Raw genomic sequence first — 66,614 nt, forward strand, 5'->3', positions numbered from 1 at the left:
TGAAAATAAGGACTTATTTCTAAGGCGACTACCTCTGAAATGACAGTATACGTGATGTCAGTTAGACGTGTGTGTGTATTTAAAAAAAGTTATAACATTGAGCCAAATAGCGTTAATTAATGCGCACACTAGTGCAATAATGTTCATCACCTGGAGTTTTTTTTTTCTTGCCTTGCAGGTAAGTCGGCCTCTTTATTTGTTTGCATTTTGGGCTTATCGAAACGCGGCGACAGTGACAGGGAACCGAACCTGAGACCTCGTGCTTAATAGTCATATATGCATGCACCCAGCTGCCAAAGCACCACGCAGACAACGTTTTTAATGCAAACGATGCTCATCCCGCCCTAAACAAATATTTTCGATACTTTTTTCCTCAAGAACTAACTCCCTCTACTCCGAGGCATGATATCATCTACGATTGATATCACTCTGTCGCACGAGAATATTCTAAATGTAGTGCTTAACATCCTATCGAGTATTCTATTGAGTAGTCTAGTATTTTTATCCCAGAGCCATTTACGTTCACCACAAAAAGCCCATATAAGGTATGTCCTGCCGGGCAAGCAATCACGTTAACATACGTAATAAAGCTCGGTAGAAAAGTAAAAATGACAACCATGCTGGGGTGACACAACGTAGATTGCGCAACGAGTGGGCCGTTTAGTGCTTCCAGCCTATTCCAAAAGGCTGAACTATAATTGATCTCCATGAGCCAAAGTCTCAACAATGGACACGTAATGACTCGCAATCATGTATCGGGTACCACGCTACTCCGCAAAATGATGAAAGACGACATAGTTGACTCTTTCCCACTTCACAATAACTGGTATTATTCTTCTGGCGTACTAGGCACCTTGCATGTAATTCATCTCCATGATCCAAAGCATCAACAATGAACACGTAATGACTCGCAATCATGTAGCGGGTACCACGCTACTCCGCAGAATGATGAAAGACGACATAGTTGACTCTTTCCCACTTCACAATAACTGGTATTATTCTGGCGTACTAGGCACCTTGCATGTAATTCATCTCCATGATCCAAAGCATCAACAATGAACACGTAATGACTCGCAATTATGTAGCGGGTACCACGATACTCCACAGAATAATGAAAGACGACATAGGGGGCTCTTTCCCACTTCACAATAACTGGGATCACTCTTCTGGAATAGTAGCCACCTTGCATGTGGGCTTGTATTAGTTGGGTCAAGAGAGTTTAGAACGGAATCCTGAAGGGTCGCTCTTCCAGCTCTGGCTGTGACTGGGCTGCGTTTTTCTTTCTTCGGCTTTTGCTTGTTTTTGTTTGTTTGTTTATGAAATGTCCTTCGTGTCTTAATCCTAGTGAGTGAGCGGAAGAAACAAGAACGTTTTTTCGCGTTGCCTCGGTGGAGCTAGATTTGTATTTAGCACGTGACTACAGTACGACAAAATATGTTAGCCATCCTTTCTTGTGAGTGAATAATAGTATACCCACCGCCTTGAAAATGCAATGCTTTTGCTCAAACACAAGCCAACCAGTACGTATTCAGAAGGTAATATCAGCCATTTTCAGCAACTTTAAACAGTGCAGCCTTGCTTTCTGAAAGTCAATGCTCTAAGGAACATCGAATCATAACAAGTCTAGTGTTTCTCCTCCAGACTTTCAGCGAAATCTAGCTATCTGCCGAACAAGTCACTCGTTCTACGCACCTCCTTTCCTTGATCCGTTTGTCGAATTTCACTTTTCGTTCGCCCATATTTTTCTGAACGTATACACGCTCGATCAGAGCGAGATGGCAACTGATACTAAATGTGAGAAATTACGCTGAAAAAAAAAGGACATCGTCCAGCGATTTATTCTCCTAGCGGTCCGTTATTTGTAAAATACGCTTTAATTTGTTTTTGCGCGCGAATACGATGGTGTAATAGGGCGAGAGAAGCCCGCTTGTCACACCACACCTGTCATTTTGCCACTCACGGTGGCTTCATCCGTAAATCATCGGCAAAAGTCTGTTTTATTCTGATGTCTCTATTTCCTTGTGCGTCCTCATTCAGGGCGGCATTTTTGTGCGAATATTTTTGATCGTAAATTACAGTATCGCATATAGTAGCGAAGTATCAGCTAACACTCGTTCACTATCAGCCTTGATTGAAATAACAGTTTTCGGTTAGTAGTTCTCTTCGAGTAGTTTCACTTACATTTGTAGCACTAATCGCTGTCATAACAATTACTGAACAGCACAGCAATTGTCCATTGAGCCTCTATATGAAGCTATAGGTTGAGGCTACACATCCTGTGATGGAGTACATGTAGGCTCTGGCCCTTGAAACATAAAACTAAGCCCGTTATCATAAGTTATAGCAGCATGTAAACGCAGTGAAAAAGTCATGCTCTATTTTCGTGCAACTTCGGCCTTAGCAAAATAATTAAATCGAACAATGTGTGCAGCGGATAGCAAACGCTAAGTCGAGTATCGTGGCTCCCTTTCAAAGGTTTCAAAGTTGCTTAGGAGGTACTGGTGACTTAGTCAGTTGCAAACAATCTTTCGAACAGCACTTAAGAGAAGAAGACGAGTGCATGACGACGCACGCAACTGAATATTTCACTATACCGTTTAAGGAAGTGGTGCTGGCCAAACGGGGTTGCTATAAAACCACCACTCCGGTGCAGTGATGTGCTGCACAACGCGTAAGGTAGGTATCAGGAATTGCTCATTTCAGGAAAATACTGATTGCGCGCAAATTGAATCCCAAAGCCACGTTTACTTGAGTGCTTGAGTGTCCTGTCGTTGGGCCGTTACATGAAAGACGCCATGCCGATTCCGCCCGAAAACAGCGTTCCGGGGACGGCCACTACCTCAAAGAGAAGGAAAGGAACAAAAGAAAGGAAGACCGAGAAAGAAGGAAACCAAAATAGAATGAAAGAAAGAGCGATAAAAGCACGACAAATAGAAAGAACGAAAAAAATTCTACACCACGCACTTTCCCGAAAAGGAAAGGGCTCCTGAATAATTTGTTTTAGTTACTATCTCTTTGGTGCGCGCCAGTTGTAGGTGCGGAGAAGAAGGGGGGGGGGGTATTTTGAAACTACACAGTTGCACAGTTTTGAAACTACACAGGTCACAAGTTTCGGAACTACACAGGTCTGTCAACACAAGCTTCGCTTGAAGCTGTTGTGCCAACAAGCCCAAGTTGCCAGCCTCATCAATTTCTTGCCGCATTCAACAAGCTCTTTGGTACACATACTGTGGGATCCTTGCCGCATAGTAGCTCTCATCATCAACGCCGTATGCAAGGAAAGAACGTCTAGCTTTCCAGAGCTATGTGCGCGTGATGAATGCCATAGTGACATCATGTAATTTATCGGAATAAATGAGTGACAAAAATGTTATTGATGGTCAGCCCTGTGTTGTGTCGAGTGTCTCTTTGTCTTAGTCCTTAGCCTGCGCTACTGTCAATCATCGTTTGAATAGAAGTCGAGGAAAAGCTGATGTAGCCATGCCTTCCGTTCATTTTCACACGTCGCTTGACCCACGGCAGTGGTCAATGGGGTATTGAAAGTAAATTATGGCGTATAGCTAGGAAAACAAGTATGCCTATAGAGAGGAAGCCTTATATTTATTGAAACAAATCAGAAAGCTTCGTTAGTTTTCCACTTTTCCTTAGCGGAAGGGCTGTTCCTTTTTTTTCTCTTTTTTTTTTGGCACTATGGTGCACAACGCCGTCAAATTGTGACAGCCGCAATCCGTTACGGCGTTATCATCTCGTTCCAACTCTCCTTTTCACACAAACACACACACACACACACACACACACACACACACACACACACACACACACACACACACACACACACACGCACGCACGCACACACACACACACACACACATACACACATACACACACATACACACACACACCCGCTCTCTCTCTCTCTCTCTCTCTGTGTGTGTAACTTTGCCTTCTTTCTATTTATCTACGCCCCGCGCTTGTCGTTCCACACAAGGCGGGTCTTTCAACAATAACGCAGCCGTTGCTGTTTAGCACTTCTGTGTCTTCGTTATGCGTACGTGAACGCCTATTTCGTGTGCCACATCGTTAGTGTATCGAGATATCTTCCTCAAGCTTGGAAGCGGAAACCCAGATACAGCGCTTCGCTTTGAAATGTGCTTGCATAGCTGGATCAGTGGAGTTCCTGTGTCCGCCGACAGATCGCCCTCAATCAAACGGCTCACTACAACCGGAACTCTTGGAGGTGACCGGACGTCCCGATTCGGACGAGACATGTGCAGGTTTTTCAGCCGGGTTACACTGCTGAACCGCAAGTCCGCCTTTGGGACGCTGTTTTGCCCCGCTTTTGGCCAAGAGCCGTTTCTCAGCTGCGGGATAAGTCAGCCCGGCCTTCACACCTCTTTGCTGTACTATATTACACATGACATCGATGTGCATTCTTTCTTTCTATCTCTATCTCTCTTTGATTTTGTCATCTTTCTTTATATTTCCCTCGTTCTCACGCCCATGGAAACGCAATCCTATGGTTTTCATAAATGCTTGTTCACCTAACGCGCCTGAACACTGAAATGGTTACTACGCTCGCCTTCGGTCCGTGAGACACGCTGATTCGAATGCCGCCTTTGCGCTTCACAGATACTCGTTCTTCCTTTTCCGAGTCATTGCCTCAGCGCTCCTTGTTTTACTTGGCTACACTCTCTCCCACCACAGGCTTCAACCCCCTTCCCCACCGCCGCTGTCCATCGCTCCAACTTTTCCCGGCTATAATTCACTCTATCCCCCCCGCTCCTTGGTCTTGGTAGGGGGCGCTTGTCCAGTTCATACATGCATACGTAAGCTCGAGTTTTTGCGTACGCTACGGGGAATCGCTCCAACATTTAAACAGATCCACTGTAAAAAAGTGAAATTTTCCAATATATAACATGATCTTCTTCTTTATGTCATTCCGCCCTCCCCCCTTCGTCCTGCTTGGGTATTTGCGGAATATGACCACTTTACTATTGGGCAACCATGCTTATACGCACCGTCCTCAAAGCACCAAGGAGAGTGCGTCGTCAATTCGTTTCTGTTTAGCGTCCTCACGTTTCCTCCTTCCTCTGCTCCTCGCCGCGTGCACGTTCGTCGTGACGCTTGCAGCATCGATAATACCTGCGCTTCAGTAGTCAAGGCGACGTCCCACATATTCGGCACACTATAGCAGCACGACCGTTTTCTCGATCACCACTTCCGCAGCTAGCGTCTTCCAGACGTGTCTCTGATATAAGACGTATACTGTTAGGGCCTTATAAACATGCTGACAGAGACGGCTTAGCCGTGGTGCCGTCGCCTGTCGTTGCTACCAACCAGTCGTAGCGAGCAGGAAAAGAGCAAGAAGAAATAATAACGTGACACAGGCGCGCACGTTGTCAGACGCGAAAGAAAACGGCGCGGCGTGGTATTGCGCAACCATATAGCTCGACACGTCGGTCCCGGTCGTCCTTCGAGTTAGCGGTTTGCACGCGGCGGGCTCGACGCTTCATTTCCTTGCGTCCTCTTCCGGTTTATTCAAAGCTCACTGTACAATCTGATTGATTGATTGATTTGTGGGGTTTAACGTCCCAAAACCAGCATATGATTATGAGAGACGCCGTAGTGGACGTCTCCGGAAATTTCGACCACCTGGGGTTCTTTAACGTGCACCCAAATCTGAGCACACGGGCCTACAACTTTCCGCCTCCATCGGAAATGCAGCCGCCGCAGCCGGGATTTGAACCCGCGACCTGCGGGTCAGCAGCCGAGTACCTCAGCCACTAGACCACCACGGCGGGGCTCACTGTACAATCTCGTTGCACTGAGCCGCTGCATCAGTACCGATTTTTACTATTCATCAAAATGTCCTGAGCTTTACGCTGCGCATCTATCTATCTATCTATCTATCTATCTATCTATCTATCTATCTATCTATCTATCTATCTATCTATCTATCTATCTATCTATCTATCTATCTATCTATCTATCTATCTATCTATCTATCTATCTATCTATCTATCTATCTATCTATCTATCTATCTACTCGATATACCCACCGTAAGGGGGCCATGACACGGTCACCCAACAATTTGTGGTTTTCAGCCAGAACTAGAAATAGAGGGTCATTTATGCGGATGCAGATACGAAAAGTGCGCTGCAAAAGAATATTTAAGTGCATGACAGGTCACCGGCTGTGAATTACGCCCCCCACCGGCGATCACGATTTTGCCATGGCGCCTGTGACGTCACGTGCAGCAAGAAGCAGTTCCGCTGTCTGCTAGCTATGTTTCAGCCGCTGAGAGTCACTCAATTTAAGTGTCAAGCAGAAGGAGGCTCATATATTTTGATTTTATGCGCTGCTATTCACAGGAAAATGTTTTTTTTTTTTTTTTTGCCGGAGGGCAGATGCTCGTACAGTCAGGTGCTTGTCACGTCACGGCCCACAAGTGCGCGTGTCTTGCCCGACTCTCAGGTCACTCGCGTCTTTGCAAAGGTGTTCAAATAAATATGATGCGATCGACCAAAGGCGCGAAAATTTCGCCGGCTTATTTGTAAGTGCTGCCGAGTTAAACTACATTACATATAATGATGAAAAATTGGGTTTCAGGGCCCATTTAAGGTATTAGAACTGAAAGGAGGGCGAGTTGGAACTTATTCGTCGTTGGGTAGCGCACAAGGCGGAAACACAAAAGAATGTAACAGGACAAGCGCTGGTCTAAGGAACTGAAAATTTACTTGAAAAGATGTATGCATATACTACACAAAAAGCCATGCGCACGCAAGATACATGCATCTTCCTCGATAGTTCCGAGCCCTAATAACGACACCGTGGTTTTACCTTGGTGAAGGACTATTTCGTATCATTATAATCGTGATTATTGACAGGAAATCTGTCATCGCTCATAACAGATTTTGTTCTGGCTCTTTCTTATACCTCAGTACATTAACCGCCACGCTGCCCACGTGATGTATCTTAGACACTTGTACTATATCCACTGATCACACAGGCTCTCCGGCATGGCTGGGCATGACATTATTAGGCAACCTTGCCTGGAATTTGTGCCGCAGTAATATTACCACGTTATGATTGGTCGGGACGCGTTTCCATAGAATATGTGATTGTTATAGCGGATGGACCAAGAATGGCCCAGTGAGAAACAACTGTCAGATCTCACGCAATGTTATAATTGGTGTAATGCGAAGCATGTAGTCGGGTGGAGTTCGGAAGTTTGGGGAGGCTTGGAGGCAGACCGAGGCGTTCATGCCAAAACATGGTCGCTATCACATGTTTCTCATGCTCCTCGACGTTTGAATCCCGTGATTTGTTGCTCACATTATGATACGGATGGTGTGCATGTCATGAACTATCATGTCGCCACTTGCAGTTCGGGCTCGTCATGTGCTGACGACACTTGATGTAGTTCATTTTAAGTTACATAGCAGAATGATGAAATGGCATCATGGTGGCGCCTTTTCATCTACGTCATGACTTCAAAACATGCTGTTATTCATGCCATGGCCTACAATTAACGTTGGCCTGGCCCTAGTGTCATGTCATGCGAATTCTAGATATCTCAGATTCATTAAACGACGACAAGATCACAAAGGGCATGTGACGTAAATTCAGTCATATATGACCCGCGTGATGGATAGATGGATGGATGGATGGATGGATGGATGGATGGATGGATGGATGGATGGATGGATGGATGGATGGATGGATGGATGGATGGATGGATGGATGGATGGATGGATGGATGGATGGATGGATGGATGGATGGATGGATGGATGGATGGATGGATGGATATGGCTGTACCCTTTAGATCGGGTGGTGGCTAGCGCCACCAAGCCGCAATACTTAATGAACCAAAAACTAGATTTATTTTTTTTAAGTGAGTTTGAGGATTCGTACTTTGCAGTAAAGGGTTTCATTTTCACTCGTGCCTTCACTTTAGCCACCAATCAGATAACCTCCTTCTAGTTAAGTCTACCCGCTTAAAGTCTATTTTGCCCTCATGGTCCCTAAACGTCAGTGCTTTGAAAAACTCTGCACCATCATCCTGAACTATAGGGTGAAGCCCTTTACAGAACATTATCAAGTGTTCGGCAGTTTTTTCTTCCTCTCCACACGCACTGCATACTGTGTCTACCCCTTCGTATTTGGCCCGATATGTCTTGGTTCGCAGTACTTCCGTCCTGGCCTCAAACAGTAGAGAACTACCCCGAGTATTATCATAGATCCTTTCCTTGGCAATTTCCTGCTTAAAAGTTCGATAGATCTCTAGTACGGACTTCTTAATCATGCCCATTCTCCAAATGTCAGTTTCCGTTTCCTTCACTTTCTTCTTAACCAATAGTTATTTTTGGTTTGGCCACCTGCTGTTTTCTAAGTATTTACCAGTAAATTTCCTGGTTCGCTTCCTCCATTTTGTATCGACATTCTTCATGTACAAGTAGCTGAAAACCTTCCTAGCCCAACGCTCCTCCCCCATTTCTCTCAATCGCTTCTCAAATTTTATCTTGCTGTTAGCTTCCCTGCCCTCAAATGATGTCCATCCCATATCACCTTGTACTCCGTGATTTGGTGCATTCCCGTGAGCTCCTAAAGCAAGCCTACCTATTCCACGTTGCTTAATTTCTAATCTTGCTTGAACTTCTGATCTCATGCACAAGACCGCATTGCCGAAGGTCAGCCCAGGAACCATGACCCCTTTCCATATTCCTCTCACAACATCGTACCTATTGTAATTCCACAGTGCCCAATTTTTCATCACTGCTGCATTCCTGTTATCTTTAGTCGTCACGTATATTTCGTGTTCTCTTAGGTACTCGGTTCCATTGCTTATCCATACGCCCAGATATTTGTATTTATCTGTTATCTCTAGCGTGACCTCCTGTATTCTAAGCTCACTACCTTCGTTGTCATTGAAAATCATGACTGCTGATTTTTCCTTACTGAATCTAAAATCTAACCTATCTCCCTCATTACCGCAGATGTCCATCAATCTCTGAAAATCGTCCATGTTGTTGGCCATTAGCACTATATCATCTGCGTACATTAATGCTGGTTGTGCCTGATCAATGAGTTTTCCATGTTTGACTAAAGAGAGGTTGAAGCCCAGTCCACTTCCCTCTAATCCTTGTAGGTACATCATGAATAATAAGGGTGACAGGGAACACCCCTGCCTAAGCCCCCGTTTTACCTCGGCAGGCTTGAATACCAGTTTTTCCCACTTTATAACTACCTTGCTACCTTTATAGATATCCTTTAAAAGATTAGTGACTACATGTTCCACGCCTAGTGTGTCCAGTATTCCCCACAATTCCTCTTGAACCACGCTATCGTACGCTCCCTTGGTATCCAAAAATGCTAGCCACAGGGGCCTGTGTTCCTTTTCTGCTATTTCGATGCACTGCGTCAGTGAGAACAGATTGTCTTCCAACCTCCCGTGTTTCCGAAACCCAATCTGCAGTTCCCCCAGCACCCCCTCATCCTCTATCCACGCCTGCAGTCTTTCCTTTATAATCTGCATCGCCAGCCTGTAGACCACTGATGTCACTGTTATAGGACGGTAGTTGTTTATGTCAGCTTTGCCCCCTTTCCTTTATAGATCATGCTCATCCTGCTAAGTTTCCATCCATCGGGAACTTCACCATCGATTATTATTGTGCTCACTGCCTCTCTCAAAGCCTGCTTAGACTTCGGACCTAATGTCTTTATCAGCATAATTGGAATGCCATCTGGGCCTGTTGATGTACTACTAGGAACCCTTTTCTCAGCCCTTTCCCACTCTTGTTGTGAAAATGGAGCCATTGCACCACTTGACTCGTCCTTGTCTACTGTGGTGCATAGAGTACTTCTTTGTTGAAATTTTTCTGTCACCCTTGTTCCTATATATTCAATAGCTTCGTCCCCTTCTAGCCTGGCACCTTGGGCTGTAGTTATAAAACTCTGCTCTAGGCTCGTCTAATTTCTTAGGGAGTTTAGATGGTTCCAAAATTTCGCAGCTGCCTTTCTATCTTTTTTATGTACTTCTGCGGGCCACTGAGCTCCCTTTCTTCTAATCTTTTCATTGATCAGAAGGGATGCATCCCTTCTACAGCTTAGAAAGGTTTCCCATTTTTTTTTTTAACATCATCTGTCGGTTCACCTCGCTGCTTAGCATGTCTGTGTTCCCTAGAGGCTTCCTGACGTTTTGCTATGGCTTTCTTAACTTCCTCATTCCACCAGCTTTTGGGTTTCTGTCTTCTTTTCCGGGGTGACTTGTCACGCGTCTTAGCAAGCTCTAGCTCAAAGATTCTAATGAGATTCGTGTATGTCCACACTGTATTATTATCCTCCGTGATTACGTTCTCCATTTATTTAGTGGCTATTTCAATTTGCCTTTCTGGATAAAAATGTTCCTGTATTTGCTCCTCTTGTCTCCTTCCTACTTTCACTGTTCTTCCAAAACTTAGCTTGATACGTTTGTGATCACTACCCAGACTTCTGGAGCCACCTTCATCTATGTGCTTATCATACATCCTATGTGATATCAGTGCATAATCTATCGTCGACTGCAGCCTTCCTACCTCCCTTGTTATTTGCCCTTCACACTTCTCGGTACTGTTGAAAATGATCAAATCAAGCCTTTCACACATATCCATGATCCTTTTGTCTGTCGGGTCGGTATACCCATCTATATCTTCTATGTGCGCATTCATGTCTCCTAGTATAATTATCTCACACTCTCTTCCTAACTCCTGAACGTCCTTGGATATACACTCTACCATTGCCTGGTTTTCCTCTCTGGCCTTTGCTCCCGTCCACAAGTACACGAAACCAAGGAGTGTCATTTGACCTGCCACTTTCCCTTTTAGCCATAAATGTTCCTTGCACTCCTGCTTGACCCTTTGCCAGTCTGTACTTTTATGAATGAATGCCCCAATACCACCCCCTTTCTGCTGCCTTCTGTTCTATTACAATATTCCCACGCGTATAGTCCGGATTGTTCGGAGGTTGTTCCATGTCCCGGAGATGTGTTTCTACAAAACCGTATACCATCGGCCTCTCTTCGCTTAGCTGTTCTTCTATCTCTTCCCACTTCAGCCTGTTCCTACCACCCTGCATGTTAATATACCCTATGTCTGAATTGGCTCGGCGCTCGTGGCTACGTCTATTTATGCCCCGGACTCTACCTATCTTAGATATTGGTGCCACTTTGGAATCGTATCTGTTCATACCACCTTTCGAAGAGTCTCCCTGGTTGTTTTCCTCGTTACTAACTATCCTGCACCCCGAAGGGCTCGCTTGCCCCCCAAAAAAGCTACTGCGCGTCCTGCAAGTCGCCAAACCACCTCATGACCTAGCCGCCCATCGTAGTGAATTCTGTCTCGTTGAAAACCCCCCCACCTATGCACCTCTCTGTTTATTTCCACCACCTCAAAGCCTTTCTCTCGACTCATCCGCCATATCTCTTGGTTTGCGTTGACCACCGCTCTTTGCAGGTTGCTATCACGCACCGGTACCTCCGGTATCGTGCATATCACTACCTGTACCTTAGGAGAAGTGGCGCGCATGTCATCGACGCCTTTCGCCAGTGTGGTTGCTAGTCCTGCTGTATCTTCATTTAAGACATCGTTTAAACCGCCTGAAATTATCACGAGGTTTCGTCTATCAGCTGTAGTTTTGAGTTTTGCGCTCGCTTGCCTCATGACTGCTTCAAGTTTGCGTCCTGGGAACGCAAGCTTGATGACGATGATGATAGCACTGATGATGATAGCGCATGCCATCTGGTGCCATCTCTTAAGCATCAAGCGTACTATTGCACAGAGATTCTATTCAATCCAAGCCAAGCCAAAGTGGCCAGTGTGCGTTGCGGCGTGTTTTGTATGTTGTGTCGGTAATCTTGTCACGTTATGAGGCGATACTGAAGCTGTACGACTGCTTTTAAGTTGCAAGTGATAGATCACGCACTAAACAACGGCAACAGGGCCACCGGTAGGCCCTTCGGAGTCTACGAGTTTTGTGTTCGCCACTGGTGACGGCCGCTTAAAGCCACCAAGGCGCGTTGGGCCTGCCGTGTGCCTAAAACTGGGATTGATGGTAAACTTTATTTCTTCAGAAGGAAACTGCGGCGATTCTGTTAAATAGCCATCAGCCCAATACTGACATCCCACGCTTACCTTTTGAGGGCTCCTGTTGAGCGACGCTACCGCTACGCCCGCAACGTCCGCAAGCTTTGCGTACGGTATTCTAATTCTCGACTATTTGCTTCCACTTTTTGTCTTTAATAAATCTTGTCTTGTGTTGTATCTCTACTTTTATTGTTGAGGTAAGTTCTAATTAGTACTTCTTAAAGCTTGCTGCAAGTTGCTGGTGTGAGAATCCCGATTTGCGGCCACTTCGTTTTCTTTTTCGCTCTATACGTTTTCGTGGAAATTTTTTGCCCGCGTAATTCTCGCACCTTCCAACTTTGCATCAGTTTTCCGGAAAAAAGAAAAAGTGCGAAGATTATGAGAGTAAATACAGTATGTCATGTAACAGGCGGAACGATTACCAGCCATTTAGGCCAGGCTAGCCTCGCCTGTTGCAACATCACAACCACCACCAATTCCATCTAAATCATGCCATACATGTCATGTATGTCATTCTCATATTAAGACTTCTATAACTTATTTTTGTCATTCACTCGTGTATTACCAATTTTAGTCGAACCCCTATACTATAAAATCCAGGTGAATCACGTTTTCTTCATGAACATTTTGTCGTCGCGAAACAAAAAAAAAAATGACGCCCACTGATTGCTTCACATGACTGAATTTGTTTAAAGAACTCGTTCATCTTGCTCCGTCTTTCGCTCGACGGCTGTAGCCTCGCAGCTTGATAAACTCTGCATAGCAGCGTCGTCGTCGTCGTGGGTGCCGACGAAAGAGCGAATGACTGCAAAAGCCTCAAGGACATCGCGCGAATTTACGTGCTTTTCTAGCGTTTTGTTTTATTACTCTCGTCGTCACTCTGATATTCTTCGCCCACACTTTCGATGATAGCGTCGCCGCTTAACCTCTCCTGCATCAGCTGTTCGGCGTTATCTCACAAAAAGTCATGCTCTTCAACAGCGTATTGTTGAACTTGTAACGCCTTCATCAGTCTCATTGTTATCATGACAATCCTGCCTAATGTAGACAGTAATGGTCGCAGCGATGCTTATTACTGGGAATGTACTTGTTGAATGCGCGGTAGTATTTTCCAACTTCAGGGCTCCCAACCAGCTTATACGCTGAATAAAAATAATATTGCTGATTACTACCAAAAACTTTTATTATGCGGATATGCTTGTTAAATCAAACATCTCTTCGATTTAAATAGGGGGCTAACGCATTCCACTCTATGGATGTTTTCCGGGTACGCCAGATTTCTTTGTTGTCGAGGAAATTTTTTTCTTGTGGCCTTTCGTTACTGAGAGGTTCAACAGCGCTCCAATCAGAGAGACTGACGTGAGGCGACCAGGGCTACATCATGTAAATTATGACGTACACGTCGTGTACATCGTGATTATCTTGTTACAACCTGTCACTTAAGTTGGTGATGCACTCATCTCACGTCATGCCGATTTTTGCATATGCCAGATTGACTAAATCGCCACAAGAGCCATAGCGCGTCGTGTAAATCATGACGTACATGACATGGACGTCAGAAGTTTCATTTGACGACAGTGATGTCATACCAATTTCTGTATAACGCGATGGCCATGAGAACACTAAGTCGTAGACAGACAGACAGACAGACTCGGAGTGTCAGGAGCTCGATAAGGAATGCTTGCCATTTAATCAATCACCGCTGCTCGTGCTGCTGCTGACGACGTGCTCGGCTCTGGTGGTGGCTCCCTCTGTCGCTGCGTAGAATGAACTGCAAACGCGCTTGGTTGCTCTCATTTTTTCATAGATGACAGCATCGGAGCCTCCGTGCAATTAAAGCAAGAGGTGTATACGATGTTGAATGCTGCGCACACTGGAGCCGCTGGTTCAACCTTACGTGCTTATTTGTGTTTTGTACGAACATTTTATGGCTTGGTCAACAAGACATCCACAGAAATAATTTCAGTCGCAAGGCATCGTTGGAAGGCAGAAAACGGTTTTTTTTTGATACATTAAGGGACACTAAAATACTTTTTTTCTTCATTTTAGTACATTATACGTACAATGATATAAGGACCGAGCGAGCTGGAAAAACATCATTCTCGTATTATTGCGTAAAAAGCGAGATTGTACAAGAACTTAAAAACTATAGATGAATGAGTTGAACTTTCAGAACTATATGAAGAGAATCATGATAAGGCCGAAACACACTTCGCATTAATCAACATCAGTGCTTCGAGTCCGCGGATTATCAGACCCTAAGCAGTTTTGGGAAGAGATCTTAAACCCCTTCGCTACATTGTGGACTGCACGAATCCGAGGAGGGCATTTTTCTTTGTCCTCTCTTCAATGATGCGGAGAACATTTTCTTTATGTATCATTTCAACCAAATTTCACCGATTCATTTTCAAAACGTATTTCAGTTCTATGTACTTTATTTTCTAAAACCCGAGGTGGAGTATACTAAGAAGTCGACAGAATACACAAGGTCTCGAAGGAAACGGGATACTGGTGCCTTCAAGCCACGATTCACTCCCGCCCTGGCCGCTGAACTCTATTTCTACACGACAGAGGGAAGCACAGAGCATAGTTTCTTTTCGCCAACATTAACGGGTATACAAAGCTTCCAGTCACTGCCAGGCTGTTTAAGAAGTTCAGGAAAAATAAAGAACAACATTTAAAAATAACTTGGCTCGCTTCTAAAAAACCATGTGTAAAATATCTTCCAGACGCTTTTAAATGGGGTGAATTTCTCAGGGATCCATCCATCCGTCCCATCCCACCCGCCCGCCCGCCCGCCTACACGTCCGTCCGTCCATCCGTCCATCCATCCATCCATCCATCCATCCATCCATCCATCCATCCATCCATCCATCCATCCATCCATCCATCCATCCATCCATCCATCTATCCATCAAAAAGGCGTCTTGGTCCCCTTCGATGAAGCCAGATCAACCAAGAGCTAGCTGGCTTCAGGAAACGGTGCTCTACCGAAACACAGCCATGTGTTCAATTAAGGGGTTCAAAATTTGCGGAATACAAAAAGCCCCTTCACTATGTTTCGCTTCAAAAATTTCTGGCTTCGCTACTGTGGATGACCTCAAGGGAGAAGGTGTTCAAGTGGGTTTGAAGATAAATATGAAAAAGGAAAATAACTTTATGATTTCAGAGGCTCGGCGAATGTTACCAATAGGCAACCGGGGCTTGAGAGTCCGCACTAGAGTATAAACGTCTAGGTCAATTATTAGCAAAAAATCTTACTTATGTAAACAAAACTCACGGAAGGATAAGCTGGAACGCGTTTGCCATGCATTCCCACATAATGACCGGCCACTACCATTCTAAACCTACAGTTGCTCCCTGCGGGGCGTGTAGGGAGAAATTGAAGGAAAGGTTGAGAATCACATAGGGACATAGAACCGAAAGTCATCGGCGATATTCTGAGAAGTATTCGCCGTGAAAATTAATTTTCACGAAAAAGAGGAAGACATATATGAAGCATGCTTTTCTGCTCCTCGCCTATTTCCCTTTACTTCTTTCACGGTGCTGTTTTTTAGCACAACACTCCAGTGAACGTGGACTTTCGCCTGCGCTTCCCGCTCAATAAGTATTTGCCTGTATTCTAAAAAATATATATACTTTCTTAGTGCACAGAGCGTTTCAGAAAAGAAGTAATATAAGACAGAGCACACAGAGCGCATTGTATCCGACTTTTTTTTTTTTTTTTGAAACGTTCTGTGCACTAAGAAAGCACATTTCCTTTAGAATACAATACGAACCAGCGCAAGCAACCACTCTGTTGGTGTACCTATAGTTTGAGGCCGTTATCATCGTCATAATCGTCAGTGGTGCGTGTTATTCAAGTGAATACGCACATTACGATGGCAAGGTTTCGCTTTCTAACATCTAGGAAAAGTTAATCGGGCCCAGTATTGACTGCTTCTGCGGAGCACACCTTTTACATCCCTGGGGTATCCAAGTCAAGAACGATAGAAGTGGCCATACCAATGTTTTGTTGCTGCGTTACCTGCCTATAGGTTTATTTTCATAGAGTAGGTTAGCATCTTCTTCGATGTGCATCTTCCGCATTGAGGATGCTAGTATTGGCCACTTCTTTTTATCCTGTCGCCTGTACACACCATTGGGAAAAAAAATAATACTACCATCTCTTCGCAAGCTGGGCCTGGAAGTATCAGGACATGACATGATATTTTATGGAGTCGCTACTCTCGGATACAGTCACGGGGACGTTTCCTTCGCCATTGAGGAATTCGTCAGCGAGACTCGAAGAGTATATATCGAAATTTTTGCCTTGAACTTTTGAATATGAATGACTCCTACTTAAGATCAATGCATTAGCAATAGCATCTGCGTATAATAAGCTACAGATGTCATTAGATAATTTCATCCACGAATCAGCTAATTCCTTCCATTGGCGTATGAGTCATGTCCGGAGGAAAACCCCCAACAGTATTTCCACTTGTGGGTATGAGCCAGTTTCCATTAGGCGACAAAACAAGCAAAACGAAATGGGTTCTCGTTCTACTTCGAGTGCTTCCAGCCGACGCCCGCCACCTCCTGTGTACGAGAACCAAGACGAAGATCAAGATTCGAGTTTAGTGCGTACGACGGAAAAGGAAGACTTCGAAGAGGAGCGAGAGCAAGCATTTCTCTTTCAAGCACTCGAGTATGGATGTAAGTACGCTTGCTCAATCCACATCTTGATCCTCCCGCTACGATGCTTGTTTTCCACAGAAAGTATAGTGATGGCGCGAATAGTGCGAATGTACAAACAAAATATGAAATAAGACGACCGGACGTAGCAGGCGGGGAATTGTCAATACAGATGAAGCTTCGTTATGGACGTAAGTAGGTAAATTGAGTATTGACCTATTCCCATAACACTTTCAGCTTTTCGTTCTCGCCGTATTGTTTCTAGCTTTATGCGCTGTTACTATCGTTACGTTCTTTCCTTCCCCTAGTAAAGTGGACTGACAGGCCTCCGTTTGTCAATGTTACTCAGCTTGGTTCGGTGCACGCTTTTGGTCAGCCTTGTGAGCTTACCGGGCCCCACTGCGTTCCGTGCAAAATTTTGAGGATCTTGTTTTGTCAGTGCAAAAAAAGGTCAATGCTGCCTAAGGCATCAAGTCTGTCGCCACGAAGATTTCGCTATGAAAGTAGGCGATACTTTCCGAGGGGCTCATTTTCGATGTGTCATTGAAAGCGTAATTAACGCATAATCCGGTTCGAATATCTCCGACGGAAAGAGGGATCGAATGGCGGCTACATTGGTTACCTTCAATTTAAGTGAGAATCATTACAATATTGTTAGGGAACCACAAATAATGCCCCCTACGTATACTTTCCTTCGCTTCGTTGTTTATCAGTTGAACAGAATGAACAATTTCACACATTGTTCTAACGAAGGGTAAATAGTTCGAAAATGCAAGTAATCATCGTTAGCGTTCTTCAGTAGCGCGTGCCGTTGTCTGGATACGCAGTGACTCAAGGTAAAGCCGCAGGCTCAGATTTCTTGCACCTGAAATGATGCAGGAGCAATTGCAGCCTATCTGGTGGCCTGTAGAATCAAATGTTGTGTAAGGTTGCTTGACGTCACGTGGTGCTTGTTGAAAGCATTCCGAGACTTCTGGCTTCTGGAGCATTCTTGATTGATTGATTTGTGGGGTTTAACGTCCCAAAACCACCATATGATTATGAGAGACGCCGTAGTGGAGGGCTCCGGAAATTTCGACCACCTGGGGTTCTTTAACGTGCGCCCAAATCTGAGCACACGGGCCTACAATATTTCCGCCTCCATCGGAAATGCAGTCGCCGCAGCCGGGATTCGAACCCGCGACCTGCGGGTCAGCAGCCGAGTACCTTAGCCACTAGACCACCGCGGCGGGGCTCTGGAGCATTCTTCGAAAATTCCCGTTGTCCCTAGAGTACTGTCGCACTGCGCACAAGGGATAAAGTGTACCACAACAGTGAACTTCTCATCTACTGGACGATACTCCACGTTCACGAATGCGTTCCTGTGTTTACGTGCATGAGGGCACATGGGCTACCCCTACACCATATGGACACATGACATATTGGGGAAGGGTGGGGGGAGGGGGGCTTGCTGAGGTTCTGAACGTGAGAGAGGCACCCGCTTCAAAGATTCAGCCGCAGGAAAATAACCGAGGTGGACGAGGTGACGCTGAACGAATTCCAGGAGTATTTTGTCAGACCCTCGACTTCAATTGTAAAGGCTCGCTTACACCTGTGACTAGAACGGATAGACCAAGTTAATCGAAAAGCGAGTGGTTGAAAACGGCCACCTAGATCGCAAAGAGGCTGTTGGCTCACTCGTTCGCTGCTGCAGTTATTAGAGCGAAAGCTATCCTAAGCTAAGCCTACCAAGGTCGCGTGTTGACGAACAGGAGCCGCCAGAGCTTGAAAGTGGCAGGCCTGACATCACGCCACGTGATCCGTTGCAGTGAGGCTAAGAGGGCTTAGCCACCATAATGAGGCGTCGCAGCTGCGATCGATTGGAGCTTCGCTAAGGTGGCTACCATAGCCTTGAGTCTGCCGTATCACATCACCAGGCGAAGCTTTAACTGCTGGTTCATTGGTACTTGGTCACTCAATATCACACTCGTCGTAGATAGCACACCAGCTAGGCCGTCTGTGTGTGCCAGCGACAGGTTGAGTGCAACAGTTCAGTAATTATTGCTAGACGACAGGCTACGTAATCTCAAGCAAAGGCAATGTTGCCCTCTGAAACACCGCGGGGCAAAGGTATACAAAATTAGCACGTTAAAGAGAAGCCTACCAAGAGTGAAAGCGTGCCAGTATAGAAGTTACTGAAGCCGCCGCCGTCAGCGACACGGTCAACAAGTGGATAAATAAACTAACTTCACTGAAACTCTGTGCCTATATCATTTGAGCCAAACATACATTTTGTTTGTAGTAACTATAGGTGTATAAGAGTTAAGTCTAAACCAACTTCCTGAGCCGTGCGGCTGCAGTCATAAACATCCGAGCTAATTAAAGGCCCACGAACATTTTTATTGTGAGACAGGAAAAGAATAAAGCCTCATCTCACACCATAAGAATACATCAAGCAGTGCCCACGAAGAGAACGATCTTAAGGGAAGTGGCAGCGCGTGAAGACGCGACTTTGCTGTCTATATAGGTCTCACGAAGATGCGAACATCTGCCGCCTCGTGTCGATCGTTGGTCACAAATGGTCGTGGACCGGCGCTTGTTGCAATTGCGTGTGGTACTAGCGAGATTTTTCGCGCCTGACACGCTGCGTGACGGGTGTCGCCAGGCATGACGTTGTGTTGTGCGACGGCTGCCACGCTGGCACTCTGGATCCTCTATCTGGGCCGCAAGGGAGGCACGGAGCATGCACTCCAGCGGCGATCGCTGGAACTGAGCCACTCGGTGGTCACGAGCAGCGGCAGCTTGCGCGGAGTGTGGGTGGACGACGGCAACAACGGCACCGTGCTGGCCTTCTTCGGCGTGCCGTACGCCGAGCCCCCTCTGGGCGCCGCCCGGTTCCAGAGACCCACGCCCGTGCGACCATGGAACGGCGAGCTGAGAGCCACGTTCAAGGTGCGCCAATAGAGAGTGGGGCTGTACTGGCTGAGAGGGAGTTGTGAAAGCAGGAGTGTAATTTACCGCTCTGAGAGCTTTTGAACAAACTTTGATAGATGCGTATTGTCTTCACTACGCAGTCTTTTGTAGGTGTTATCCTGCACCCTTCCCATGTAATGGTGTTAATAACAGGTATACGTAAATCAAATCTCGGAGATGTGTGGCAGCTTGGGCTAGTTGGTATGACATGACGATAGTTATAGCGCGAGAACAAAACGACGACACAGAGACAAGAAGGACACGAAAGACACGAGATGTGTTTCGATGAAATTAATTAGTGAACTCTAATCGCTTCGTCATTCGTCTGCGTCGGAATTTCTAGCCATGCAATCAGCCTTGTACCGGTGTGTTCCTATACAAAAAGAACAGAGCGATCTCTGTAAATATTGTTCGTACAGCATTTCTTAAGTTTTTCCTGTTTTGCGTTTGAAGCTTTTTTCACTGGCTGCTATAGGTTCCGTTTTGAGTGAGGTCCCTCGGTGCTCCTCATCCCCCACCATTCCGGCTGAGTTGTAGGGTAGCGGTAGCATCGAAGCACCCTATTTTTGGATGAAGCTCTTTTACTTGAAGGTAGAGGAGCCTTAGTTTTGGGTAAAGTTACTGTATATGCAAACTTTACGTAGAAGAGTTGTGCATCTGTCTTTAAAACGCTGCTAGCTACCATGTATCGCGGAGAAGCTGACTCTCGAGTGTATTTCTTTTATTTCTTGGCGCAGTCGCTGCAACGAACTAAATTAACACTATTTATCGACATTGAGTGTTTATTACCGCTCTTCATTACGCCAGGCTTGTTAATCGGCGACGCGGTGGACATGTCGCCCGTAAAAATAGAGTGCAAGTTCACCGCACAGCTGTGTTCGCTTGCCAGACCTATGTCATACTGAGTTATACCTAAACGTATCATATACATTAGCTATATCCAGCTTTGAATTCTCGACCACAGTCATTTATTGGCCGTGAAAACTGTGACTAATTAATTTCTAGCCTTGAACAGTAATGGGAACTTTTCGGTGGACAGGCGCCACCTTGCCCGCCGCAATGGCTGCGCTCCGCAGAACGGACGCAAGGCAAGCCGAGTCCTGAGTGGACCGAGGACTGCCTGCACGTCAACCTGTGGACTCCGGGATTGAGCCCGGCTAAACTGCGGCCAGTGGTGGTGCTCCTGCACGGCGGCCACTTTACGCACGGCTCCAACAGGCAGCGCCAATACGACGGAGCTCAGATGGCCACACGCTGTGACTGTGTCGTCGCTGTGCCAAACTACAGGTCCGTCCAATGGCACACTGCTCTTGACTTGGTTATCAGACCATGAACTAAACTTAAATGTCTTCTTCTATATATATATATATATATATATATATATATATATATATATATATATATATATATATATATATATATATATATATATATATATTGTTAAGGCGTTTATTAGCCGGCAACGAGCGAGAATATACAATGGCGACAGTCACAGCCAAGCACGGGCTCTCAGCGCGAGCGGCGTCCTTGTTGGGTAGCCCCACTAGAAGGTACTCAAGAGTTCGACCCATTTCATAGTTCGGAGGCTTCGCTACAATTACCCCGGGGTCGAAGAGGGAGCCGCCTGGCGACCTAACAGCTTGTTATTATGAGCGGGTCATAATAAGGCTTCAGGCGCTCCACGTTGACGATGTCTCGCCCACGGCGGCGCATGTCCGAAGATTGTTCAACGGGTTCGATCAGATAGTTGACGGGTGAGGTGCGCTCGATGACACGGTAGGGGCCTTCGTATTTGGGACGTAGTTTGGAAGAGAGGCCAGCGACAGAGGTCGGGATCGAGAGCCATACAAGCGCACCAGGAAGGAACGTGGGCTCAGAAGTGGTGGAGCCATCACGGATACTCTTCTGCCGCTCTTGCTCTTGCGTCGTAAAAGTCTTGGCAAGCTCGCGACACTCTTCAGCAAGCCTGGCTGTCTCGGAAATAGGTGTACACTCAGATGGATCCGGCGTGTACGGGAGTATCGTGTCCATGGTGTGCGACGGGTGCCTTCCGTACAGCAAGTAGAAAGGTGAAAAACCAGTCGTGCTCTGAGGGGCGGTGTTGTAGGCGTAGGTGACGAAGGGCAGTATATTATCCCAATTAGTGTGGTTGGCAGCGACGTACATAGAAAGCATGTCGCCGAGGGTGCGGTTAAAGCGTTCGGTGAGGCCATTCGTCTGTGGGTGGTAAGCAGTAGTTTTGCGGTGGACAGAATGGCACTCCGTCAGAATGGCTTCGACGACTTCCGACAAGAAGACACGGCCTTGATCGCTGAGAAGCTCTTGGGGTGGTCCGTGGCGCAGTATAAATCGATGCAGCAGGAAGGACGCAACATCGCGCGCAGCAGCCGCAGGGAGAGCGGCGGTTTCGGCGTATCGCGTTAAATGGTCAACGGCAACGATGGCCCAGCGGTTACCAGCCGACGTCAGAGGAAGTGGTCCATACAAATCGATACCTACGCGCCCAAAGGGACGGTCAGGGCAAGGTAACGGTTGTAGACTGGCGTGCGACATGTGGGCTGACGGTTTACGGCGTTGGCAAGTGAGGCAAAAGCGAACGAACTGCTGCACATAGCGGTACATCCCGCGCCAGAAGTAGCGTTGTCGAATGCGATGATAGGTTTTGAATACCCCAGAGTGCGCGCATTGCGGATCAGAATGGAAAGATTCACATATCTCTGACCGCAGACTGCGGGGTATCACGAGTAACCACTGCCGGCCGTCGGCGTCGTAATTGCGTCGGTGTAGGAGGCCGTCACGAATGGCGAAATGGCGAGCTTGACGACGCAATGCACGCGTGGATGGCGTTGCGGATGGATCAGAGAGCATGTCGATGAGCGGGCCGATCCAATTATCCTTTCGCTGTTCGGTAGCGATGATGTCAACATCAATGGCAGAAACAGCAGCCGAGGATACTGAGCAGAGCACATCACCTTCAGGCAGAGGGGAGCGCGAGAGGGCGTCGGCGTCAGCATGCTGGCGTCCGTTGCGGTACAGCACGCGGATATCGTAGTCTTGTAAGCGAAGAGCCCAACGGGCGAGACGGCCTGAGGGATCCTTCAATGATGAAAGCCAGCATAGTGCATGATGGTCGGTGACGACATCGAATGGGCGACCATACAAATAAGGTCGAAACTTTGTAAGAGCCCAGACGATCGCCAGGCACTCTTTCTCCGTGACGGTGTAGTTTTTCTCGGCTCTCGTGAGCGTACGGCTTGCATATGCTACGACATATTCAGGGAATCCGGGTTTTCGCTGCGCCAGGACAGCGCCGAGGCCTACTCCGCTGGCGTCCGTGTGCACCTCCGTTGGGGCTGTAGGGTCGTAGTGGCGTAGAATAGGAGGCGACGTCAACAAATGGCGGAGCTTCGCGAACGCGTCGTCGCACTCGGATGACCACGAATTGAAGGGCCCGTTGCTTCCAAGGAGCTTCGTCAGCGGTCATATGATCGTGGCGAAATTTCGTATGAAGCGTCGGAAGTATGAGCACAGGCCCACGAAACTACGCAGTTCTTTGACAGATGCAGGTTTGGGGAATTCGGCCACGGCCTGAAGCTTGGCAGGATCAGGAAGAATGCCGTCTTTGGACACGACGTACCCCAGTATGGTGAGTTGCCGTGCTGCAAAGCGGCACTTTTTCAGATTTAGTTGTAAGCCGGCATTGCTCACACGTGCGAAAACTTCTTTCAGACGTTGGAGATGCGTGGAGAAATCCGGAGCAAAGACAATGACATCGTCGAGGTAACACAAGCACGTGTACCATTTCAAGTTGCGCAGAACGGTGTCCATCATGCGCTCAAAGGTCGCAGGTGCATTACATAGACCAAACGGCATGACGTTAAACTCGTACAAGCCGTCTGGCGTGACAAAGGCGGTCTTTGGTCGAGCGTCGTCAGCCATGGGTACTTGCCAGTACCCCGAGCGCAGATCGAGAGAAGAAAAAAAATCGGCTCCATGAAGGCTGTCAATCGCGTCATCGATGCGTGGCAGTGGATAAACATCCTTGCGAGTGATCTTATTGAGCCGTCTGTAGTCCACACAGAACCGCACAGAACCATCTTTCTTCGCAACAAGAACAACAGGAGACGCCCATGGACTGTCGGAGGGCCGAATAACGTCGCGTCGGAGCATATCGTCAACCTGATCATTAATTACTCGACGTTCAGCAGGCGACACGCGATATGGACGTTGCCGTAAAGGTGGATGGGCACCAGTGTCGATGCGATGCGTAACAACGGACGTGCGACCGAGAGAACTTCGCCCGACATCGAAAGAAGAACGATATTCTTGTAACAGGTCCAGAAGTTGGGAACGCTGTACGGCCGTAAGGTTGTCAGTGATGGAGGGGCCAAATACATCAGCAGACGACGAATCAGAAGTGGAAACAGCATTGATGGTACACGACCTGGGAGCGCGCGTGTCATCGGGTACGTCCAGGACTTGTGCGTCGTCGACTGGTTCCACTCTGCCGAGACATTCCCCTCGAAGCAAGGTAACAGCGTACGGGAACGGGTTGGTTACAAAAATAGCAGTGTTGCCCTGGTTGACCTGCACGGTCGCGAAAGGTACTAGCAACCCTTTCCTGCTGCAAGTGCGGTCAGATGGTGAAACAAGTCCAATGGTGTCGGAGAGACCAGCGCAGTAGACAGACACAGCCGTCGTCGAGTTTGGAGGCACTGTTGTATCGTCTTTCGTTAGAATCTTGCTCAGTGTCGGGGGACTGTCTTCTGGCGTCAAATGCGAGAAGGGTGAGAGCTCAATTTCGGCGGCGGCACAATGGATGACGGCGTCATGGCGGGAGAGAAAGTCCCATCCCAGGATGACGTCATGAGAGCATGCCTGAATGACGATGAACTGGGCGACATACAGAACGTCCTGGATGACAACGCGAGCTGTGCACCCTGCTGTAGGATGAATCCGGTGCAAACTTGCAGTACGGAGGGATAACCCAGAAAGTGGCGTCGTCACTTTTCGAAGTAAGCGGCAGAGTTTTTCGTCCATAACTGATACGGCAGCTCCAGTGTCAATAAGAGCCGATGCACAAACACCGTCCACAAGCACGTCAATGACATTCGAGGGGCTGCTCTGAGGGCTTTCACATTGCGATAGCGTCTATATATATATATATGATTCAAAAAAGAAATTCTGTGGGTCCGGTGCAAATATAATTAGGAATAAAGGAGCACACTTACGAAAATTTGATAGTTGTTTACTCTATGTTTCGGCCGTGGCACGGCTCTATATATATATATATATATATATATATATATATATATATATATATATATATATATATATATATATATATATATATATATATATATATATATATATATATGCATACATATATATAGGGTGTTCCACGTAACTTGAGCCAGATTTTAAAAAGAAGAAAGTTGTAGAACGTTTTCAAAACGTCCGACTAGACAGTTTTGAACTTTATATCTGTTAGGTATTAGTGTTTTCCTGCTTATTACAAATGCCCGCAAAATACAAAAAATACCACGTGATAAACCCGCTCGTGCGCCAGTGCACGCAATGATTCTAGTGCTCCCTAACATTCCGCGTAACAACGACCATAGAATTTGCCCCATTGTGCTGTCTCGGCAGGGCCGCAACGATGGTGGTGGCTTTACGATTAACAAGTTTTGCTATCGGCCACAAAAACGATAACCGCTGCGACTGCTTACGCTGTCATGAACCGGTGCGAGGGAAGCGTGTCGTTCGTACGGGGAACGTTAGGGAGCACTAGAATCATCTTGCTCTCTGACGGGCGAGCGGGTTTGTCACGTGGTGTTTTTTTTTGTATTTCATGGGCATTTGCAATTAGCAGAAAAACACTAATACCTAACATATATAAATTTCAAAACATTCTAATCTTACGTTTTCCAAACTGATCTACAACTTTCTCATTGAATTTTTTATCTATCTTAGTTTCTTGATAAGTTAGTAAATAAATATATCTAATTAAACAATATTTGAGAACACATAAAAATTGTCTAACTCCAGACAACGGTGGTGAGTAAAATGCATTTGGTCGCGTCGTAATTACGTGTTCCGGCATATTTTTAAACTCTGGCTCAAGTTAAGCGGGACACCCTGTGTATGGGTAATCTCTGAACGTCCTTTCGAGTGAGGTTTTGAGAAACATGTCGGTATTGATCGATCTCCACGATTACTGAAATGCGGACGTCGATTCTGAACTATATAGCATTTTTGTTACAAGGTTAAGTTTTAAAGGAACCAACAGCTGCCCAGATAAAAAGGCGCCTTGATATACAGTGCTAAATTTAAGCATCCTTTTCGTGATCCGAGTGGAATTGGTATTTTGAAATTGCGTTTAAAAGTCGTCAGAAACAGCTTTGCGGCACGGCTTAGCGGATGAGCATTGAAGCTGGATTATGGAGTCGTCCACCCTGCTGTACGTAGTCTTATTGCTTTCATGCGCACCACATTTGGCGTTCAAAATGAGAGAATTTGTATAATTATTCATCCCCGCTCCATAATGTGTTGCTTACGAGGAAAAAAAGCGCGATGCATTCTGAGAAGCGCTACGGACGTTGCAGCAACTATACAGAAGCATATAGAATAGAGACGCGTGCACGCGAGTGCACTCATGTGCAGTGAACCGCAGCGCAGGAATGGTAATCGCTGCCACACTCGCCTCTCATTGCTTGCAGTATGTGTCGTGTGTATACGACTTCATAATCGCCGCAGGTCGAAAACTTGATTATAAAAGTTTCACGGCGTTTCCCGCGTTACCATTCTGCGATTAGGCACTCTGTCCGGCAGAATTTAGGCACTCTGTCCGGCAGTGGTTTAGAGGCTTTCTTTCCAAAACAGTGAGTGATGCAACTGATAGAAATGTTTCGTGTTGCGCTGCATGCGAAGCAAGTTGCTCGGACATTGGCTTGGCGCAGCGAAAGCGACATTCTTGACGCTCATATTTCACATTACGCGGTTACTTTCGTAAGCGTCAGTGACATGTTTTTCTTTGTATTTATTCTTCTATACTATTTCAGAACCGCCGTAATGTTGCAAGTTACGTGCACTGCCAATGATATAACGTTATAAAATGTCACAGATTGTTTTAAGGGGTATTCTTTCGTGTTGAAAGTGTGATGTGATGGACACGATTTCGCTCGTATTCCTGCTGGGTTAGGGCCGTTCCACGCGCTTCCCGCACAGCCGCAACGCACGTGCCGGGACCCCTGCCGCACGCAAGCGGGGGACAAATAAGCCAATAGGCGACGCTCTTTCACCCTCTGCTTGGGTGCGGCAGGTGTGCCGGTAAGTGCGTTGCGGCTGTGCGGGAAGCGCGTGGAACGGCACTTACTGGCCAAAGAACGCCAATAAAAAAGAACTTGAGTCTCTCAACTAGCCTTGATTTTTTTTTCTGCAAAGGAGTGGAATATCATCAGAGATGCTTTTCTGGTGTCCTTGTTTATCTTCTTTCTTACGTGTTCCAATGCCTGTTATAATGACAGACTGGGCGTGTTCGGGTTCCTGTTCGGCAACGTGTCCGGCTTCCCTGGCAACCAGGGCCTCTGGGACCAGCACCTTGCCATTCAGTGGCTCAAGCGAAATGCCGCTGCCTTCGGCGGAGACCCACGAAGCCTGGTACTTTGGGGCGTCGACGCTGGCGCCATCAGCGCCGGACTGCACATCCTGTCACCGTTGAGTGGCAGTGCGCTCATCTCGAGGGCAGTGCTTCAGGTGAGTGATGCTTCTGGAGCTCGTGAGATAGTGATACGGAAGCTTGTTTCATCGGGATGTGGAAGGAAGAGTTCCGGGTACCCACCGAAAACTTACATGATCCCTGAGCCTCGCCTTCATGAGCAGAAGGCGATAGCGCTTCTCGATGGACACCTCAATAGCACCACTAGCAAAGTAACTTCCTTGTGCGCAACTCTGGCCGTTTTAATTTTGCCTGGAATTCGTACGGCAAGGACAGTGCTCAAGTGTCCACTACGGCATATAGACAAAATTCGTCATTTTGGGAACTACCGAAGTGGTGCCTATTATGTGTCCGCAAGGAAATATGCGTACCTGTGCAATTGTGGACCTTGGTGACGTTGCTTATGACAACAATTTATTATGCCTGAGCACTTTGTAATGGATGAATATTTAAGCCAACCTCTAGATTTGGTGCGATTCAACATTTCTTCCGCGTATTATTGAATACGTTGTGACTCCTCGCACTTCATGACACCTGTATAGTTTGTTTGTCTTTTTGTGAGCAGTTGCAAATACTGCTGTGGCTCCGTGGCACAACATTCAACCAGTACACAGATGGCCTGGGTTCAATTACAGCTCGAATCCACGATTTTTATTTCTTGTCGGTGTCGCCAGGTTCGACTACATTGAACTACTTCGGCTACTTTTTTTAGGCCAGTGGTGGTAGAAGATGCCTCTCTGCTACTTTTTGGTTACTTCCCCTTTCTACTTGAACAAAATTATGAACATATGGTGAACTTGAAGCTGCTGGCGGCGAGTATGCGATGTAAAAACATGGCGATCAAGGCGTGTTTCCAGCTCTCAAAAAATGAATTTGGCACTTTACAAAAAAAAACAAAAGACTTTTGGATATGTGACAGGGACCCGGGGCGTAGCCAAGGGGTGACACACCAGGTCCGCGCCTTCTCTCCCCTCCCTCCACTCTATTTTTTTTCGCCATGGCATACACCATGCAAAACGATCATTTGCCTGCTCGGCCTCCTCTTAAAATAAAGAAGGTGCACCTCCTCCTCCCCCGAAAGAAAGTTTCTGCCTACGCCCCTGGCAGGGAGGCGCTGCAGGGACTCGCCAAAAATTGTTGCATGGTATACTTCATTTTACAGACGACCTATCTGTTGCTGAATGTGACGGTTAAAGTTAATTCGAAGTGAACGGGAAAGTTGAAAGTGATCCGTTTCCAGTGCTGTCTGCTATCATAGACATCAGAAGTTGTACATCCTATTGCAACTGCAAGTCACTGCATAGGATTATAGGCGTACTTTGGCTCAGGTATATATCAGCTGCTCATACTTCGTCATCACGCATGAGATTGTGAAGCTACAATTTACGGTTCAGTTCCAGCGCGTGATATTTTGAGCACATTCATATCGTACACATTTTCACTTCTAGTCATTTACCGAAAGTCACGCAACATGTGTAGAGAGGTTGTATTTTTGCCACAGCGAAAGAAAACATCATCCCCCGTGAAATAGTTGCTGACGTCAGTAATTTATGCTTGGATTTCAGCAATTTGGATTTTGAAGCGTTCATGCTGTACTTATCTAAATTTACAACAATTTTTTTTCTTTGCATGTAGTCATTTCAATCAAAATTTTTTAATTCTTTTCAGTCGCCCATGGGTATACTTGTGTCTGCATTGATGACCTTTGTTTGAATTTGATTATGTTCTGGGTAGTCTGTCCAAATGTTTTGGCAATTTTTGTCCTCTTGACCAGGAAACCTTGTTTGGAACCCATTTGAATTGGATAGATCAGCCATGTCGGGTGCGATAGGATCACATCCGAACAAGGCGCGGCTTCTGAGACAATGAGATGTGCATTCTCCCCCAAAAGATTATTAAAGTCTTCAACGTGATTTGCTTTTTGTGTTGGTAACTCGTTAAAAACCGGCCGTGCCAGCCACCCTGCCAGCCCAACGGGCACACGTACCCTGTCGCTATGTTAGGCGATGACGTATTTTGCACAAGAGAAAAGTGTATACACAATGCTTGCATAATAAAAAAATTGCCCGCAGCTTCCCTCGGGGGAACACTGAGGAGGATGCGGAGCATATAATTGGTTAACGGGGTGTTAAAGTGCGACTTACTTGGGTCGATGGCTAAATTGGTTAACGTGGTTGTGAAATGGGGTGTTAAATTGCGACTTACTTGGGTCGATGGCTAAATTGGTTAACGTGGTTGTAGGAGGGGGTGTTAAATGAGTGAACACGTACACACGTATGCGAAAGGGCGGCGCTGGTCGAAGGGACGTCGATCATTGTGTTTGTGGATTCGTTGGAATTCATTTCACCGCGACCTTGGACGTCGACGTGCCGTACAAACCAACCGACGAGCGGCAACTGAGCGAGCGAGCGCCGACCTTGAGTATATATACAGCGCGACGGCGCATGCACTGTCAGCTGTCGAATGTTCGAGAAGGGGGAGAAGCGCAACGGCGCATGCGCGCGCGTCAGCTGCCGATGTTCTCGAAGCGCGACGGCGCATGCGCGCGCGTCAGCTGCCGATGTTCTCGAAGCGTGACGGCGCATGCGCGCTACATTATACAGCTAGCGAATGTTCGTGAAGAGGAGAAGCGCACGCGGTGTGTAGAGGAGGAAGGGTGCACAGATGGTGGAGGAGTGAAGCGCGCGCGGTGTGTAGAGGAGGAAGGTATGCACAGATGGTGGAAGAAGGAGGAGGAAGCTTGCGGACGGCGCCGCACTACAAGCCTCGAGTATTAGATGCTTCGCATCTAAAAAAAAAAAGTTTCTGCACTGAAATTTTCTGCTATGGCGACCGTTGGACAACGTATTTGTGGCGTCATGTCGTGTTTCCTCGATAATACGGCGTAGTGTACGTGCGCGATGTTCCATCATCGACCTTGCGCAGGGCGGCTCGCCTCTGTCCTGCCTGGGGGAGAGCGCAGACGCCGAGAATGTGCGGTTGACTGTGCACAAGCTCTGTGCGTCTCCCGACGAGACGGCGGAAGACGAGCGTCGCGCCCTGGCCTGCCTACAGGCGGCGCTCGCGTCGGCACTGGTGGCGTTGCCCGTGGACGACTATTTCGCGCAGACGCTGAGCCCGTTCCTGCCCACGTACGGCGATCCCCTGGTGCCCGTGGACCCCAAGGTATACATATAGGTAGAGGCAATATTCCCCAGTTCAGGGATCAGCTACCTCATAAACAGTCATACATGTAGATGGTGTTGTCTGTACACGCAGAGTCTTTAATCTGGTCGTACACGCGTAATAGAGTGTGGCCACTTTCGTTCTCATTCAGGCCTGTTTTCTGACAGCCGATTTAGAGCACATTGTGTGCGTAGCTGTTAACTAGCATCTGCGGCAGATCACAACTGAAAAGCGACTCCAGATGCTTTTCAGTTGTATTTTGCCAAACAATTAACACCAGAGCAAAATAATGCGCTCGGTTTTTGTATTTTCAGACGCTGGTGAGGGACCCTCGAGGGCACACACCATTTTTCATTGTTGAAAATATTGTCACAGATAGTCTTTGTGCATACAACAAGACGTTTAGTACACATGAAGTCAACAAACTTTATGTATGCGCATGCAGTGTTACGTAGACATTGCGTCACAAGTAGTCGTGCGCCTGCTCATCAAGATGGAAAAGGTTGAAAAATGATCTGTTACAAAGAGACGATATAAAAGACCATTTAAATTACGGGTACTTGCCGGTACTTTGCTATGGAGCAGAAATCTTGAGACTTACAAGTATGGTTCAGCTTAAATTGAGGACGACGCAGCGAGCAATGGAAAGAAAAATGGTAGGTGTAACCTTAAAAGACAAGAAGAGAGCAGAGTGTACTAAAGAACAAACGGGGGTTAAGGATATCATAGTTGAAATCAAGAAGAGGAAATAGACATGGGCCGGGCATGTAGCGCGTAGACAGGATAACCGCTGGTCATTAAGGGTAACTAACTGGATTCCCAGAGAAGGCAAGCGGGTTAGGGGGAGACAGAAAGTTAGGTGGGCAGGTGAGATTAAGAAGTTCGCGGGCATAAATTGGCAGCAGCAAGCACAGGACCGAGTTGACTGGTGGAACATGGGAGAGGCCTTTGACCTGCAGTGGACGTAGTCAGGCTGCTGCTGATGAAGATGATGATGATGATGATGATGATGATGATGATGATGATGATGATGATGATTACGGGCTACGTTTACTATACCACGTCTAAACCATGGCGCGCACGTTTTTCACTGCGGCGTCATTCGCTATATGCGCCACAGAGTACACTTTAATGGACGAGTAAAGGGAAATTTTGTGAGGGACTCGTTTGTTTATTACACAGAACCAAATGAATTTTACACCTGGTTAGATCAGGGAAAGTATACGAGGTATTGATTGTTCTCTCAACTGAGTAGTAGCAATTGTACAGTACATAAAGTGAACTAAATCAAAGTGGGCGATAAATCACCCTTTGTGTCGTGGTATCTCAAACGGAAGCCTTTGAGTCACAGCCTCAAAGGGAGTAACTCGACAGTCTCTGCCTCAGGCGTTCCTCAAAGACAAGACTCCCACTGGCGAAGTGAATGAACCGTGGCGTAACGCTGAACTTTGGTATACGTCACTCTTGTATGATCGTATACTATCGTGCACCCGCGCACGCAATGCAAACGGCCTATCATGCAGATACTGGCATCCAGCAGGCGGCCCCTTCCGGTTTCGGGCGCCCCGCTGTCGGTGCTGGTGGGCTTCACGTGGGGCGAAGGGCAGCACTTCCTCGCGCGTTTCCTGGATGCCTCGACGAACGGCTCGTGGGCGCACTTCACGCCGGACCAGCACCGCAGCACCGTCTCTGCCCTGTTCACGTTCACCTTCGGCGAGGAGATCCTGGAAGCCGAGAACCTGCGCACAGACCTGGACTCGTTGAACGATGCGCGCCGCGTGTTCCGCCACTACGGCGCCCTGCTGGACGATGCGCTGTACGTGTGTCCGGCGCTCGCGTTCGCCGATTACCTGTCCGACGCGGCCCTGGTGCACGTGTACGAGTTCGCGGTCGTCGACCACGAGAACGGCACGCCAGCCGAGGCGCCGACGACGCACAGTGACGACTTCCACGCTGCCTTTCATGACGGCGCCGGTTCTCAAGGCGTGCAAGCATTCAACGACGCCGTCCTCTCCTTCATCGGCGCAGGGTAGGCTGGCATCATGCTAGGTAACTTTTTTATCTATCGAGACACATTCCCGCGCTGCCACATCATCGACGGCACGTCGGTCACGAAGTGTACACTATATCGTTCAGCTGCCGGCAGTCATGCCTTTCTGTTCATGCGGTGGCGCGTATACCATGGTCTAGGCAGAATGGACGGTGCTCGTCGGACCGCAGCTAGAATCCTTCAATGATTACATTACTGAATAACCTTGCGAACATTGTCTTCAATGGCCGCTGACCAAGGCCCACGTCTCCGTAAAGGTTTTATCCACTGCACCATGTGTGTCTCATCACCTCAGTGTTGTTATAGTGGCTAGGAAGGTTTCTAGTCACTATAATGTTGTGGTTGCTATCTGATTTCCTTTTTCTGATAAGAATACCTCTATCTGCGCAGGTGTTAACGTGTTTCACCCAGCGTACAGTATGTGATACCATTATCATGATCATAAAGATCAGCAGCTTGTGTTATGTCCACAGCGGTGTATACGAAGGCATCTCCCGATGGTCTCCAGCTTAACTGCCCCGCACAGGCTGATTCCATTTTCTGCGTCCAGGTTTCTTAGTTTTACCCGGCACCAGACTCTTTGCCGTACGCGTTTCTGATCCCTTGGTATCTACTTCAATGTTCTTAATATCAGTCAGGTGTCCTTCTCATAGCGTGACCTGCCCAGGTCCACTTGTTTTTACTGTATGTCGTCTACCACTGTTTGTTCAGATAAGCAGTGTTGTTTTTTTATACAATGCACATTCGTTAAATGAATATGCTATGACACTCGGGCATATCTACGCACACAATACTACGTTGGCGTGGACTGCTTTGTTGTTGCTAAAGTTATACGTTGAAATGACTCATTAACAAAAACTTCTCAATTACATTTTCACTTGTCAAGTTGGGTACGCACTCGTTCATGTGAAATTTCACAGCCTTAAGAACAGCACGGACTCCTGCTCCCTGATTGGAAGTGCCGTCACTTCCTCGTCTATGGATGTTCGCGTCTGGCATTGCATGCAGACTGGCGTCGTCTTTCCTGTATCCCACAAGCTAGATTTCGATATTTCTATTGAAAATCAATTGGAAGCATCTCAAATTACGTGTGGCCCCGTCACGGTGGTCTAGTGGCTAAGGTGCTCGGCTGCTGACCAGCAGGTCACGGGGATCGAATCCCGGCTGCGATGGTTGCATTTTCTATGGAGGCGAAAATGCTGTAGTCTCGTGTGCTCTGATTTAGGTGCATGTTAAAGAACCGTAAGTGGTCGAAATTTCCGGAGCCCTCCACTACGGCGTCTCTCATAATCATATGGTGATTTTGGGACGTTAAACCCCACATATCACTCATCAATATATCTAGAGCAGGTATACAATAACCGTAAATCCCAATTGATCTTTAATATAAGACGGCAACGAAAGAAGCGTGTCGTCCTGTATTTATGCCCCCTCTTTCGTGACCATCTTTCCATGCGATTTGAAAGCAACGAATCCGAACCAACTAGCCCGAATTTCAACCGCAGATTCCAACCATGAGAGAGAAATAACTCGGTGGGAAAGTTTGGGGTGTAGTGCATTGGGCAAGCATTCTCAAATTACGATTGGTATAGTTTACCAATGTCCCTCAAGAGAAAGGTGTATAACAGCTGCACCTTAGTGGTACTTACCTACGGAACAATAACCTGTGGACTTACGAAAAGGGTTCAACTTAAGTTCAGGACGACGCAGCGAGACATGGAAAGGTGTAACCACGTACAAGAGAACAGAGTGGGTCAGAGAACAGATGGATGTTAAGGACATCTTAGTTAAAAGAAAAAAAAAAGTTATTAATGATGAAAACGCACTGGTAGCGATCGCAGAACAAAGGAACACACATGCACGTGCGCGTGTGTGTTCCTTAGTTGTGGGTTCATGCCCTGCCTCCAGGGTATTTTTACCGTTCATAAAAATGAACTACGAACGCGCCCGGATAACCAACCTGGCGAAATTGAGAAGGAATAGGCAGCTGATACGGCGAGGAGTCGAGATAACGCACGGTCATTAAGAGTGGCAGGGAAGATTTAATAAAAGGCAAGCGCCCAGTGGGAGGCATAAAGATGAGATTAACACGCTTGAGGAGAGGCCTTCGCCCTGCAGTGGGTGTAGTCATTATTATTATTATTATTATTATTATTGTTGTTGTTGTTGTTGTTGTTGTTGTTGTTGTTGTTGTTGTTGTTGTTGTTGTATACGATATTTTTGTGCATCTGTCTAGCTTACGGCGCAACACTGCGCATTTGCGGCTTGAACACGTATAGCGTGTGTGTTTCGCTTGTATCGGCCGAGTTGCATCAACATTGCCGTCTCCACGGACGCAGCTCCGCAGATTGGCCGGCGTACACGAGGTCGGAGCCGATGACGCGCTACTTCGCCGTCAACCAGACCATCACCCGGCGTTGGAGCGGAAAGTGCAAGGCGCGCTTCAAATGTTACCCCGGAAAGGCTCACGCCGACTAATCACGTGCTGCGCGTCTCGGACGAAAGACGGCGCTTGGAGCGCATATGTCGCACCTGTGACCGCCATGTCCGAGCTCATGACGTCACGCATTCATGACGCTCATTTTAGTTATACACATTAGGACGTGTACTGCGTACGTGAACTCTCGAACTCGCTCACGCTGATAGGCGTGTCTTTATTCGTATTCCATGTATATGCCGGCGGACGTTCCTCCCTAATTGTGAACTTTACGAGCGCCCGTTCAATTACTGACACATGCTATAGACACTGTTGTACGGAGCCCAAGCGTGGTTTCTACACACATTCTTGAACGTTATATAAACGTTCAAGAACTTCACGTATACTTGTTTTTTGCGGATTTCTTTAGAGTTGTATACGTCTCGCGAAGTTCTTATCTTGAGCTAATGTGTCGCACCAGACTGGGGCGCCCTGTATAGTGGAGACTATCTCAGAAATAAACACCAGAAACAGAAAATGGCATGAGACAGCCTTGGGGCAGACCATGCAAAAAATAACAAAATTACTTAACGCCGTATGAAGGAAGAAAACAAAAGGGTATGAAACTGTCATGAGGAGGTAAAAAAAAGAAATCGTTTCATCAAGTACTCATGCACTTTTTGTACACTGTGTTCAGTGAAATGAACGTGCGTTGTTAAGGGACTGTAAAGTGTGAACGCGCGAAATTCAATGCTGGAACCACCTTAATTGGTTTGCGCACGCAGCCCAGTTATTAGTTTGCTGCATTGATAGTCGTACAAAGAATATTTTGAATCTTCTGAAAATTTATGCTTCCACATCTAAGAACCAGCTGACAATCCATAATCATGTTATGCCTAATGAGTGAGTATATGATATACACTACAGTCACCTTTCTTTTGCAGCCTCTCCGGTTTGCTGTATACCACATATCTCAAACTCATTTCAGAAAGCCACGTTCGGTAAGGGCAGCTAGCGATAGTGCATGGACCGCGTGTTTGAGTTCTCGTCGTAGTACCTCAGACTCAAATACCACATGAAAATGCATGAGTAGAAATTAGAGTAGTATACCGCGCTAATTATATATATAGAACTTACCCTACAGCAGTTTGCAAAGGCTAGTAAATGCATTGAATAAATTACTCAGTGATGTTAGTCGTGAAATATAGACGTGCCGAGGTGTATATGCCCTGTTACTAGAATGGTATGAAGCCTTTATGTTCTGTACATGCTGTAAATAATTTTTTTTCTAAACACGATCTCATTTACGTGCACGTTTCAATAGACACGTGCACACACTAAAAAATAAAGGAGAAGATTGGGTATCGAGATTACTCCTTTAGAGGATTAACTAACCTGCCACACCCTATTGCACCATTTTGGGAGTAACTGCGAAGGAGCAACAGTTATTTTGCGCGAAAAAAAATCAGCATTTGGTTCACTTAACCAGCCTTTCTAAGTGCGTGCAGGCATTTGATTAGATGTACAATCGATGTGCAAGCATCGAATTCAGAAATAAATTTCGGAAAATTTACAGTGGATACACGGGATTCAAACTTACGACCACACAGTCAGTATGCGCGTACACTAACCGCTATACCACACCACGCTATACAGCACCGTCTGAAAGGGAAACAGGCTTGTGTAGGCACCGATAGGTCGTTTGCACACGACGCCAACATTCCTGCAGTTACTCAAAAAAAAAAAAAAACGGGCGCTTTACTCCACAAGGAGGAAAGTGCCTCTCCTTGCGGTGCCGTGTGCAATCTTTTGCGTGACATTTCGTCTCTTTGAGGAGCAAAGAGCCTTTTTCGGGGTAATAAGCGCAGTTTCTCCGGAAATTTTTTTTTAGAGCGCAGTTTCTCCGAACCAAACATCTCAAAATTTTTGCGGTGTAACGCATTGCAAGGACGTTCCTTGAATGCTTAGAGCTAGCACAATGTCGCGTGTCTTGGGAAGGGACTTGGCTTAAATATATATATATATATATATATATATATATATATATATATATATATATATATATATATATATATATATATATATATTGGAGGAGCGTTTGTCGCCGGATCCGGGAATAATAGGAGAATAAAAGGAGTTTGACTCACAAGTGAAAAGATTTTTTACTTGACGTTTCGACCGTGGGCCCGGCCTTCGTCAGAATGAAACAAAACACAGCAATGGTAACCACTTATATGCCAGTTGGTCACATGGATTGTAGATAGGTACAATCAATACACGTGGAAAAAATGCGTTCAAAATGTATCAACATACTGTTCGTCAGTAACATACTCGCGTAACAAGAAGATTCAACAGCAATTGACAGCTCATGTGGTGACGAAAAAAACACCGATAACAGAAGATTAACACGTGAAAAACAGCACCTACACTGTTACGGACAATTTTCAAGGATATAATAATAAAAGGTGATCAATGCGCATGACATATTACTGGCGCAAGAACGTTAAGGTGCCGGGATTTTCGTTGAGACCGAAAGCAATGGTACTGAATTTGTGGATGAGATATGATTCCCGGACTTCTCTGTCACGATGGGAGCTAAAGCCTGACTCTAGAATTGTAGCTTTTATCTTGCTGAAGGAATGACCTGGAAGCGCAACGTGTTTCGATAACGGTAAGTTAGGAAGGGAAATCGCGTGTGCTTTATGATTATTAAAACGTAGACGAAAGCTGGTCTCGGTTTGTCCAATGTATTGCATACCACATACTCCCATCGTGACAGAGAAGTCCGGGAATCATATCTCATCCACAAATTCAGTACCATTGCTTTCGGTCTCAACGAAAATCCCGGCACCTTAACGTTCTTGCGCCAGTAATATGTCATGCGCATTGATCACCTTTTATTATTATATCCTTGAAAATTGTCCGTAACAGTGTAGGTGCTGTTTTTCACGTGTTAATCTTCTGTTATCGGTGTTTTTTTCGTCACCACATGAGCTGTCAATTGCTGTTGAATCTTCTTGTTACGCGAGTATGTTACTGACGAACAGTATGTTGATACATTTTGAACGCATTTTTTCCACGTGTATTGATTGTACCTATCTACAATCCATGTGACCAACTGGCATATAAGTGGTTACCATTGCTGTGTTTTGTTTCATTCTGACGAAGGCCGGGCCCACGGTCGAAACGTCAAGTAAAAAATCTTTTCACTTGTGAGTCAAACTCCTTTTATTCTCCTATATATATATATATATATATATATAATTTTTCACATTTACAGTTATATTTCCTGGAGTTAAGCTACCACTCAAAGTTAATTATAAGCAATCATTGGTTTAGACAGATTACGTTGCTGCGAAGAAAAATATTGGTATCATGAACACTCAGGCCCACTTTCGGGGAATTAAGTACACCGCATAAGTCATTGATATGAAGTATAAATAATAACAACCTTATCCTTCAAGCATTCTGTTTTACCTTATATAGGAGTAAGATGTTTGACTGCAAGTATTCCAACTGCGTGCACACGCACGCATGCACGTGTGTGTGTTTACGTTTCACGTTGAAATTTCATAAAAGCTTATAAAAGATGAAAGTACAGGGTGCAAAACAGTCATGGTAATGTTAAAAAAAGGATCGTTTTTTTATCATTAGGATAGCAGAAGCGTGCTTATAAGGATATTAATTTATGTTTAACAATGTAACGTTTGCAGTTCGGTAGAACCAGCTAGCTAATACATTCTGAGGTTGTTTGCTCGTAAGAAATTACCGAGACAAGTACTCTGAAAGCATTCTGCGCCGCATTTTCCGGGTCGTTATAGGGGCACCATGTTGCGTGTGCGTTTGCGTTTGTCCTCGTTTCTTTGTTCGGTTTTCATGTAGTCCGTCGTGTTCTTCGCGGTATACATTTGTGAAGCGAAGCAAAGGGTCGTAACCGGAATGCCATTTGTGCGACCGTGAGATTAAACCCGCTTTTCTTGCGCCTCTTTTTTTCACGGGACTCTTCTTACAGCCGCCACGAAGCCCGTGTTTTGCTTCTTCTATAACGCCGGAAAAATGACTCCCATATAACTGTCACGCGCTCTATGCACGCCGCCTCGGCACTTCGACTGTTTTGTTCCGCTTTCATTACTTTTTCGCTAGCCAAGGACACATGTGCGAAAACCCGTTCCGTCGATACAGCCTGCAGCCGCCACTTGAAACGTGACTCGGGAGGTTTGATATTTGTCTGAAAACCTCGTGTCACTGCATTTTCACGGCACGATTGACGGACCAACCTCCAACCACACCAGCCAGGCGGCGGGGAAAGCTCGCAATCTGGGAGCAGAGGCGAAATATCCTCTGGTTATACACGGCTGCGGCATTGCGCCGCTTCGGCGTCTGCTCAAGAGATGCCATTTCCAAACGCTGCCCCCTTAACTACGTAGCTATACGCTAACGAAAACCACTGAATTGAAGCAGTGCGACGTGTCTTTTTTCTTATTTTTTTTGTCCCTGCAGGTATTCGACACTTTTCTCTTTTTAAAAGATAGAATAGGTGCTACACTCGATGGTTCTGATAACAGCTGATCTACAATTCATATGTGATCTCTAAAGATACAAAAGATGCATAAAATGTATGCCCACTGTGTACTCGGTTAACCATGTTTGCAAAACCAGGTCATCGAGCGCTCGCTCAATAATAATAATAATAATAATAATAATAATAATAATAAAATTCCAGGCAAAACCTCTTCTCGGAGTTGTTTAACTGATACGTAAGCGTTCAGTTCTGCCACAATTAACTATCGTGGTGGCCTTCTCTGCAGCGTTGTTTTCCTGCGGCACGACGTTACTTTCATCTTCTTTCTGGCGTTCGCCAGCTTCTTGAACTGACCCTTGGCAGGAGCATCTCGCGAGCACCGTAGCGAGTGTTTGCCATCGGACTTTCCTGATGCGTACGAGTCTTTGTCTCCGCTTACATCTTGTCCAAAGGAAAACTTTTATTGTGTTGTGTTTTGCGTGACCAGCGCAATGCTTTCACGTTTTTCGAATATATTCACCTTTTTCTGCAAGTTTGGGTGTTCAGCCCAGTATCCCAGCGAGAAACAGGATTTCTATACGATGGAGACAATGCCCGCTGACCACCCAGAATGCTCGTGACTTAGTGTTAATGAAACTGCCGTTAAAATAATAGTTATAACGACAATTGACGTAATTTTTTGTCCCAAAATTATGGTCTATAATTATGAGTAATGCTGTAGTGGAGGGCTTCAGAAAATTTTTACCTCCTATATGGTTCTTTAACAGACATTGGAATCTAATTAAATGGGCGTCTAGCATTCTGCCTTGACATGCGCATGCTACTGCGGCCCGCATTCGATCCTGCGACCTCAGCGTCAGTAGGGAGCTTTAGAATAGCACACCGCGAGCCATTGTGGTGCGGTCGCTGCCACTGCGCATGCGTCTTAACGCGAGTCGGCGTTCGCGGACCGCACGCATAAAATCCGAAATTGCGTGCGGTGATGGCGGCCCGAATGTGGCCCGCAAGCACTGGTTTCGAGGCTACGGTGTCGCTGCGATCGAGCGTTGCGGTTCGCAGCAGGGCAAACGCTACTCTTATGGCGCCCGCAACGCCCACAGCGCTTGCAAACGGTATTCTAAAAATCTCTAGTAGTTGAGCACGGTAATGACTATACCGATGTTACCAGAACGAACTTCATTCTAGTAACGTTGCACTATATTAAGCCAACACTAAGGAGAGAAGAAGCAAGATCGTATGCTACCATGAGGCACTCATTAAGTTACATTGAAGTTTTTACTCAACTTCTTTCTCCCGCCACACTTTACACAAAAATTTTCTACTCCCGACCCGTTGTTGCACCAACTTCTCCGTGTTAACGGGATAGCGTTGAATTGCTCGTTTCGCGGAAATTCCGGCTTCGTTGGTTGTGAGCGAAAAATCATCCTTGCGTGACCGAAAAATAAAAATAACAAAACTCTGAGTGGGGACCGAGCCCAGGTCGTTTGCGCGACAAGCGGCTGTTCTATATCACACAGCCATTGCACGTGTCTGCTTACGGTACAGTGAAAATAACTTCCTCTGCTTGGAAATGCAGTGAAAGCAACTTTCATGCTTTACAAACACACGCGTCGTGTATACATGCTCCACACTACAACATGAAATATTACAGTGATAACGCGTGGTATCAAGCATACACTGCCATCGGGCGTCAGAACATGAGATTATTTTCATTTCATAGCTTAAAGCCAGCCACCCACTACAAAAGTCACACATGCACGGTACAGCACCCTTAAAGCCACGTAGTGGGTGCATAGCAAGTTCGAAAAGATTTCATACAATAGATGTTTGAAGTACGCACTATGAACCGCATGTCGCTATCGCGTTCAACGATTGAAGGCGAAGCATATAAGGGTCCACCAATTTTTCGCTCCACTTTTGACGAATTCGTAACGACACGTTATAACTTCGTCATGTGGCGCCAAAATGACGGCATCTTGTCACGCGACATCACTGATGACGTCATGCGACGTTATGCCCAGTGCTCATTTAGCTCAGGCTCGCAAAATCTCTCGGTGCCTCAGCAGGTCTCGCGAGGTACCGTCGGGTATGTCCAGATATCGCAAGTTCTCTTGACTCATATGAGTCAAATGACACGAAGTTTCGTGGAGAAAGTTTTCTCTCAACAGAAATCATTTTACTTTGGCTGCCTGCCCAAACGTGTTCGGCTGCGTTCTGCGAGCAGGCGCAACTATGCCGCGTAGCAGCCGCACTTGACGCTCTACTGCTCCCGCCTCGTTGCCACTCGAGCGAAAACGCAACAAGTGCCGGCCAGAGCGGAATTCCAGGAGTAAGCTGGTCTGTTGTATCTCGAGGCCATTGACATGATGCCCAGTTGAAACTCGTAATAACCGAGTAACTAGCGGGGATCGAATTGTTTCGTCGAATTGGGCAGTTCGTAAAATTGAGCAAGCTTTTTGCGGTCCTTCAAAAAACTACAGCTGTATACCGCCGCGACACCCGAAAGCTATTGCGGCGTTTTATTTACTGCTATTTGACGCGACGTTAAGCAGCCGAGGTATTCCGAACACCACTTAGCACAGCAGGCTCAACGCGATGCACAATATGTAAGAGAGCAATCGTGGCTCAAACAGACACATCAAACATTCTATATTTTTCATATTTAACCGACCTTATCAAGATCGCTGACGAAATCTGTGCCTTCTTAAATTAGAAAAAAAACTGCTAAATTATACATTCCCTTGCATTCCCTACAACGGTCTCCTTAAGGCCGTTTCACATGACACAAGAAGTAAAGATTTTCAGGCTGCGAATTCGCTCGCAGCGAGAAAAAGGCTCACCGCAGTGGTCCGCGGCGAGCTTCCAACAAGTTGGAAATTTTCGCTCTGATCGCAGCGGCGGGAGCGATTTTCGGTCGGGACTTGTCGAAACAGGGCTGATCCGGCCAAGCCGTTTAAATAAAGTCGACGTGTTTGTTTGGGTAATGGGTGATGCTGTGCATTTTAAAATCAATTTAGACTGGAAAGTGTTCTTAAATGACGAAACAAGTGGGGCCTTCGTTACCGTTCACGGAAACTTTGTGATATCATAATGCACATATCAATATATTACATTCGTGTCTGTCACTAAGAGCGGTGGTATGAACTCGCCGCTCCAGTCGCAGAGCGAAAATCGCGGTCCGTTCGCGGTCCATGTGAAACGAAACCGCCATTTAAGGACGCTTGCGAATAGAGCGATTGGAGCGAACGGAGCGATTTTTTTCGCTGCAATCGCGGCATGTGAAACAGCCTTTAGAAGGATACGAGAAGCAGCGCGATCCGTAGCTGAGAGACGAACAAAGGGCTGACACGGGAACCCAAGCAAAACTTTCCTTGAACAAGTTTCCTGAACACGTGTTATTCGGCGCAAACAAGCACTCTATAGTGCTCTCCTTGCAATTTTTGTCCGCCCCGCCACGGTGGTCTAGTGGCTAAGGTACTCGGCTGCTGACCCGCAGGTCGCGGGTTCGATTCCCGGCTGCGGCGGCTGCATTTCCGATGGAGGCGGAAATGTAGGCCCGTGTGCTCAGATTTGGGTGCACGTTAAAGAACCCCAGGTGGTCGAAATTTCCGGAGCCCTCCACTACGGCGTCTCTCATAATCATATGGTAGTTTTGGGACGTTAAACCCCACAAATCAATCAATCAATTTTTGTCCTTCATAAGGAATAGTGTTGCTTTATGAGCGTAAGTTCTAGCAATGTATGCGTAACGTTCTTAAGCTACAGACTAGCTGGAACATAGTGAATTAGCTGCCGTAACGAAAGAGAAGGAAGGGCATTGTGATGTAATGCGAGCGGGTTTATGCAAATTGTGTCACGCGCATGCAAACTGGGCAACTGTCTGTGTTCTTTCATAATAAAAAGATCTGATGGATGGAAAGGAATCAGCCGTACAAAAGCAGCTGGTATTTGTGGAATGATTTTCTGCTCAGAATGAGTGCCTAAATTTCGCGCTTTCTTTCCTGCCCGCATAATGAGTAGCTCAGAGACCCGTGTGTACTACATTTTACTGTTCACTTCCTCTACTTGCTTAAACGTGACACGTCTTCGTTTGACCAATATTTACAATCAAGCGAGAACGAACGAGGGTAGCACGACACACAGATTACAAGCAATCTGTTACAGCGGCTTAAGAAAACTTGAGTTCAAGCCTGTCGTTAACGCAAAACACTACACGTCAAGGTACGTCTACATGCATCTTTAACCGCTTTATGTATTGCGTGTTAGTCAACGTGCTCATCTAAATTTCAAACGTATAGAGTAGGGTGCAAGATAGTCGTGAAATTCCCACACACCGGTGTTTCGTAAAGCCTGAGAGGCACCTCGGCCTGACGTCTCTAACTTCTTTCACTGGCATCGAGTTGTGCTCTCTGTCGAAATGAGCGCTTTTCGGGAAAATTTTCTTTCCTTACGTCAGTTCAAAGAGCAAAGGAGACAACATTAGCATTAACTCTGTTAGCGATTGGTTATTGCGCATTTTAACACCATAGCGTTGAAAAGCTCGTTTCGCAGAAATTCCAGTGTCCGTGTCGGCGTTGTCACTGACGTTGTCATCGACTATCGGCGTCAAATGAAACCCGGACAGCTCGGCAAGCATTCGCAATGTCATAGTGCGTGCCCTCCAGTTATCACCATATAGACGCTCATATGTGCCGTGATTGAAAAAAAAATCAAATGTTCCAAAAGGCAAGGCAACTCAAATTTAACGTCTTAGATCACTGGCTTTGCTCAACAATAAAAATGACAACTCATAGACGTTTTACTACATATCATCGCCAGAACACAAATCATCAGTACACAACGCATCTTACAACACGGCCGGACTGGAGAGGCATTTGCGCCTCTACAGTACGGCCGTGCTTATGCTTCTGTCGTGCCAGAACCATCCGCCAGGGGACCACGATTTCTATAGCATCCAGATGGATTCCTATGAGTAAACCATAATTCTACAAAATTTATGGGGCCCGTCATTGTTCTCGTGCCAGCGTCGTCACATCGCTGACAAATTGTATGCGTGCGCCTGTGAGTGGTATGTCTAAAGGGCGCGCACCATGTTGCTGGGAATCCTTGCCATCGTTTGGGTTTCATTTGACACCAATAGTAACTTGTCTTTTCGTTTCCTGGGCACCAGTTCACACAAATAAAATCTTAGCCCTGCCACGGCCGTCTAGTGACTAAGGTATTCGGCTGCTGACCCGCAGGGCGTGGGATCGAATCCCGGCCGCGGCGGCTGCATTTTCGAAATGTGGCGGCTGCATTTTCGATGGAGGCGAAAATGCTGTAGGACCGTGCACTCATGATTTAGGTGCACATTAAAGAACCCCAGGTGGTCCAAATTTTCGGAGCCCTCCCCTACGGAGTCTCTCATAATCATGTGTTGATTTTGGTACGCTAAACCCCACATATCAATCAATCATCAAATAAAATGTTCAGTTCTGAACACGCAAACTATTGCCCTCGTCAACGTCACGACCACGTGACGATATACACCACCTGTGGAATCGCTGCCTCTTATAGGTATGTCTTGAAGGCGCAGATTTTTTTGGCGAATCGAAGGCACTGTGATTCTATCTATCTATCTATCTATCTATCTATCTATCTATCTATCTATCTATCTATCTATCTATCTATCTATCTATCTATCTATCTATCTATCTGTCTGTCTGTCTGTCTGTCTGTCTGTCTGTCTGTCTGTCTGTCTGTCTGTCTGTCTGTCTGTCTGTGTCTCTCATGGTCTGTCATGGTCTGCCCGCCTGCCTGCCTGCCTGCAAGCTTGCTTACGTGTGGATGCAATAGAGGCCGACTGAAACACATACCAAAACCAAATTGGCATAGAAGACTAGGAGTGCACAACTAAGATGACTGATGTAGGCCACAGTGTATCAGCACAGAACACCTACCAGGTATCAGTGTCTAGGGCACTCGGTTCACGACCAGAAGGACGCGGGTTCTATTCCGGCCGCGACGGTCGCATTCAGGGGGAGGCGAAATGGTGGAGGCCCGTGTACTATACGATGTCAGTGCGCGTTAAAGAACACCAGATGGTCGAAATTTCCGGAGCCCTCCACTACAGCGTCCCTCACAATCGTGTCGTGGTTTTTGAACGTAACACCGCAGGGTATTTTATTAGAGAGTTTTAGTACTGCGTACGCTGCGTACGTGGCGGCGTTGCGTACGTAAGGACGCCACGTTCTGCGTAGTGCGCATGCGCAGACCGCTACGCGCACGTATCGCGTTACGTACGCAGCCGCTACGTACGCACGCATGAGTTGCGTGCGTGCGTACGTATGAGGTGATCGCGCCGCTCTCGAACAAGTTCGCGACAGCGCGAGACTTCGTTTTGCAAAATGGCGGCATCGAAGGCAAGCACCGACTGGCTCTGTGGCTTAAAAAATGGCCATAATCTGGCTATAACATTTGGATTGGCTCACATTGGCTGTCAACAACACGTGCTTCTATTTTGATCTACCAGATGGCGCAACACGCTTCACGCTCGCTACGTACGCGGGTACTACGGCGTACTAAAAGCCCATAAGTGGCAAACGACGCCGCGTAACGCAAGGCGCTTGCGTGATGCGTACGTAGCACCATTCCGCAGTACTAAAACTCTCTATTATTAAGGGGACTGTCGTACGTTAGAGGGTCCCGCTGTAGTTGGGACCCTTGTCTGCCTATTACCATGGTCATTTAATACTACTAACCATGAACTTTTTTTGTGTATTGAATGAATAATAAACTGCAACATCAATAACGTGATATGAAAGTCACGTACGCCATGAAACCCTTTCACTTAGTCCCGTGGGGTGCATGGCCGATTGCCATGGCCCTTGGAAAGACTGTATGCGCTGCGCATGATTCACAATTTATATCAGTTCGGGAAGCGCGAGAAAATACATGGCAATCTTAAGGCGAAAGAGTTAAGGGTGTCGTTTCGAAGAAAATTCGGTGTAATAGAAGCCAGATACTTTGCGTGGCAGTCAAGTATTCCACCCAGAAGCTACCAGTGTTCCGGGTAAAGGCCCATGTACAGGCGTCATTCCCGGACGAAGTCAGTTGGGTATAAGCGCCGGCTATCCGCTTTCATATTTCATATTTCAAATTATCGAAGCATTTTTTTATCAAGGAAGCAGCCGACCATCAGCAAGCCATCTAATTCGCTCACTGACGCTAACGTCCTACACCTAAAAGGTTTCATTTAATGCCATTTTTACCGTGTTTATTGTTGGTCATTGTTTCATTGGTTCATTCACATCAATCGTTATTGCAGTGGCACCGCCTGCTTTGGTGTTCCTTTTGCGATTTCATGAAGGTTGGCTTGTTCAATTTTTACTGTTGTTTTGATGTTCGTCCGCATCCGTTTTCAACTTCTTTGCCTTCTACATGAGCACGCGAGCTGCGCACGCATGATTTTAAAGAAGGACATATATTTTCAAGAAGATTTAGATTCCTTCTGACGTGGCATCGGTTTAGCTTTGCGTTTTAGATGAGCGTGCAGGTTGCACACGCGTGCGTTTAAAGAAATACTCGCGATTTCTTTCCGTGCAAATGTAGAGTAATTGCTTTACTATATGGCAGGTTGACTGGAGAGGCGGCGTGGTACTGCACGAAAAGAGAATGGTTAATGTAATGTAAGTTCAATTGTAAGTGATGCAGCGCTCCTCCTGTGCCCTGTGTTCCTTCGTCCTCGCCTATTTGATTTGAGGAATATGCGGAGTTTAACGTCCCAAAACCACTGTATTTCCCACCGAATACCTTAGTCACTAGACCACCGTGGCAGGGCTAAGATTTTCTTTGTGTGAACTGGTGCCCAGGAAACGACAGCCTTCACTCTTACGCCTTAAGAGACGTCGTAGTGAAGGCCTCCGGAAATTTCGGCGACTTGGGGTTCTTTAGCATGCACCCAACGCTGAGCACATGGGCCTACAGCATTTTCGCCTCCATCGAAAATGCAGCCGCCAGAGCCGGTATTCGATCCCGCGACCTGTGGGTCAGAAGCTGAGTACTTTAGCCACAAGATCACCGCGGGTCTTCGCCCTTTTGTTAAACTGTTTCAGCTGCCAAGTAGCAACTACCTAAACCATTGTGCAGTCAATGTGCCCGGTATGCCCCCAATATAAGCACAACTATATATACTAACTTTTCAATGAACGCGAAAAAGCTGTAGGCCTGTGTGCTCGAAATCGGGTGGCTGTTAAAAAACCCCAGGAGGTCGAAATTTCCGCAGCCCGCCTGCGGCGTCTCTCATTATCATATGATGGTTTTGGGACACTAAACCCCACATATCGATCATCAACTATACTATAAGTTCGCAAAAACGTCAATCTACCTTGCGACGCATGAGTCAATGCAAGCAACATGCGACATACGTATACTGCTACTCACTGACTGCTCCACATAACATCGACTGCTACAATGCGTCGAACTTCTTTTTTTTTTTCTTCTTTGTAAGGTCATAAATGTTTCATCAAAAAAAGACAAGTGACTGTCGGCGACAGCACGAGTGGTCCCGGTAATCGAATGACGTCGTACAAAATTTTGAGATGAGTCATGTGATTCCGAAGAGGCGTGGCCGTTATCATGACGTTGGAGATTACCAAAAGTTTGTGACAGAACTGTGTCATATGGCGACACGATCGCGGGGCATCGTGGCTTGGCTACAGGAGGGCTAATATCGTAGCCATTCCAACACCACATAAAGTCGGTAATGCGACATCAATGTATTCGACTGAGATAGAAAAGAACGCGGATTTCGCCTTGGAGTAAGTCTTAGGCGAATGCACATGACACCGTGTGAAACGTTTTCTTGCGGTTCGTTTGGCCCGTTGTTGTCCGTGAGTGGTGTACGACTTCAGCGATATAGGTTAGCGTATAACGTTCGCCCTGTTCTCTTGACCCGTTCCGAGTGTGCAACAGGGGGAGCCCTTCCGTTCGGCGCCTCTAAAGCGAGTCAAACAAGCCAAGCGAGGCGTATATGGCGCAACTAGCGCTTTCGCGGTCACACCCCCTGAGCAGTTGTCGGCCGGTGGGAGGACGGAACCGGCGAGCGCCGGCCATGACGTCCATTCAGGGGGCGATGCCCTTTTCTTTGTTTTCCTGAGCACTACGTGCTTCTTGGATCGGCGCACGTCGTCCGCTGAGACAGGTTAATATGTGCTCGTTCGTAAACTTGCCCCGAGCGAATGAGGAGCATTGTGTTGCAGCTGTCGAGTGGCAATGCTTAATTTCAGGCCGTCTTGTTGGCAGCCTGAGAATTTGTACCGTGTAATCTTGGAGATCCTTTGATGTGATCACTCGTGAATATGAAGCGACGTCGGATTACTCCCCATCTACAAGGTTATAGGAAAAGTGGCGAACGAGAGTCAATGTTTTCTTGCATGACTCCTGGGTATAAAACACATCAGTTCTGGCCACTTCGTTTCTTTCTTTTTTTTATTTCATTGTTTTATTTCGCTGAAAACCCTCGAACACGCATTGCATAAGAGGTGTGTTAATTAACGAATGATATCGCTGTCGCAATGATCAATATCAAGTTACCTTTGATGTGGCATGCGTTAATCTTGATGGACAGGTGTTAGCGGCGAGTTTGTGGTATAGGCCGTTCCATTCTTTCGCTGCTCTTAGAGAAAATGAAGCAGAAAACATTGAATTTCGGGCACGGGGGCAAGATACACAGTGCGTGACGAGTGGTGTGAGTTATGTGTCGGATAATGTAAGTAGAGGGATTAAGTGGCGATTAAAAGAACCTGCTAAACGAAGCTGTATATAGAGTTTCAACGCGTCTTTGTGGGGGGCGCAGCTCTTCGTGGTGTTATTAACACTGGGACGGCTGGCACGCAACGCTGCATCACCAAAATGAATTTAAAGAAAACAAATATTTACGGTCTGTCCATTTCGATGTCCTTGGCGGAACCAGTTTGCTGTGCGGATGGCGGCACTGACAACAGCGCATAATTTTTTGTGGTGGCATTTCGAAAGGCGAAGGTGTTATATATTACATTAGCCGCCCTTTACTGGACAGAAATCATGGCTGATGTGGCCTGACGTAAGAGTATGTGGCTGCAGACGCAACTGCGTCCTTACTTTTGCCTGCATGAATGGTTTGACATGATGAGGAAATAGGGTGTACCTATTGCGAAATAAGATTCGCGGGACACTGCTGTTGCGAACATGTGATGCCTCGAGACAGCAAATATTGTATACCTCAAGACATAGTGGCAAAATACCGTGTGATCCATTTCATTATACGTAAGGATGGTAGTGAGGACCGTCGTCTATTCCACGTAGTTTAAAAGTTTGGTTCACATTTCGCTTCACTGAGTGTTATGGGGGAAAAAAAAGTGGCGTGGACGAACGTGGTTGTGTGTCGACCGATTAACATTTGAGCGCCACGGCTCGACGGACTCGCTCCTTGTCTGGCCCCGGAGACGCAGATACCTTGGGCAAGCCTCTGCGACCGGCATTGACATGGCATGTGCGTGAAACGAAGCACGTGATCAACATGTTGCTCATACGTCCGAAAAACGTCGGCGTGAACGGCGAGAACCTTGTAAACTTAGGCTAAGATCCTATGGCGAGAGGTCTATCCGCTTCGACTAAATAAACGCAGCGGCAAGGGAGCCCGCTTGTTGCACAGAGGTCTCGAAATGGCCTCGGCTAGCAGTCCACAGTCACGAAATTCGGTCCGGCAAGAGCCGGGGCTGTGAAAAAGACTGGCACGTTGGGAAGGGGGAGGGAAGCTTGCAGGAGTTTGAAACAAACTTCAGCTAACGTTGCCCTTTGGCTACGTCACAATTTCCATATTCCGTGTTATATGGGTCGTTCCTGTGTCGTATGGAAGCGTTGGGTCATCCTGACAGCCCGAGCGTAACGGTAAGACTAATCGTGTTTATCGCATGCAAGGCGCTATATGCATGCATGCCTGGATTGAGAGAGGGCGACACAAAGGTAACTCGCACTGTTCGGCACGTATAGTACATGGCGTAGTGATATTATCAGTCATAAAAACTGAAGGACATTCGGCGTGATGTTTCAAGAACATATCAATGCCGATCTCCAGACTGACCTAAATCTGCAAGTTGGTTCTCTAATATTGGAGTTCTTCCACAGTTAGGTTTCAGGCATGCTGAATGCAGGGAGGGCCTCACACATGCACACACACACACACACACACACACACACACACACACACACACACACACACACACACACACACACACACACACACACACACACACACACACACACACACACACACAAAAGTTTGAGACATGTAATACTTGTGTAGCTTACATGAACAAGGCTTTGAGCGAGAAAATAATGTGAGTACCATTTAGCAAAGTCAAGAGCATTAATTCATGTTAAAGCACTAAGTAAACGCTTGCCTGGCAACCCTTAGCTGCACAGAGAGAACGTTAATTCCTTGCGCGATGACCATCCTCATGGTGAATCACTGGTGTTCATCAGTCATCCTATAGACGGCCCAGCTGAAGGAGAATCTTGTGATGTGCACAAAACAGGCAATATTATTTCGACAATATACAACAGCCTGTAAATCGTGGCTGAATAAAAGTCTATTACTACTACTACTACTACACAACAGCTAGCACCATTCCTGTGTTCTCGGGTCAGTCTAATTGTTTTATTTCGCGCTATTGTACCTCTTTTAAATATATCAGATGACGTTTGACACCGCAGATAAGAGCAAGCTATGGTGTCAGGTAATTTATTTTTAACTTGCGCATTATGTTGACCCCGAAATGCGCTGAAAACCTCGTTTATAAGCGTGGTGCGCACCAGCTGGTATGAAAAAAAGCGCTGGAGTAATTGACACACAACCGGGCCATAGAATATATTGAAGAGCATGTCTATTTGGGTCAAATAACAACAGGGGGGGGGGGGTTATGCCAGAGTAAAAGAAACACGGCGAAGAATAATGAGTGTGCACAGACATTCTCAACTCACATACGGTCACTTGTCGGCCCTCGACGAATGACATTTTCCACAGGTAGCCGGTCGACGGGGCATCACACGGCGTCAAGGTGATCGCTTTCATCTTCGAGTTCCCAAGCTGTGTCTTGGCACTGAGAAATGCGCTAATTAGGAATGAAAGGCGCACAAGGCGAGCCGAAAGAAATGAACTGTATCAACAACCTAGCTGCGCGTGCATGGCGGTTACCCGCAGTCTAAAGGCGCCATCTTATCTACCTGACTTCAAGGCCACATAGTCCAGTCACTCAAATCGCACAGACGCTTAAGCGAGGCTGTTGCTGTAGTTATGAAAATTGGCTTCAATACTCACCTGGTGTCCCTATATGGCACTCATCAACTCCATGCGCCAGGTCCTGGACAACTTCATTCAACGCACAAGCGAGGCTGCAGCGAGCACTTACATATATAGGTTAATTTCTCCTTCCGTCTTAATTGTCTTCAAATGCGACGTGTCTCTGTTCTTGAGGTCAGGGTATAGCCCTCATTTCGCCTTGGTCAATGGTGTGTTGAACGTGGTGGTGCGTGTGACATGACGTCGCCTCCGGATGTGTTGAATTCTAAGCGTTGACTGGAGCATACGGCCTGCATGAGATTTACGGCCTGCACTTCGAGATTTGTACTGAGACTGTACACGACAACACTCGCATGCAAGAGAGGAGAGGAAGAAATATCAAAAGTTGTGATACTTCAATACATGCTTGCGTGTATTTAATAATTACGGGCTCTGAATTGGTCTGGGAAATATTGCTTTCGGAACCGTCCTGCGAACCAAGCCACGACCATATACTGAGGAGGAAGCAGCGCAAAAAACGAGACGAAGAAAGAATGACCACACAACACAGCCTTAGTACATTATGTATACCAACCAACTGGCCCTTCAAGACATCCATATACTCCGCTATGTACTCCGCCAGTAACAGTTTGGAAAAAAAACATGATTTTTGTATAGGTGTGTTTTCACACAAACGCAGCTCGAACCACCTAATGTAACCAACAAACTCGGTAAGTTATTCAGTTGTGCTCAATAATTTCCGTGTTAGCTTGCGTTTTATTTCCTGATTTTTCAGAGCCATACAATAAGGCGAAATACATAAAGCATGCACCCATCGCAGTATGCGCATGGAACGAGTGGGTTATTTCGGCTATATTGCACGTATGCAGGATACCTGGGTGTAAAAGACGAATGAGGAAGCCTTCAGCGTGCTGCGCAATCAAGTCATGTATTTCGACGTAAATAATACGTTGATCCTCGTGGGATCCACCTTCCGTTCACCCTCTTGCTTTAATTATCTTGGATCACAGGCTGCATTCTAAAAGAATGCAAGCGGGTCAAAGGGAGAGAGAAAGTTGGGTAGGCAGATGAGATCAGGAAGTTTTCGTGTATAAAGTGGCAGTATCAAGTACAGGATCGAGTTGACCGGTGGAACATGGGAGACGCCTTTGTCCTGCAATGGGCGTTGTCAGGCTGACGATGATGATGATGAATATGTTCATATTCGTCGTTGTCATTTATTGAACTCCTAAAGGCCTTATACGAGACCTTACATAAGAGGGGGGGGGGGACAAACACATCTCATAAGGATATGTGATTATCCAAATGCAGCGCTTAAAAATTAAAAGTGAAACAAATATACATTGCACAGCACTCAAGTATACTGCAATACATTGTATACTTGCTGGAACCCCCGAAAAAATGTGATATGCTTAGAAGGCGTGCCGTGAAAACCTGCGGAAAGCCTCGATCATCCGGAGTTTTTTTTAGCGTGCACCGAAATATAGGTGCACGGTTCTTTGGCGTACCATCATGGAAATGCGACCGCCACTGCCGGAACCACGAACTTTAGGTCAGCAGCCGCTCGAGCGCCACAACCTATGCAGCCACAATAACGGCTTTGTATATTGCATGCTGTATCGCAAGTCTGCCGAACTTAATGACGTGCCCTCCTCGAAACACTGGCTGAATACAGGGCAGTGCTATCAGCTTTTACCCAAAAGCGAATGCTGATGACCGGAATGTATAACTAACCCACAGAATTTGATCCGTTAGACGAAATGCCAGTATTCTACATATACACAATGGATGAAGAATCCATTTGCGGTTGGTTGGCAACAAAATTGATGTCCTATCTTTAACGTAAATCTGAGTCATGCCCTCACTGCAGAATTTAACGAACTGTTGATATCAAAACTAGATTTCGGAAAATACAGATTACAGTATACCTTCGTGTGAACATTTCTTAAGTATGATGGCGTTTGCACATTACACCGAGTGGTTTCTTTGCTTGCTTGTTCCTTTCTTTTGTGGCTCTCACCCACTAAGGGGGATTGGCCAAGAAGCCGGTGGTTAATGCAAGTCAATACGTATAGATTTTCTAGACCAGGGGAATATGATTACTGTATTTTGACTGTGAAATTAATTTGGCGCAATGTAAAAAAAAAGAAAAAAAGGGGGGAGAGAAACAATAGAATTTGTTGAATTTCTGAGGTGGAATCGTTATATGAAATTCTCCTGAAAGTTGAATCATTGCAGTGTATCAGCTAAATAATAAGTGGTAGTGTGGCTAGTAAAATTCGAGAGCTGATCGCTGACTCAGCAAGGTAATCTTCTTGTGTTATATATGAATTCGCAGAGAGCGGCGTCGGAGGAGCGTTCGATTTTCTTCTTTTACTGAACATCAGTTCGTATCTGTTTACTTAAAACACCAGGGTATTTACATGTGCATTTTAAAAAGTGAAAAAGCTATTTTGGGGAGCAAGCCTTATATGTAGATTTTCCAAGCTCTCATGAGGCAAAACAAGAAGAAAAAAAAAAGTTATAAAGACAATTTCACGTGTACTTCGAACGTCCACTGCCTCCATGCAACACTCGCGTGAGCTACAGAAAACAGTTATGCATGGTTTAATTAAACTTACTGGACGTCGTGAGGGCTAACGTGCAGTTGATCTGAGAGCCAGCCTCACTGACTTAACGTTGCGAAGGCTGGCGACGTCAGCACTGACGTCACAACCCCTGCGCTCGGGCCGGCTGCCCATATATCCTTCTCCCACGCCCGACTCCACTTTACTACCCGCAACAAGCCGCCTATCCACTTCGCTAGCTTGACCACCCGTATGTGTCCAACCTGTATACTACTCGCCTCCCTCCCTCCTCACCTCCTCACCCTCACTTCTATTCTTAAAACGAGAACACCTTGGCCTTGTATGACAGTGCCGCTACTAAAGACAACAGGCAGAAGAAAGAGACGACGACTTGGGCGGCACAGCCTTCGTCGTTTTCAGGTCTTTCTTGGGTGTGTCTTGTCTTTAATAGGTGCAAAATGTCATACGTTTCCTACCGCCCGCTTACTATGCATGACTACGCTGTGCTTTCCCTTTTCCTTGCACCCTCCACACACTGCACATAACTGCCCCTTCGCTATATTATGTGTAACTATGCGTGAATATGCTACGCTGAATGTTGCTTGGGACACACCCGGTATAGGCGAGGCTATAGTTATAGAAACTTTCTTCTTCTTTTGCTTCATTTCCGACCAAAGGCGAGTAACGGGGCTTGCCCTATGCACGCCCAATGCATGTGGCACGTGACCTCCATGCTCATTGGGGACGCCGCAATCATTATAGCGAGGTTATATCACCTACGCTGTAATAAAAAATATATAAATTCACACGTGTTTACGCGGGCTGTGCACTCGCTTAGTAACGTTGCCTATGTGGCGTTTATTTGACTAAAAAATTGAAAATTTACAAATTCGTGGTTCGCTCAGAATCACTTATATAGTATACCGTTATATATAGTAAACCGTTAACGGAGAACAGCAATGCGACAACTTCGACGTAACGCTTACTCCTGCATATTCAGACACCGGTGATGTGTACTGCATTTTAAGCATTCTGAACGCGCCGACAATGGGAACGCGCTGGCGAAGGCACAGAAGTGTGCAAATATGGGAGTAACAGTTCGTCAATACGTAAAGTGCTCCCAACTACGTCACATGCAGCGCAAAGTGCTCCAACTGTTTCATATCAAGTGTCGCTTTGGTGCGCTACAATTATCGTTATATATGCTACGGGCGCTGTCATTGTAACCGAGTGTTTTACTTGGCCTAATGCGGTCCACCTCGTCATGATTTTTGTGATCGCAGCGGAGAAACCCTCTTGTCTGTGTGCCTTTGTTGGGGGGGGGGGGGGAGTGATTTTAAATGAAAAGAAAAAAAGTGAGCCCCGTAACTGTCTCTAAGGGGGAGGACACCTCAACAGTAGCTCGAGTGATGGGGGTAGAGGAGGGATTAAAAGAATATGATTAAAAGGTAGAGGGATAGAGAAAAAGCGGAAGGAGACAGCGATGCGCAGGGACAGCGAACGACGGAATTAAGGAGAAGACAGGAAAGATGGACATGGTCGCAGGGGTTCGAGGACGGGGCACCACTGGCGAGAGCTCTTGTCGGCGACAGGAGATGGCGTAGGGCTAATCCAATCGGCCAGAGCTACGCTGGCGTCGTCGTCGGGGACCGGCGTTAGGAGGTGGCGTAGGACCAACCCAGTCGGCCAGAGCTGCACTGTCGTCGGAGATCGCGAGGGCACAACCAGTCGGCACGGAATTCAGCGAACGAGTTTGCCTTTGTTGTCAAGAGGGCCCTGCAAACTCTGACGGCAGTTGCAGCGGTTGCTCAGCGATTTTTTTATTTATATCATTTCCTTTGTTTTTTCATTGCTCTCTCTGTCTCTGCGTCAACAACGGAGCTATTTAAGGAAAGCTTTCCAAGCTCACAATTGCTGTCGCCAGACGCGGCTGATCCGACGCGTAATCGTTACGTTTCACGGCGACACACATTTGCGTCTTCGAACAACAACGAAAAAAAGTACCACCCATTTTCGCGCTGTCATTCTGACTTTTTTTTCCTTTGTGAAACACGTATATGGCCAGCACTTCGAGAAGCGGGTGAAATAGCCATAAAACAAAATTCTTAAAAGTGAGGAAACTTCCACCTCGTCCACGTGGCACAGATTGGTGTTCTCGATGGAAGCGATGCTATAATCAGCGCCTTCTGTAATAAACCCTGCGAATGAACTCGTATTTAAAAAAAATGCAAGCAAAAGGAAACCGCGTGGAACCCAACTTAGCCTACGTCGTGTTTTCCGTCTTTCTGAAGTGTACTGCTTTTTTTATTATTATTATTTAATACTCTGTGAGCCTGTGCCGACTTTAGACAGCGACTCGCCGCCGTATGCTCACTTCCTGGAGCGATTGGCGAGTGGTTCTTCATAGCTGCATACAACGAAACTAGCGCTCATGTTCGGCTCTAGCGATGCTTTTGCCACCGGCTTAAAACGGGCGCTGCAAATTTCGTACTTTATTTGCCGTGTTGTGCTTAAAAGGAACTGCCGTTCTTTCAAGCAGTTCCTTTCAACTGCTTGAAAGGAACTGCCGTCAGGCATGGCGCTGGTACAGCACAACTGACAGCAACACGTCGATCGCCCAGCCAGAGGATGAGTGTTGAAATGGATATGCTGGAAAATATGGTAGTCGCCTATGATGTTCAACAGCACGTAGAGGACGGTGCCTATCCTGTTCTCTTTTCTATAGCCCATTGTCCTCTACGATGTTCAACATCGTGAGCCAGCTATTGGAATGAACCCCCTCGCAGTATAGCAGCCCCCGAGCCAACGGCTCTGATGAGCTTTTCAACTTGCATTTCATCGAGAGTAACCTCTGATGACGTATACATATACTGTGAGTGCTGACTCAGTATAGTTCGCCATCTTTGTCTGCATATACAAACCATTTTATTTTATTTTTATTTCCAGGTACTGTTGGCCGATTGGGCCGTTACAGGGGTGGGGTAGAAAACTGACATAACAACCGTCATGTCATGCGTAAAAAAGAAATGCATAGCCGATACAAAAGGAATACATCACTATAATACGTTCTACGACTTACATGCTACATCACATACATCACAAAATACACTTCCCAATATTACATCCTACAACGTACATGAGACAAGTTACAGCAAATAGATTCATAGTCAAAAGATGACAGGCACACACACCAAAAACAGCAATCACCATTTACGAAGATTCACCTAGAAAATATTTCGTAACATTGTTTTGAAAATTTTCTGCAGTGTGAGAATCACGTATAGCATCGGGTAATACATTCCAGTCTTTTATTGTTCTAGGGAAAAAAGAGTATGCATATGTGTTCACACGACATTGAGGAACCAGATATTTTCTGAGGTGGTCACTTCGTAGGCTCCGCACTTGACGGGGAATCAGGTACTGCTCTGCATCAAAGTTAAATGTATTTTGGGAAAGCAGAAACAAGAATTTAAGTCTGGCTATGCGACGGCGGTCCACGAGGGGCTGTAAATTTAATTCTTGCAGCATCTGTGTTACAGAATCTTTACGAGAATATTTTGAAAGAATAAATCTAGCCGCCCTTCTTTGTACCCGCTCAATGTTTTAATTGATCCTTTTTGATAAGGGTCCCATATGATGCTTGCGTATTCCAGTGTAGGCCTTACTATTGTTAAGTACGCTGTTAACTTTACGGGGGCTGGAGCCAGTTTTAATTTACGACGTAAGAAGCATAACTTCTTTTTAGCAGTAGAGCAAATATTACTGATATGTTGGGTCCAGTTCAGGTCTTCAGATATTGTTACTCCTAAGTATTTACATCTGTTAACGGTAGCTAACGCAGTGGAACTTAGTTGATACTCGAAATTTTTGACGTGCTTTACTTTGTAACTCACAAAACAACCGTTTTTTCTTTATTTATTTGCATTTTTCATGTTTCGCACCATTTCTCGATAGATGCCAAGGTATCGATGAGTATTTTTTTTATCATTATGATTGCATATTTCTCGATAAAGTAAACAATCATCGGCGAACAGTCTAACAGTAATATTTTGATTAATGTCGGAACAAATATCTTTAATATAAACGAGAAATAACACCGGTTCGAGTACGGACCCTTGAGGGACTCCAGATGTTACGTGTAAACGATCAGACTTGTAGCCGTTTATGTCCACATACTGCGTCCTACATGTCAGATATGACCTGACCCATTCTACTGCATTGTTATTTATGCCAATGTGCTTCAATTTCTTAATAATTTCGTTATGAGGAACCCTATTGAAGGCTTTTGCGAAATCAATGATGGTTACCATTGTAACCATCACCGTCGTTTGTCACGCGGGCTGCGCCGCTTTGGCTCGAATGCATTGAAAATATAAGCTTCCTACTGCCGTACTTGACGTCATCTCATAAGCGATGCTCATAACGTGGAAAGAAAGGCAGACACCACCCCTGTGGATTCCGGCTGAGGCAGTTTGTGAGTCACAGTACTACCCAACCATGCATGACGGCGAGTTTATCTGAGTGACGGGAATTCGGGATTTCTCGTCTAGTGCTATATACATAACGCGTGACAAAAGTGAATTCTCTCGAAATGCGCTCAGCTCACGTAAGTCAACGTGTTCGTGCTGTTTCTTCGAAGCAGCTATTGTTCTTGACAGCGCCAAACGGAGACCAAGAATGGAAACCCACTATAGGTTCTGTTGGTGCCAAAACATAAGCGCACTTTCAGTCGTACCAAAGGTTTGTCTAAACTGTAAGGAGGTAGAGGGAAACAGTTTAGTAGATACCGTCTACATGCATACATTACACATCACAATCGCATTCCTGCCATCACTTCCACAATTTTTTTTTCTGGAGAGAAAAAGAAACAGCCATATTAAGTTGAAAATAAACATACGAACTTGGTGGACCCTTGAGCTTCGCCTTCAAGAGTAGAAAGCCACAGGGTAATGGCCCCTTACGCATTGCCTTCAACAATGCCGCAAGAAAAGAAGGTTCCCGAGAGTAACATTGGTCGTAGACATTCTATCCCAGAAAGTCTACTGGATGCACAGTTGCTAAGTACCCACACTACGCCATGGTTCTTCCTTTTGCTAATTGGCTTAGTTTCCACTATACGTATCCGCCACGCCAGCGCAGCTGAACAATTTGTAATGGTGGGCAGTTTTTTAACCACCCACTTGTTGCGAAATTCACATGTTTTGAGGGCCGGCACGATTCTACAACTCTGCGTACCCTTAAAGCTTGTTTTTGTTTTGTTTTTTTTTTTATGAATTTTCAAGTACTGGCGTGACTCCATGGTGAAACGCCTGTCTGCAACGCGGAAGACCTGGGTTCGACTCTCACACAATTCGAACGTCTTTGTTTTTCATTTATATGCATCTACCTCGAATTTTCGCTCGTGCGAAACGCCCATTTTTCGCTCCAAACCACCGAGGTCGACGCCCGTGTTTCTTTGGAACGAGCTCCTTCACGCCATCACGTTAAATAGAGATTACAAGGGTGGTCGAGCTATAGTAGGCTCACTTAAGTCTGGACGATTATCGTAGCTTGGTGCTCCCGAAATATTTTTGTGGTAATCGCTCTGAACTCAAATCGTGGGGCCGAGGTTAGCAATCTTTATCACGACACACTCTACAAACACTGCCCACCTGCCCGTTCGCGTACCGGGGTGTGTCTCAGGCCACGCGCTCTCAACATCGGCTCATTAATTTGGTGTTGCAACAAGTGCAAGGCGTAACACGAGGTTATTTATTTATTTATTTATTTATTTATTTATTTATTTATTTATTTATTTATTTATTTATTTATTTATTTATTTATTTATTTATTTATTTATTAATACTGCAACCCTAACATAGGGTTTTAGCAGGGTGGATATACATTTGATAAATTTACACATCGGCAAACAAATAAATATAAAAAAGAACAGTGGTTTGTAATAAACCGGCATAGAGAAATGAGCGCTACATTCAAGATGATCACAAGTGGAGAATAGTTACAGTGATTGAAATAAACAACAGGAGCACATGTCATAGAATTTAGACACTCACTGCCAGAGCTGCGCAGCAAAAAGATTCAAGGATGACTGGGAAACAACTTCGTTACTAAGGTTATTTCGTTCGGTAATTGTCCTAGAGAAGAACGAATACTTGAATGTGTTATTACGGGTGGAAAATGGGGTTATTGTAAAGGCATGCCTCTGCCTTGTGGTATATCCTGTGGACGAATGAAGTATATGTGAAAAGTCTAACTTAAAATAACATTTAACTAACTGAAAGAAAAATTTCAATCTCAATACTTTATTTCTTAGTGTAGGTGTTGGGAGGTTAGCTTTTGCTAATAAACATGTTATTGAAGTACGACCAAAACTGTTATAAATAAACCTAACAGCTCTCTTTTGAATTTTTTCCATTTCGCTGATACTTTTTCTGGTGTAAGGGTACCAAATTATGGATGCATAATCTAAAATAGGTTGAACAATTGCATTAAATGCAACAAGGCGAATGGCGGGAGTGGAGTGCTTAAGAGCTCGTCTAAGATAAAATAATTTGTAATTGCACGAGCTTATTACAGTGTTATTATGTCTCGTCCAGTTAAGGTCATTCGAAATCCAAAGACCAAGGTACTTGTAGTGTTGTACCTCCTGCAAAAAAACATTATTGCCTGAATATGCAAAATGAAAAGTGTTACGTTTGTGAGAAATTTTCACGAAAACGGTCTTTTTAAAATTAACTGGCATCTGCCATTTATCGCACCAACGAATGACCTTTTGAAATGCATCGTTTAAATGAATTTAATCAGTATGGTTTTCTATTTCCGAGTACAGGATGCAATCATCCGCATATAACTTGACTTTTACAGGTATATCATGTGATATATCATTTATAAACAATAAAAAAATGAGGGGTCCGAGCACAGGGCCTTGGGGAACACCCGAGTCAACCGGTACTATACAAGAACAATGGTCATTGAAAAAGACGTACTGTTTTCGATTCGAAAGGTAACCGGAAATCCAATTTAGAAGCTGAGTATTCTTAAGAATTAAATCCAATTTGAAGAGTAATTTATTGTGAGAGACCGTATCGAAAGCTTTAGCAAAATTCATAAAAATTGCATCTACCTGTTTTCCGGAATTTATAGATAGAGCGGAATCATGAACTGTAGTTACCAGCTGAGTACAAGTAGAAAATCCTTTCCTGAATCCGTGTTGTGAACCTGACAAAATATTGTGTTTATCTAGGAATTCTGAAATATGCTTACGTATTATGTGCTCAAGTAGTTTACAGGAAGTTGAAATTAACGAGATCGGCCGATAGTTAATAACAGAATGGGGATTTCCACTCTTATGTAGGGGCTTGACTTTAGCAGTTACCCAGTCATCCGGAACTTGACCATCTTTCAGAGATTTTGAAAAAAAAATTGTTAGGTACTTTGAAACCCATTGTGCATAGCGTTTTAAGAACTCATTCGGTACTCCATCAGGACCTCAAGAATTTTTAACATCAAGCTTCAAAAGTAAATTAAAAACATAACAGGTCATGTAACGAATAATGTCGCTGGAATGCTATCGTTTCATTTACCGGGGCTATAAATATATATATATATATATATATATATATATATATATATATATATATATATTTATATATATATATATATATATATATATATATATATATATATATATATATATTTCAGAATTGTGCGTGCACGACAAACATCAATGGGAGATTAAGTCATGATGTGAATGGCATTCATGCCTTTTTTTTTGTAGGCACGGCCAGCAGGTGGGCACAGACAAGGAATTCCGTTTTCAACTCGGGGGCCCCATCCAAGGCGCCGTTTGTCGATTTCGGTGCCAGTCGCTTCCATGGCTCTGTTCTGCATTAGTCCCAGCTAACAGCTAGGCGTGCATGCGAATTCCTGTCAGTGCGACGTTGCCTCCTCGTTCGATATCTGTGAGGCTAAACCTGCAGGGTGATAATCAGCGTCCTAACCACGCGTTCTCTATACGTACGATTCCAAAGGCGGCATCAGTTGCCTCCTTTGTGCACGACTCCTCTGGACGGCGGCAGCGGTGCACTTCCTCGCTCTCGCTATCCACCGACCCCATCTCGCGCCGGCTCACACTTTAAGGTCATTGCTGAACGCCTCGTGGCCAAGTTCCCTCCCCGCTTTACATATCTCGCTACGGCGCGCGCAACAAAGTATAATGCCGCCAGAAAGCGCTCTCCGAAATAGATATCCTTCTCCGGCGGTGAACCAGGAGAGAGTTATAGGGCGGAAAGAACGGTACTAACGAGGCTCAATCGGGGCGGAATCGGGGCTCAATCGGGGCGGCCAAGCATGGCTACGATGGGTACGGGCTTCCGTGGACCAGGTGTATTCTCGTCATGCGTTCCATTTAAGGCGTTCCGATACAAGGCGCCACTGGTCACTGGCCAAGCGCGTGGCCGCCAAACCCAGCCGGTCCGGTCAGCTGCTAGCAGCGGCGCTATTTCGAGGAAAAAAAAATCTGTCAAGGCTTCACAACGGACCGGTATCCAGTTGCCCGGACCACGCGCGATTTGCACGTAACACAAATATAGCCGGGCTTGGTCACACTCTCCCGCCTTCCGTTTAGCCGCAACTGCGGAAACGAGCAGAGAACAATCTCGGGAAAGGGCCAGACACCCGAGTCTTGGGAGAAAGGCGAGAAAAAAAAAACAAGAAAGGGTGGTACGTCTTTTTTTCCTGAGCGAGTTTTTTCGGAAGCACTCGCGGAGGCCCATTCAATTGTTGGCTCCCTTGCCCACTGCTCTCTCCCTTTCCCTCGGCGAATGAGGTCGCACCACCCCCGCTTATAAGCACGGCGCCGCACTTGCTCTAGCCCCGCAAACCACCATTCGGATCACATACGTCGACAGGAACACCGTACACTCACAGCCATGTTTATCGTCGTGAGTGCCTTGGATTTCGATTTTTCACCGGCGTGTCAAACAATCTACTTCAATGGGCGCTGATTGTTTAATAATTATACCTAGGGTTTAACGCCCCAGAACAATGATACGATTATGAGAGACGCCGTTGTGGAGGGCTCCGAAAATTTCGACCACCTGGGGTTTTTTTGACGTGCACCCAAATCTGAGCACACGGGCCTACGACATTTCCGCCTCCATCGGAAATTCAGCCACCGCAGCCAGGATTCGATCACGTGACCTGTGGGTTAGCAACCGAGTACCTATAGCCACTAGACCACCGCCGCGGGGGTAAGGCTGCCGAAAGGCCAGAGCCATGAGGTTCACTATTTTTTAAGTCCACATTTATGTTGAGTGAAAAAACTAATATCGCTTCGTGAAAGGTTGTTCAGGGTGACGACTCGGGGCAGGCTTCCTCAGCGGCTGCACGTGCCAATGGTAATTTCTCGGACTTTACAGCGATTGTTTTATTTTGAGCGTATACACAGTTATTCAGCGCCGTGTGTATCTATACAGGCAACATTTCGGGACGAGATGAAAGCAGTTTTGCGTTGATCGTCGTTGAGCACTAGTGCACCGGCATTAGAGAGACGTCATACTGAAGCGCTTATATTTCAAGCTTCGATTTTGTTCGGCGTCTGTGTAGAGCTAAGAGTGCCGGTATATTCAGATCACCGCTTTGTCATTCCGGTTCGTGTCGCTATTTTCGGCTACGCTGTGGCAATCTCATAAATAGTAAGCGCTGCTTAATCGGGAATCAATGTTAGAGGAGCCTCGCAGTACCGAGAGCTATAACGGGATTTCTCGCACCGTCTGATAGGCGAGCCTTATTTCTGGCGTTGAGGAACAGTTCCGTCGCTGGGCTTACAAAGCAGTCCTGCAATTAACAGCATGCGAATGGAAACGTATGTGGCTACACCGTCAATATGCAGACGGTGCAGCGTCTGCCTGAGATACGTGATTCCTGGGGCGTTACGAAAATACGTGGTTGATAGTTGACATTTGTGACATTGTCTTGCGGAGTTCTTAGCATAAGAAAGGACAATAGGTCAATGACCTATCTGGCTTGCAGACACAGTGCACGCCGTTAAAGATAAATCGCGTTGGCTATAACTGTTCGTCGAATAAGTGATGAAGTGACTGCGAGTGACGTTTACTTGGTGGCGCGCTCGTGTACTAAAGCGTTTTCAAGCACCACGCGTCTTTTTTCCGGCGCGTTTTTGATTCTCACACTTCCTTCGGACACGTGCCAAACTTTACTAGGTGTGGGCGTCTTGCCGAATAGCTCACACACAGGAGTGCACTCGAATCGTCTTATCATCGGGAGTAACAACACGCTTTGAAGATTTACTGATAGAACGGCCCGTGGAATCTCAATATTTTCTGTGCTGTTCGACAAGAGTGTAATGCATAGCTAGGTTAACTACTTACCGGAGAAAATTCACTCGAGTACAGTCTGCGGTGCGTACGGCAAGCATTGTCTAATCCTGACAGGCACACTGTCGCTGTTCCTAGAACGAAAACTACACAATCATTGCGCACTTCCATCTCTAACATCCGGGTCTTAAACGTAAAGCATACAAAAAAAAAAACTCGACAATAAGTCAAAGACCACGCAGCGCGCAATGCAAACGTAACTTTAAGAGATCGGAAGGCGGTAGAACAGGTCAGACAACAAGCATATGTTGCTCACACTCTGGTTGACACTATAAGCGAAACAGGTGGGCCGGCCGTGTAACGAGACCGACGGTGGTCGGTTAGAGCAACGCGGGGAAGGGATTTCCAATGGCGGCGGCAGCGAGTTGTTCGGATCGATGAAATCAAGAAGATGGCAGGGATGAAATAATTATGCTCGCCCAAGAGAAGGTCATACCTTTGGGAAAATAATGCGCCCTGCAGTATACACACAACAGGTTAACAGTGATGATAATGAGGAATGCTCGCAGTTAATTTTTAAGGTCGTCTTCTTCTTGTCCAGCTATAGATCCTGAAGATTTCGAAGATTTTTTTTTATTGCCTCGATAACATCAGCTGGTTGAGAGGAGCATGCCCAGAGACACAGCTGACCAGTTGGGCCGCGAGAGCTAGGCGCTTTTAGGCGCACGTGCAAGCCCCAAATTTTCGGTGGATGCTTTCTTGAGTCTTTCTGCATTTCGACCTCGATCCGTCAATCTGGCTCTGATTATCGAATGCCCCCCCCCCCCCCTGCGAAGCTTGTGAACCTCTTTAATTACTGAAGCACATGTGAGATATTGCCTAGCTTTTAAGCGTCGAGTGTGCTCGTGATTGTGTGTACCTTCTTATCTCTCTGCAAACTCCTTTCTCTCCTTCATCCCTTCCCAGTGCAGGGTAGCAAACTGGATGTGCGTCTGATTAACCTCCCTGCCTTTCCTTGCTTCTTTCTCTCTCTCTCTCTCTCTTCTCTCTCTGAGCGTCATAGGGTTATGTATGATTCGATCGCCGGCTTTGAAGGTGCATGTCTACGCGCTGCTTCAATTATCCGCACCATCATGTCATAATATTACGTTACACTAGAATATTTCGAAATTTTTTGCAAGTGCACAATAATAATTATTACGGAGGGCATGACGCCATTGACTACGCTTCAGCTCCGTCACGTGCTTCCCCGCCTTCCCTTGATTGCCCGAGTTTTATGCAACAGCACTTGCTTAGGAGTTTAGTTGAAGGTCTCAGACGCTGTTGTAAATCTCATATGGCTGCCTATCTGTGCCAAACTTTTGTATCTTATGGTATAAAGAGAAAGCGCAGTGCAATCCTTCAATCTCGATGTTAATTTTTAAACAGCGTATACACACGCGCGAAATAACAAGTACTATAATATCGGCAAGCAATGAAGTTGTCAAATACATGATGCCAAGTATACTCGGCAAAAGGCAGCCGTTCATAAGCGTATAGGGTGATGTCATATCGCGCAGCATAGTTCCATCGAGTGAAGGAATCTTTACATAGATAGATACTGCAGAGCGGATTTCTTGCTCCGTCGTATTCCTCTCAGGCAGCTGGCCTGTATCAATCTGGCCATCTGGGTAACGAATAATTCGATTCCATTATCTGCCTACGTCATGGTTAAAGTATAGCGTGCTTGACTTGCGGTCAGTGTCGCTGGTACATAAGAATATGACGATGTTGA

At 46.1% G+C, this 66,614-nt stretch overlaps 2 protein-coding genes across 2 annotated transcripts in view; both read left to right on the forward strand.

Moving 5' to 3' along the window:
* Positions 1 to 16,650: 16,650 nt before the first annotated feature.
* LOC119172574 (acetylcholinesterase) lies at positions 16,651 to 32,662 on the forward strand. The gene is made up of 6 exons (XM_037423730.2): positions 16,651 to 16,816; positions 19,440 to 19,726; positions 20,787 to 21,034; positions 27,274 to 27,502; positions 30,390 to 30,629; positions 32,153 to 32,662. Exons 1-6 carry the CDS (start codon positions 16,651 to 16,653, stop codon positions 32,660 to 32,662), a joined length of 1,680 nt encoding a protein of 559 aa, XP_037279627.2.
* A 30,672-nt stretch (positions 32,663 to 63,334) lies between these two features.
* Positions 63,335 to 66,614, forward strand: part of LOC119172575 (uncharacterized) — a 15,119-nt gene continuing 11,839 nt past the window's right edge. The window contains exon 1 of the mRNA XM_075892507.1: positions 63,335 to 63,445. Coding sequence (XP_075748622.1) covers positions 63,434 to 63,445 — 12 coding nt within the window. The 5' untranslated portion in view covers positions 63,335 to 63,433. The remainder of the gene's footprint in view (positions 63,446 to 66,614) is intronic.

This window comes from Rhipicephalus microplus, chromosome 4 (genome assembly GCF_043290135.1).
Source record: "Rhipicephalus microplus isolate Deutch F79 chromosome 4, USDA_Rmic, whole genome shotgun sequence".
Taxonomy (NCBI): domain Eukaryota; kingdom Metazoa; phylum Arthropoda; class Arachnida; order Ixodida; family Ixodidae; genus Rhipicephalus; species Rhipicephalus microplus.

Excerpts from the sequence above, each read along its gene's own strand:
- LOC119172574 (XM_037423730.2), top strand. The coding sequence starts at position 16,651 with ATGGGTTCTCGTTCTACTTCGAGTGCTTCCAGCCGACGCCCGCCACCT. Across the intron at positions 21,035-27,273 it reads GTCGCTGTGCCAAACTACAG|ACTGGGCGTGTTCGGGTTCC; the intron begins GTCCGTCCAATG and ends TTATAATGACAG. Across the intron at positions 30,630-32,152 it reads TGGTGCCCGTGGACCCCAAG|ATACTGGCATCCAGCAGGCG; the intron begins GTATACATATAG and ends CCTATCATGCAG.